This window comes from Dryobates pubescens, chromosome 8 (assembly GCF_014839835.1).
Source record: "Dryobates pubescens isolate bDryPub1 chromosome 8, bDryPub1.pri, whole genome shotgun sequence".
Classification (NCBI taxonomy): domain Eukaryota; kingdom Metazoa; phylum Chordata; class Aves; order Piciformes; family Picidae; genus Dryobates; species Dryobates pubescens.
This window is the reverse complement of record NC_071619.1, coordinates 16,173,872-16,225,813: the sequence shown is the minus strand read 5'-3', so window position 1 is coordinate 16,225,813 and position 51,942 is coordinate 16,173,872. Positions and strand designations below refer to the sequence as shown.

The 51,942-nt window shown below is 42.9% G+C and overlaps 3 protein-coding genes across 3 annotated transcripts; 2 read left to right on the top strand and 1 right to left on the bottom strand.

The window, feature by feature from the left end:
* Positions 1 to 5,305: 5,305 nt before the first annotated feature.
* On the top strand, positions 5,306 to 15,970 carry LOC104297780 (lysosomal acid lipase/cholesteryl ester hydrolase-like). The gene is made up of 9 exons (XM_054163480.1): positions 5,306 to 5,440; positions 6,738 to 6,852; positions 7,928 to 8,126; positions 8,765 to 8,874; positions 10,200 to 10,336; positions 10,843 to 10,983; positions 12,390 to 12,461; positions 14,463 to 14,531; positions 15,736 to 15,970. The coding sequence occupies exons 1-9, from the start codon at positions 5,309 to 5,311 to the stop codon at positions 15,967 to 15,969; spliced, it is 1,209 nt and encodes a 402-aa protein (XP_054019455.1). The 5' UTR covers positions 5,306 to 5,308; the 3' UTR covers position 15,970.
* A 1,250-nt stretch (positions 15,971 to 17,220) lies between these two features.
* Positions 17,221 to 21,951, bottom strand: ANKRD22 (ankyrin repeat domain 22). Its single transcript, XM_009897719.2, has 5 exons — positions 21,700 to 21,951; positions 20,229 to 20,336; positions 19,768 to 19,845; positions 19,024 to 19,122; positions 17,221 to 18,291 (listed from the first exon to the last, which is right to left on the bottom strand). Exons 1-5 carry the CDS (start codon positions 21,949 to 21,951, stop codon positions 18,214 to 18,216), a joined length of 615 nt encoding a protein of 204 aa, XP_009896021.2. The 3' UTR covers positions 17,221 to 18,213.
* Positions 21,952 to 34,000: 12,049 nt separating this feature from the next.
* Positions 34,001 to 42,526, top strand: LOC104297726 (lysosomal acid lipase/cholesteryl ester hydrolase). The gene is made up of 9 exons (XM_009897720.2): positions 34,001 to 34,135; positions 35,670 to 35,784; positions 36,035 to 36,233; positions 37,000 to 37,109; positions 37,452 to 37,588; positions 38,222 to 38,362; positions 39,359 to 39,430; positions 40,743 to 40,811; positions 42,211 to 42,526. Exons 1-9 carry the CDS (start codon positions 34,004 to 34,006, stop codon positions 42,442 to 42,444), a joined length of 1,209 nt encoding a protein of 402 aa, XP_009896022.2. The 5' UTR covers positions 34,001 to 34,003; the 3' UTR covers positions 42,445 to 42,526.
* The last annotated feature ends 9,416 nt before the right edge of the window (positions 42,527 to 51,942 follow it).

Below are 51,942 nucleotides of genomic sequence, written 5' to 3'. Positions count from 1 at the left end.
ATTTTCAAAGCTGACGAAAATTGTTTGGAGCAATGAGAAGCCTTGTTTTTTCCCTCATGGTGAGAAAGTTTGTATGGTGTATTCAAGCTGCCTTTGGCACCAAAGGGTCCCTACAGAAGCCATGTCAACACTGAGTGACCAATGTAGAACAAGATGGTTTTCATGAGTTGTGCTGCTCACTGGAAAACAGAACAATCTGTAATGCTAAACTTCATGTTGACATAAACAAAATGAAAAGAATTAGCAGAGGCAGTGCTGCTAAGATAGTAAGTTGAGAGAAGCTGGACACTTTCTCCTCTTCATTCTAAAAGATTAGATTTGGAGCAGGCCCTTAGCTGGGCAACAGTATAGGTCAAGGTCTACCACAGCCTCAGGGAACTGGAACACCCAGGTGTGAGCTAAACATTCTAACCACTTATTTGTAGGTGCTTAAACTCTCTTGCTCTGTGATGCATTTTGGGTTTCTGAATTTAACCAGAAGATCTTTTTCATCATAAAGATTTCCTCACTCCTGAAGCATTGCCAAATCAGCACTAAAACACGCTCTACAATACACACTGCCAACTCGTGACAGTCACGGCTGCTACCGTGAAGTGTTCATGGTGTTTTGACTTCCTTTTATCTGCGCAGGTTTCTCTCAATGAATCAGTCTGCTAGTGGAGACAGACCAGGAGCTGTGGCAGAAGTCACAAGCAAGGCAGTCAAAGAAGAGGTAAGTTGCTTGCTCATATGTGTTCATGGGCTCTTGCTCTGTTGCCTGTTTCCATAAAGATGTTTCATCTTGGCTTTATGCAGTTGCTTGGATGAATAGACAGCTTTTTGCCTCTCTGATCTGTAAGCCTGCTGTGATATATAGAAGTGCTTCTTTGCTCAGGTCAGAAGACAGAGAAGTTAGACTTGCATAAAAGGAAGGAAAAGAACAACTATTTCATTTTCCTCTGCTTGTTTACTTCAGCCTGAGAATAAAGGAATGAAAGTCTCAGTAATGCAACAGCATTAAGAGGATCTCCTGCTCTTGCAGTGTAATGCACATGTATGTTTTTTTAGCGAGTAAGGCAGCAGATTCCCATATGCATTTAGTCACAGTTGCTTCTCCGGTTGGTGTGGGTATACCTTACAGCCTGCATGAAATACATTTTAGACTGCTCAAAGCACAAGGGTAGGTGGATGAATTTATGAATGGCTTGTACCTTATCCTTTTATGTCAGACAGCAATATTTCCTTATGACTTCATCTCACTGTTCATGTCTCAACTGTATTCTTAAAGCTTAAAGTAGCAGTGGCCTGCCAAGAATGATAGTACTTTGCCTGCTGTATCTGATTCAAAAGGCAAATACTTGGGAGTCCGTGAGCCATGCCAGCTAAGCCAGGTGATCACAGAGTGAATTGAGAAGAATTTGCCCTAACAGGACTAATAATTTAGCCTCTTCATTTCCTCAACTAGTTTTGGTAGTAATTTGAAAACAAGCTGAGACATTAGCAGAACTTTTTCTCCCCAAATAAGATTCCCTATGCAGGGAGAGGGAGGCATATTTTACTCCCATTAGAACAGATTAAAACAGCAGAAAGAAAAAAGAAAAGGAAAAAAAAAGGGGGGGGGGGGGGGGAGGGAAGCACAACAGTGTTGTGCTGACTGAGTATGTAGTTGTGAAGCTTCCTGTTTTGACAACAAAAAGTAAGTATTTGAGACACAAAGGGAATCGAATGGGGCGTGTTTTGATGCTGTTTAAAGTTTTGGGTGTTTCCAAATGCTGCTTCATTCCAACAGTCTGATGACTCACGAGGTTTGACTGTAAATTTGTTCGGTCAAATTTGAAGGTTAAATTGGACATCAGAAAAAGTCAAAACTCTTTCTCCTATAAGGATATTTAGAGAGCGCAAAAATCTCTTGGCTATTTCTCCCTCACTCCCACAAATCCTGCTCGTCTTCCCATTACTTGCCAAAGAATACTCTTTTCTTTTCTCATAAACTGCAGTTCAATTTCCAAGTCCAAAAAAACTTCATAGAGCAGCATGTCTCAGTATAGTAGATGTCTTATGCTAGAAACAGACTCAAGAAACATGTGGCTGCATGAGAACTGTAGTAGTAGTATGGTGTTGGTGTTTGATCACCCCAGAGGCACTACAAACACAGCTTCCAAGCCAAGATCTTACTAAGTGAAGACGTTTATTGCATTATACAGCAAGGTTATATACTCTTTTAGAAAGCAAATATGTCACATCTTAATTGGTTATTTTATATTGGCATGCGTGTGAGCAAGGCACATAATAGGTTAAAATAGCAAAACAACTTTTCAACATATCCAACCAAATTCTGCCAAGTCTTTCCCTCAGTTACTGATAAGGTGTACATTCTTAACTCAAGGACAAAACATAGCTGTTCCAAAGCTATCTGAAAACAACCCTTCTCCTCCAGAGAATCTCTGTTCTTCATTGAAAATTACATCTCCGTGTATAGTGGACCTGGCAATGCCTGGTTTCAGAAATATTTGTTTCCTAAGTCTGCTTAACTTCCTAATACAAACTGTAATACAGGCAGGTCTCCTATGAAATTTTCTCATAAACCTGGATCCTAAGCCAGGGATGCTGTGGCTACTCTGAATCCACATGGACACTCACTAGTTGGCTGGTCCACTCTTGCTGAGTACTCAGCTGGTCACAGAACACACAACAGATACCTTTGGCCTAACCCCACTGAACTGTCCTCCCCCCAGAAAATAGCCCTCAGGAACATCTCCAAACCCCTTTACTTTACAGCCTTGCATCTCAGTGATCAACTTGGAAAATATTTACCAATGACATCAAAAGTTAATTACAGGATGAACAGAAAGGTGAACTAACAAAAATACACCAGTCATAGAAACATGCACATAGAAACCAAGCTTACAGGAACAGTAATGTCCCCAGTCATTACCTGCTGAGTACAGCAGGGAGGTCATTCTGCCCCTGTACTCAGCACTGGTTAGGTCACACCTTGAGTACTGGGCCCAGTTCTGGGCCCCTCAGTTTAGGAAGGATGTTGACTTGATGGAACGTGTCCAGAGAAGGGCAACAAAATTGGTAAGGGGTTTGGAGCACAAGCCCTATGAGGAGAGGCTGAGGGAGCTGGGGTTGCTTAGCCTGGAGAAGAGGAGGCTCAGAGGAGACCTTATTGCCCTCTACAACTACCTGAAGGGAGGTTGTAGACAGGTGGGGGCTGGTCTCTTCTCCCAGGCAAGCAGCACCAGAACAAGAGGACAGTCTCAAGCTGCACCGGGGGAGGTTTAGACTGGATGTTAGGAAGAGATTCTTCATTGAGAGAGTGATTACCCATTGGAATGTGTTGCCTGGGGAGGTGGTGGAGTCACCATCATTGGGGATGTTTAGCAGGAGACTTGATGGGGTGCTTGGTTGTATGGTTTAGTTGATTAGATGGTGTTGGATGATGGGTTGGATGCAATGATCTTGAAGGTCTCTTCCAACCAGGTCTATTCTATTCTATTCTATTCTATTCTATTCTATTCTATTCTATTCTATTCTATTCTATTCTATTCTATTCTATTCTATTCTACCAGTGAGGCAATCTTGCAGGACACCCTGAGGAACTGAATCCTTGCATTGCATTATGTGCCCCTTTTGACCCATGGATTCTTTTGTTTAATATTGAGGTAGCTTGCCTGATCTTTATGGTCACCTGCAGAATGGTTGGTACTTTTCACAGCCCACGTTCTCTCCCCACATGTAGAAAGCACAGCACACAACAACTATTAGATGTATAAGGGCTTTTCCAGAATGTGCAAGCAGAGTCCTGAGCTTCATAGGTGAATCCTTTTTGTGCAGTTCTTTAGACTGGAAAGAAAAATCCTATCCTACCCATTTACAGCTGTCTTCCAGGCAGAGGTACTGAACATGTCAGCACTCCTCTTGCTCTCCATAACAGTTTTAACTCATAGTCCCATACCTAACACCTTTCTTTTACACAGAAACTGCTCTTCCCTTTTCTAAGAGTGTTTGAGGGAAAATTTGCATGTTGGAGGAAAGGTTTGAGAAGCTCACAGGGAGCGGTGGTCCTTCACTCACTGACTGGGTTCCGGAAAGCAAAGACAAAAACATAGAAGCATCGAAGTATAGTTTCTGCAGGTGGAGTTGGCACAAACTGGTGCTAAATAGCCTGTACTCTGCAACTTCTATTCAGAAAAGCTAATATGGTTCCTTCAGTCAGCCCAGGACCCCACAACCAAGACAAGATTTGCAATATGGACAAACATCACTAAGAGGTAAAGGAGACAGACCCTTGACAACATGAAGGTGGTCTCAGGATCTGTTGTTCATTACTCTAAATCCAAATCATTCCATGGTTTCTTGGCTGGTGGAAGCCATCCATTTTGAGAGACAGAAACTTTGGGCTCAGAAGTAGCAGTATGAAAAATGCAATTATCTAGGGATAGCAAAGCAGGTTCTTTAAAGAAGTGATCAGCAAGGGGATGGCAAAGGGATGGCAAATGGAAACCTAGATGACTGTTTCAGTCTGAAAGGCAAGGCTAAAGAATTGACTCATGGTACTTCTGGAAAGCCATTCATTGTGACCTTAGTCTCAGAGGAATTCATTTCAAACCAAGCTTGAATCTCGTCTGAGGGACATCACTTCATGGTGAAGGCACAAACTGGCACTTATCTAATGCAAGTATGTTTCTCTGAGACCACTACATCTCCTTCCAGAGTCCTTGAATCACTCCTGGCCCCTGCTCAACTCTTCACAAGCCTAATTGACTGATGCCCATCCCAACACATCACTGGTCAGCACCAATATTGGCATTTGATCCAAGATGTGGAGAGGGGAGGTGCAGGGGAGTGACTGTTCCAAATCTCTCTCACCTCATTCTTGAGGAGGCAGGAAACAAACTCTATTCTCTCCTCCTTTTGCCTCTCCTGCTGACAGATGAGTAGAGGCAAATAAAGGCAGACAGTCTGGGGGGTGGTCACCTCAAGTACTCATGCTTCTTTGTCAAGCTTCTGTTTCTGATTCATGGCAAGAGCTGGTCCTACCTACTAACCATATCTCCCTCATCATCTGCATAATGTCACATCAGGCATAATCATCAGGCATAATGTCACAAAATATCCCCAAGTGTTCTCCTCACCAGTTCTTCAACCCTTCCTGTTACACAACATGACCTGTGGACAGTCCCTTCTCACAAAGGCAGCCCCTTGGGAAACAGACCTTGAGCAGCCTTCAGGAATCTCCCCACTTGGGTCTTCCTATGCAATTCCATGTCTCTCTCTTCCCAACACAAACACCCCTGCATGTGCTCCTTCACACAGCCCAGAGATGTGGTGCCTCCTCATGCTGCTCTGCTCCCAAGGAATTGCCTGTTCAGCAGGATTTGCAACACCCTCCACTCTGAACTCAGACACAAGCCACCACAGGAAGACTCGCAACCCTGAATGCTTTATGAACGTTGTAAGTTGGGTCACCTTCTCTACCTTTCTTTCTAAATAGTCTCTCACAGTACTACTACCACTGTGCCATCACTAACAGTTCCTGTCAGGAGACTATGAAAAGTCCCTTCCACATTCCCCATTTTCCCAACTTGCCTGTTCCAGAAATACTCACCTTAGAGTCACCACTGCAACAAGGGCCAGGGACAGGTGAGACTCACACGGGTCACGTTGCATGAGGACAGACACTGAACACTGCAAAGGAGAGTGATGGCTGCTACTTTTAGCTCCAAAGCAAGGCAACTCCCTAGAACCTCCTAAGGGGCACTGGAGACCCAGGCTACTGAATTTTGACCCCAGCAACAGCACTCAGCCCTAGACTGTAGCCAGAGCACAGACTATATACTCCAGTCTATACCAAACTGAATGAAAGCCCTTCACTGCCTGCATTTAGTGTGAATTCCAATAGATAAATGATGAACACAAGGTTGGGCCATGCCTCATGATGCTTGCAAACATCACCTTTCCCAACACATGTTGTATTTCAGGCTACTAAATAAAGAAGGGAACAGTGTGAGCCTGGTGAGAGGACAGATCCCTCCAGCACTGATGGAGAACCAGCCTAGAATAAATCTTAATATTCCTATCCAGAGGGAAGAATTCCTTTGCAGTGGAGGTAAAGGCTGATTTCTAGTCTCAAAAGAAGCAAAGTCCTCCCCCTCTGTAAACACCTGTTTGCTCAGTGCAGTAGCAAGGGGAGGATGAATCCCTTCTTCAAAACGCAGATTCTCACAACACAAAGTAATCCAAGGCTTGGATTGAATCACCAATGATTTCCTCACAGCACATGCAAAATTAGGTGTAGGTGGTCTCCTGAGTTCCTCAGTCACACGAGCTCCACCCTTGTTTGCCTTGACTACCTGGCTTGCCTAATCACACTGGCAAGGAAGGGTTCATTACAGCCCAAAACTCACAGCTTTTAGCATTGGCTTATACAGATAATGCTGCTCATTTAATCTGATCTCTATTGTTCTTGCAAAACATGACAAATGATTGCCCAAAGGATTAGTCACTCAGTAAAGTTCTACTTTGATCCATAATATAGGGTCAAATACCAGACAACTACTACCTAAGTAGGTCTGAAGATTTCTGATACTTCTTTTTACAAGACCTGTAATATTTATTCCAAGCCATAAACCCTGTGGTCAGAGTCCTTGCAGTACCATCACAGAACAGCTCACATCCACACTGCTTAGTTTGGTTACCCTCCAAAACAGGACAACTTGATGTTAACAAGCTCTCCTTTTCTCTTTCCTCAGAGTGAAATTATCAGATACCATGGATACCCCAGTGAGGAATATGAAGTTACCACGGAGGATGGATACATTCTCGGTGTTTTCAGAATTCCTGCTGGGAGGAACAGCCAAAATACAGGTGTGACACAGTTGTATGACAAAAGGAAATGCTGAGATTCAACTCTTACATGGCTTCCCTATCTTTCCCCTTTATTCATGCAATGGCATGTTCCACCCCTTTCCATCTCAGCAAGAACACCTAGTCCAGAATTTGGCCTGAATTCTGAATCCATCCAAAGACCACACATTCAGTGTCTCTGTCCTTATTTCACACTCTCCTAAAAATTTTGTCATATCCCAGGTTTCTTCCCCTGATGTGGGCTGGAGGAGGGTTTGGTAGACTGGATTTTGGGGGATGTGGGGGAAGGGGTTTCCATTAACACCCTAAATAATACACATTTAAAACAGAAGCCTGAAAACAAAGTTTCTCAGGTTGGGCATGTTAATATTAATTCCCAGCCTTCTGAAGGACAGAGATATTCTGAAGAAAGGTGACAAATAATCAGGTCATTGGTGAAAAGCAAACACATTTCTCCCGTTTCATTGCATTTTCTACCTGGAATTCAAGGTACTCTGAATACTGATACCTTGTTTATTACTTATTGTTAGAATTATAGAATAATATATTTTGTATGCCTCCTCCTATTTGGAGGAGCCAATTGCACTCTGGAAGTAAGGTTAAACAAAATGAGATCAGGTGCCTCTCAGCCCTATTCAGTTGGTTACTGAATTGACCTAAGGGTAGATGTGCTTATTTAGATTAACTATACCTTGTTTTCCATGAACGTTTATGCCTTCAGCAGTTTTCTGCTGTGGGTAGATGGTTTCAATATAGGGACTGGTAAATTGACTTTCTAGTGCAAGAGGAGGTGGGGACAAGCCTCCTCATTAAATTCTTTATTTGTCAGTCCTGTCAGGAAAAGGCTTTGAAATGTCAGGAAGTGGTTGCTGATTGCATGGAAAAAAAATCCTTCCGTTTTCTCAGACTAATATCTATGGGAATTATTTTATATTCTATGTATTTAGAATGTAGTCTACTTAGAGGTTCTTGAAGAAGGAAAGACTTCAAACCACTCAGAAACTAAACCCTGCATTCCATTCTTAAATACACATTAACTACTGCTCCAATATAAGAACACTTTCCTCTTTTCAAGGTCAAAGGCTTGCAGTCTTCCTACAGCATGCTTTTCTTGGAGATGCTACCCACTGGATTTCTAACTTGCCCAACAACAGCTTGGGCTTCCTCCTTGCAGATGCTGGCTATGATGTCTGGATTGGAAACAGCCGAGGGAACACTTGGTCTATGAAACACAAGACTCTTAAACCCAGCCAGAAAGAGTTCTGGCAGTTCAGGTACTCTGTGTAGAGGGAGAATTACTCAAGACAGAAACTCTGAGGGGACTAGATAGCTTCAGCCTGATGGTTTTTACCTAAACCAGCATCAGAACAATGTCTACACTAACCAAGGAGAGTAAAGAACCAGATGAAGAAGGGTACTCACTACTACTCAGAGTTAGGAATATTGGCTGGGGAAGAGATTTCCGATCCTGGGAACTGAAATGGGATGCTGATGAAAAGGGAAATAGTACTGTGAGAGGGAGAGCGAGAAATTCATCTGGAACAGGATGAGCAGCCTTGTCTATAAACTGTGCTCTCTCACAGTTAAATTCAACCAAGAGAGAAGCGTGTTTTGTAACCCAGGCTAGTGAAAGCACTGATTAATTCATATTCCCAAAGGCTGCAGCTAACAGGTAAAACTGGCACCTCCTCCACAGACAGCCCAAGGCAGCCAGCAGCCTGGCAGTACAGCTCTGTCCCTCTACTCCCTTCCTCAACACAAGAAGGAATGCTGACAAATTGTGCAATCTTTTCCTGCAATCAAAGTGTGCAATGGGTCCTGCTTGATGTGGCAAACAAAGCTGACGTTCAGTAGCTCTCATTGTGAGAGCCAAATTATCTGCTGCTAGCTTTTTATGTTTTCTCCTCTGTAGCTTTGACGAAATGGGCAAATACGATATCCCAGCAGAGCTGCATTTCATCATGAATAAAACTGGACAAAAGGATATATACTATGTTGGTCATTCAGAAGGCACAACAGCAGGTAATGCCAAGACGTTCACAGCTCAGAACCATTCATGCTTCTACCCGGTCAGCAGGTGGGGCTCCCCAATGAATCAGCTGTTCTTGTTTGTGGGGAGCCAGAAAATTTAGAAGTGCCTGCTGAGCTGAGCTTTGAAAAACATGCAAAAGCTTTCTAAAACCATCTTTGATTATCTTAATAAGCAGAGAAACCTAATAGCACACCCAGATGTGGTGGAACTTGTTAAAACAGGCATAAAAGTGATTATTACTGAGTACTTCAGGTACTGGGACTGGGTATTTTTCTTAAAGTCCCAGCAACAGGAATTTTAATTAAGCTCATCTTTTGTATTGAGAAATATGATTATTTTCTTTGTGAAGGAGAAAGAAAAACTAAAAAGATAAACCAGCACCTATAATTCATAATTGCAAACAACAGAAGAAAAGGAAAAATACTTTCAGTGTTACTAAGTGACATAACAGCAATCTTACAACTTAAAGCATAGCCCATAAGTAGTTAAAACCAGCCACTTTATCATTTGAAAGCCTATTGCCAGAGATTGAAAATTAGGAAAGAAAAAACATTAATAACTTATTTTCTCTGAGTGCTAGCCTTTAGCATTAACTCACCTCATAGCCTTCAAATGCAACTAACTGGGGTTTTTTTGGCATCATTTGGAAGTTCCTGATATTTACAGTTCATGTGTAAGTCCTTGAATGCACATTGATTAGAAATCAGCAACCACCAGTTCATTAATGTAAACAACTGAGAAAGAAAAGAGAAGGAAATGTTCAATAATCCTAGATTGCCATAGCTCCAGACCTTTTCTTTCTTTTCCTCTCAAAAGAGCATTTAAAGACCGACATGGCAAAGCAAATTAACCGTCTAGGCTTTCTTCTGCTGCCTTTGATGCAAACAATCACTTGACAACACTCAAAGCTTCCAGTATTCAGGTAATTACTCTACAGCTTCATGGAAGCATAAACATACACAAACATTTAAAGACTAGAATCTGAAAAAAAAACCAATTTTTTCTGTTAGAGGTTTCTGATATTTAGAGAGAACTGACTTTACCACAAAAAACTCTTTGACATGTTGCCTACTAGAAAGACAAGATCCAGACAACCTCAAAATGAACTTTGCCTCCCAAACAAATTTCATTTCCGAAATTATCTTCAGCATTTGGCTTAGGTAAAACATGCTGCATACAGACAAACGTGGGCAACGGACAATAGGCTGCAAAGCTGGTCTCACTTCAGTTTTGCTACCTACTGCTTGTTTATTTATTTTGTTTATTTGGTGGAAGACTTCCTCACTCATTCATGCTGTCTCTTCTGTGTTTACAGGCTTCATAGCATTTTCTACATACCCTGAGCTAGCTAAACGGGTGAAACTGTTCTCTGCTTTGGGCCCAGTAATCATAGGAACGCATGCTACAAGTCCTCTGGTTAACATAGCAAGACTTCCTGAACCACTGATCAGGGTACGTCAATTTTCCCTCTAAGAGGCCCAATCCCTGATTTTATAGGGTACACTCAACCCAAGATGAAATGTTCCCAAAGAGGTGATATACTGACACAGAGCTTGCAATGAATCTACTCCCAAAGTCTGTAAGGAAAACACTGGAGATATAAAGCTTGTAGCAGTAGGTCCCAGTGAAGCAGGAGAGTTGTGAAACTCTGTCTCATCTTGCTGATGACTAGTATTTTGCTGTGATAACAGCCATGACAGTCTCTGAGACTTCAAAAATGAGTGAGCACTGAGGTCACTACACTAGAACTGGAAGGATGACTTCCTCCAGAATTGATGGCAGTAATAAGGGAGGGTATGTGATGAGTTATGGGGAAGGTGTTAAAGGGAGTTAATGGGAAGGCAAGCTGTTTCAGTCATCACTGATTTGGGAGGCTAGGCTATTGGCAACAGTTCCTTGCATATAGTGCTCCTGTAACAAGGTTAAAAAAAAAGTGTTGCCCTTTTCCCTTCTCTCAGTTAGGATTTGGCTGCAAAGGAGCCTTGCACCAGGTTGGATTTCTGAAAGGACCTGTGACACAGTTATGTACAAGCCTGGATAAGTTGTGTGGCCATATTCTCATTTACATAGCTGGAGGCAGTATAAAAAATGTGAATACGGTAAGTATATGCAAGAACACCTATTCAGAGTAAAACTAAAGGGATTTGGGGAGTTATACTTGAGCATTCTATCCTTATCCAGAGACTATCATGCCTTTCAGTGTACACAAACCACAATGTAGTTCTCAGCAGACCAAGGGAATGCCAGGACACTCTGTGGTGCAAACAGTGCCAAACAGGACTAGAGCTAATGATGGATGGGACCAACAACAAGGCACAAATCCAAAAAGAAAGGACTGAATTCAGTCTGGAGCTATACTCATGTCAATGGATGTGACAAGATTTTGGTCAAGGACAGATGTTGTTTAGAAAAAGCTAGTGGATGTTGGAGTCAGATTTCTTCTTGGTAATACAGTTCCCAGTTTCCCTCCTTAGCAGACGTTAGAGTTCTTTGAACACTGGAATAATTAAAGGACAGGGAAAAGTTCCTTTTATTTTCCCACTTTTCGGACTACTTGCAGCAGAAGTTGGTTCCAAAGAACTACTGTAAGAGGATTTTTCCCATATCAGTTATCCTTAAAACTGGGACCAACAGATAAATCCAAAACATGTAGAGCTAGAGAAAGTCCTGGCAGTGTACCTGAGGAGTGCAACACACCTACAGTTGGATTCACAAAAACTAGTGCATCAGTAGGTGGGGACAGGAGAGACAGGACAGTTGTCCCTATGCTTGCCAGCATATGGATGTTGTAGTGTCTTAAATACCCTTTATAGTGGCCAAATATGTAGAAGCTGGCATTTGTAATGTTTGTTACTGCAACATCTGTGAAGACCAGAACCCATTTTTCTCCATCTATAGCCACTTAAAAAGGCACATATGGGCAAATGTCCAGAATGAGGTTCGGGGCAAAAGCAATTAAAAGCATTGCTGTCCTTTTGAATTGAAAAGCTAATCTATTAAGGCTCTTTCCTGACTTGGGTTAAGTTAGTAATGTGATTCTCAGGACAAGATATCAAGTTTGAGGAGCAAACTGGAGAGATGGAATTAGAACATCTCCTCAACACAATTATAAAAATGCAAACAGAAGAACAAACCAGCTGCTTTGTAAGATGGCTTCTTTAGCACTACAAGTAAAGTGAAGTGAAAAACAAACCTTCAAAAGACATATACATGCATGGAGATTTGGTGTGAGGTGAGGAACCTGCTTTGAAAGGACAGGAAAGTTGTTCCTGACTGTTGCTGAGCCACAGGATCCCACAGCAGTACTATCTTCATGTATCAGACTCACTTTCATGGAGAAAATATGCAGATGTATACAATTAACCAGCTATTCCTAAGTTTGCTTCTTAGTTTTCTGTCTGATATTCATTAATTAAAATAGAGTTTTAGCACAGTAGCAGTATGTTGTTTCCTTCTGTCACAGAACTGGATCACTGCCTTTATAACACTTGTGCTTTCTCTCCAGAGTCGAATAGATGTATACGTAGGACATTCCCCTGCTGGAACATCAGTACAGAACATTATTCATTGGCATCAGGTACAAATGCACACTGGTGTATGGCATTTACTGATGCTTTATTATGCAACCAACAGCCTACAGGGAAGTCCAGAGGCAGGGAATCTGGGAAAGTGGCCATCACATCTTACCCCATGCTGCCATGAGCACCTGCCACTGAGACAGCACTGTTTCCTCTGGCTCACCACACCATTAACTGAATTGCTCCTTTGGTATCAGGCACTGAGATTTCCCCAGGGCACATCAGGCCTCTCTGGATGTGGGGCTCTAATGGCTTCCAGCCTTTGTTTTTTAAGACTTTTACCTTTAAAGCTGCAGAAGGGAATGTAAGCAGTGCCTAGGCACTTGGCAGGCAGTAGGAGGATAGTAGAAACCTGAGCAGCCAGGAGAAAAAAAATACAAGGAATTCAGTTTAAAGCTTTTCTCTGAGGGATAATTGCAGCCTGAATCATCCCCTAAGCCAGTTAAACACAAACATTTCTTCTGGCTCAATGGCAATGTGGGGAACTGCCTTATACTATTACAGTGCATGACAAGGAACTCTGCTCTACAGGGATGTTCCCAATGGCCATTTTTCCCCCAAACTCTTTTAGTTACTCTTGCCACTGTCCAGATTCTGGATTCCAGTTCTCTGAAGGCTTGTTTTTCTCATGCTCTGAATTAGGCCAGGGCAAGACAGCTCCAGCCAAGAAATACATCACTGTCCAGGCACACCTGCTGATCCAGGGTATATCTGCATACAACCTATGGCAAGCAGATGTCTATCATATTCCCAGATACCTGAAGACTTGCAGTCAAGGTTTTCTAAACTAACAAACACTGAGTTTCTCACACTCTGTATTACATGCAGCCACTCAGAAGTGAAATTACTTGTCAGGCTTCTGCAAAAACTAAAATAAAAATAAAATAGCAAAACCAACCAACTAACCAAAAAAAACCCCAAACCCAAACCAAACAACAAAACCCTACCCAAACATGCATTAGCTCTTCACTTAGCAGTCCTGCAGGTCATATACCTTGTCTTTTAGACAACATACTCAAGAAGGCTAATGTCTTATGTCTAATGTTTTACCCAAAACCTGTTGTCAGAGCACAATTTATGTATAGCCAAACTCTTTCAAATACAGAGCATCTGGAAATGTCACCACTACTGTTAAGCAGACCAGACAAAATTGACACACAAAAGTCAAGATGTGTAAGGAGGCATCTTGTATTACATTAGACAAATAATAGCTCACACTGTAGACATTCAGGTCATCTTTCCATGTGGCAACTGAATTCTCTATCACAAAGAGGGAACCCCAAATTCAGGTAACTCAGATAGTCAAGCTGAATTTTAATAGCAAAACACACCAAGGGTGGTGGCTGAGGATCAGGAGAGAAAGTTAGCAAGAGGAAAGGTGATGAAGCAGTTTAAGAAGGACATTGAGACACTTGAACTTGTCCAGAGAAGGGCAACGAGGCTGGTGAGAGGCCTAGAGCACAATCCCTATGAGGAGAGGCTGAAAGAGCTGGGGTTGTTTAGCCTGGAGAAGAGGAGGCTCAGGGGAGACCTCATTGCTGTCCATAACTACCTGAAGGGGGGTTGTAGCCAGGAGTGAGTTGGTCTCTTCTCTCAGGCAACCAGCACCAGAATGAGAGGACACCATCTCAAGCTGCGCCAGGGAGATTTAGGCTTGAGGTGAGGAGAAAGTTCTTTACTGAGAGAGTCATTGGAATGTGCTGCCCAGTGAGGTGGTGGAGTCACCATCCCTGGAGGTGTTCAAGAGGGCATTGAACGTGGCTCTTGGTGCCATGGTCTAGTCATGAGGTCTGTGGTGACAGGTTGGACTTGATGATCTTTGAGGTCTCTTCCAACCTTGGTGATACTGTGATACCTCCCACCCTATGATCCGTCCTCAGTAGCCCTGAAGATGGGGGAGGAATAACTCACAGACCACCACCTGAGCCTTTGCTTCAATTGCAGGCAGAACTATGCTTCTTGGTCTCTCAACACCTATATTCTATCTGTTCTTTTAACAGCTAACACATGGACATAGATTTTATGCTTATGACTATGGGTCTAAGGAAAACATGAAGAAATACAACCAGGTAAGTAAAGATGATTTCCCCATGCTTGGGTCCTGGCAAAACTAAGAACAGAAAAAAATATTGTGGCACGTTGAGAGCTACAGAAAGAGGGAGGTAGTGGTCTGAGAAAATGTTTCACCTGAGTCTAATACTCATGTGTGTAAAATCCATACACAGACAAGGCGTAGACGGATTCCTTGCAGACAGCTAACAGAAATCTGTTTTGCCTCCCTTGCCAATGCAGGGAGCTGTGCAAAGACCTGTGTCAGCTTACCTACCATTCCCTAAAGGCTAAGAACCACATCCAGGTTCTAGGACTGGATGATTGGAATGGGCTGCCCATTGGAATGGGCTGCCTGGGGAGGTGGTGGAGTCACCATCATTGGAGGTGTTCAGGAGGAGACTTGATGGGGTGCTTGGTGCCATGGGTTAGTTGTTTAGGTGGTGTTGGATTGGTTGATGGGTTGGACACGATGATCTTGAAGGTCTCTTCCAACCTGGTTTATTCTATGTATATGTATATGTATTCTATGTATATGTATTACAGAGCTCTTCACTTCCCCAAAAATCCTTACAGTCTACCTAGCAGTTGAGGGAAGAGACATATTTCACAGCTACAGTGACATCTCCAACTGGCTGACAATAATTTCATTTTTAACCAGCACACTTGAATTACAGTGTCATGTGCTGTACCAGGGCAGGTTGCTTTTCTTTGGAGACAGAAATGCTCCAGAGATACAATCATTCTTCTCTACCCATGAACACTCTCTCAGAAATTTTCTGCAGTGAAATTACAAAGGGTCAAAGTCATTCCTTGCCACTTAAGTCCCAAGCGTAACAACTAAGACCAACAGTTGTACTTCATGGTGCAAGAAAACTTAAAGATCTTTCTATCTTAAATAGGCACATCAATAAGCTCCACAGTCCTTGTGTGATAAGCAGGCACTGGTCTTTCCATATAACCCACCTCCAAAGGGTACAAGCAGGTGCCAAAATGCAGGACAACTCTTTGGCTGGCAGTATAGAAAGACCCAGGAACAGGACAGATCCTTCCCCTTTATCACCAACAGAGAATGAGTTTAAGGAAAGAAACCCTAAAATGGTGACCTCCATCCTTACTGTTTCACTGTGCAAAGGGGAATGAGAGGTGCTTGCACAGAACCCTTTATCTAAGCACAGCTTCTGAGATAACAGCATTCACTCAGCTCTCCTCCATTCCTTGCAGTCTACTCCTCCTGAGTACAAGATAGAGAAGATAAACACACCAATTGCTGTCTGGAGCGCTGGAGATGACAAATTTGCGGATCCAAAAGACATGGCAGAGCTACTTCCCCGGATTACTAATCTTATTTACCATGAGCATTTTCCTGCATGGGGACATCTTGATTTCATCTGGGGCCTTGATGCCACTGAGAAAATGTATAGGAAAATCATTGAACTAATGAAAAAATACTTTTGAAACCACACCGCAAAGTGTTGAATCATTTGGCAAAAACCTCCCACATTTCTATTTGGCAATAAGTGGAAGCAAACACACAAACACACATAATAGTAACCGTATCTACACCTGTTTCTTGTTTTCATCATAGTTTGAAGTTTTCTGTGGTGCTACTGTGACCGCTGTCTTCCTGAGAAATTTGAGGTGTATAACAACTCTTTTGTTCTCATGTTTGTCTCACATGCCCCACAGAGGCATTCCTATGCCAAATTTCTGTGTTCAGATGAAGACTCGAGAGCGGGATTTGTTCATTTCTTTGTTGAAGTAAACCCAACCTTTGTTTAAATTAAACCACTTATTGTTCATATGAATACTCAAGAGCGGGATTTGTTCATTTCTTTGTTGAAGTAAAACCAACCTTTGTTTAAATTAAACCACTTATCCACTTGACAGGGAACTTGGATTAATTTTTTTTTGCCTTTTCACTCCTCTCATTTCCTGACATTCTCAACACAACCAAGAGATCTTAAAACACAAGAAACTGACTAGGCAACAGATGGCTTCCAAACATCAAGGAATCCAACCTCAGAAAAACCCGTAGAAGTATTCTCCTGCCCCTCTATGTCTACACATCACCCAGAGTTTTCTTGATGCACTCTAAAACCCCCAACATCAAAGAACGTAGATGGCAGTTGAGGAATGAGGAAATGTAGACGCATCAGGCAACCTAAGCAATACAGATTACACCCCGTGAATCATTCTTGAGACTGGCAATAAAGTTGTTGCAAGCACCTCAAGTATCACAAATAATAAATTTGACATTAATGCAATTTCTACAGCATGGGAAAGCAGTCAGCTGTTTTCTCTTTCTGGCCATTAGCCCAAAGAGATAACACGCTCATTATTCATGCAAGTGCCTCACATCTCACCTACAAGGTGATATGCTAGGTAAGTGTCTGTCCCCAGGTTGCACCTAAAATGTTCATTATTACAAGCTCAGACAGAGTAGCTTTGTTTCTGTGTGGAGTTTCATCTGAGACCCTTTGTACTTGGAGTCAGCATTCAACAGAACCGCTACACCATAAAATATATCTGTGACTCCAGAAAAACACAGTGGCTTGTCCGTGCACTTAGCCTAGCAGCCATTGGCAGTGCTGAGCACAGTATCTAGCTTTTGAATTTAGCTCACAGGATATGGTCAAAACTGTCAACAGAAATAAAGATCCATTGGAACAAGAAAACAAGATGCAGCAGCATTTGAAAGGAGATTTCTCTTTATTGCAGCATTATTAAATAACAAAGTGCCAGGCCACATTAATACACTGCTTACCACTGCAGGTTTTCTTCTGCCTTTACCTGTGCAAGAGAAGACTCATGAGTTTATTACACTTTTGGTATATGCATCCACTGCTGCATGCACCACTTTGAAGAGCACGCTATCCCGTGCACTCCCTCATGAAGGATACACCTGGTTCACATCAGCAGCATTTCATGTATTGATTTTTTTACCCTTTACTACACTGTTTATATTGGAAAGGTAGATAGAGTTTTTATTCTACCATGCCCAAAAGATTTTCATTATTATTTCTTAGTGCATTAAAGCAACACAGGACCTGGTTTTCCTTGTGGTCTCTGGCAACTCAAGGAATCTCTTTTTGCTGTTTCTTATATGAAGATAATCTTTCTTTTCTAGTCACATAGTGAGAATTAAGGTGTGTGAAACTTGTAGCATGGCTGGAAGGAGGAAATGCTAGACTGAGAGACCCATTTTCCCAGTCACTCCCACTGTAGGAAGAGAAGTACTCAGAGGAAGGGTACCAGACTTTGGATTAAGTGGTGTGGCATACTGTGCAATTGTCAAGTGTATCCTCTACAGAATAAGTGACACACACTCTAAAGGATATTTTATTTTTGCATTGTCTGCCAATCATTAGACTTTCAGAAACATTTTAGCTAGCTTTCAAAATCCTCTGTCTGTGCAAGTCAAGCAATAAAACTGGGAGAAGCAGATGAGAAGAGCAATAGTTTGGATGCTATTGTAATCACTCATGGCTTAGCAAAACCATATGAACTCCCCTCAGCCCTCATGGCTCTGAGGATACTGACAGGTCTCACACTATAGTCAAAGTCTGCAGCAAGGAATGGGTGGATTTAAACCAAGTGTTTATCAAGTAACAGTCCTCAACCTTCTGCAGGACTCCTGCTGCTGTGTAAGATGGATTTCCTGATGAGGTTAATTTTTGCATGTTCAAGAGTCCTTGGTGTCTAGGAATTTTTCCTTAGCATGCTTTCAATGTTGTGGAACTGCAGTCTTCTTGCTATATCTAAGGGAGTCTCGCCATCCTGAAAAAACAGATAAAATACATTGCAATATGACAGATAGGTCAAGCACAAAGTGCTTTCCTGAATTTGCCACCCAGATGCAGTGCTCTCCTGCCTAAGTTTCATTGTCATGTCACAGCCTTGCTCTAACACTACTTTCGCTGAAGCCAAGAGCAGAGTCCTACCCTCCAGTAGTGACAACCATTCCATTGTTTCCCGGGGCTAAGATCCAAAGTCAGTGCAGACCTAAGCTATAAGGTAATTTCAAGAGTAACATGGGCATATATTGCTCATCTCAACTCAGTAATGCAGACACTCATGGGTCAATATTTATTTGGACAACATCTGAGTTTTTCTGCTGATAGACGTAGCATCTCTCAGAAGAAGGGTGTCCAGTTGCACAAAAAATATCTAGGAAGGCTCTTGTCACTCCCTTGCAAGCTGCATCTTGGAAACAACTGTAATGCAGCTATGAACTAAGAAGAGGTGCCATAAAGATAGCTAAGAGATCTGTTAATCCAGTGGACACTGGTAGAAATTCAGCAGTGAAGGATATGGACTTTGAAATTGCTCTTGCCAAAACAGACAACAAAGTGAATGCTGCTGTATACCCCACAGCACACAAGTTTGCTGCCAGGGAGCTATGCACCCTTAATTTTTCTAAACTGCTGCACACCAGCTAACTGCTGCACACACAACATTCTGGTTCAACATCACAATAAGGAAATACAGTTATTCACTTCTACCTCTTACCTGATTCTTTACAGAGGAGTCTGCATGAGCTTCAAGCAGTAGAGGAATGACTGTCTGGTTTTTCATTTCACAAGCATAGTGAAGGGCTGTGCTACCAGACTGAAGGAAAAGAGAATCAAGTGAGATTTAGCTCTGTTACTTCCTTAGTAGACCTTAGGCAAGTACAACTGCAGCCTTATCAGTTTCCCCCTAGCAGTTCTAGAACTCTACAGATTAGCACATTCTGAAGACCAAGAGAAGACACGGGGCCTAGCATCCTGGCTCAACAAATCTGCTCAAGTCCAAGAATTCATAAATGATGATAAACTCAGACATTATACAACATTAGACTTTTTATAAGATCAGGTATTTAATACAAAAGTATCTCAACCCAGCTTGCCTGATGTCAGGGACACCTCATCTAGTGTGAGTTGTCCCTGCCTGTGGCAGGGGGGGTTGAAACTAAATGATCCTTGAGGTCCTTTCTAGCCCTGACAATTCTATGATTCTATGATGTCTCTTAAAGGGCAACAGTTAGAGAGGGACAATTAGTTGATGAGTGGAGAATTATATCTCCATGCATTAGTTACCGAACTACTGCCTAACCATCAAGGGGAAATACTGAATCCTCCTGGTATATCAGAGTCACTTCAGTGCTTGATCCTGCTCTGAAAGCAGGACTATCTTGCTCGAGGGTTTCAAAGTCTGGTTTTAGCATAGTTGCATGTACACAAACCACACTGGCACTGGTATAAACCCACTTACAAAGTCTGCAGCATTAACATCCACTCCAGCTCTAAGCAACATCTTGATCAGATTTTCATTCTGTTTAGTCTTTGAGACCTGTTTGGTGCACGGGAAAGAGTAACACAGTAAGTACACAGTACTATGCAGTACTAAGTAGATTTTGGCTAAATACTGCTTTTTTGTTTTGTTGGTGTTTGTTTTTTGTTGGTTTTGTGTTGGTTTTTTTTTCCTGAAAGGAAGAGTGCCTGGCTTCTGTAAATGCCAGACTGATGCAGTAATACAATTCTGCTCCTTCACTAGCTATATTCACAGTGAAAGTCCCTGTTTCTCCTGTTGCTCTCCAACACTTCTTGCTTTAAAAACAAAATAATAAAAAGTGCATATTCTGTACAGGTTCATGGCCTGAAATACTACCATGAGAAAGGCAATAAGGAGAAAGGGAAAGGTACAGGGGTTTTCCTGCTTTCATCCAGACTCACCATGAGAAGATATCCAATGAGCATAACTGGCATGAGGATTATGATGAGCACATAGTCAAGGAAGGTGAACCGTTTTCTTACAGCATAGTGCAGACAAGTGCGGTCCTTCTAAACACAAAACTCTGCTTAGTACCACATTCAGTGATCTGATGGCATTTGTTTAATATTGACACCATTGAGATCATTTTACATTTAACAAGCTTTCTTTTAGGTTATCCACTAGAAATATTTCTCTGATTTTCAAGCAGAAACAGATACACCCATTTTGTTTCCTTCAAGTAGGAGCACATTAAACACACCCTTATGCAAGAAGGATGTGGGGGCTCAAAGGATTCCATGTGTATGCCTGCAAACTTGGACATGGCTGCAGAGAGGAAGAGGGTATAGTGGACATCTCATGTGGCTACTACTGCTGCCCAGTATGTTAAATCAGCAGGGAGAATCCTCCCAGCTCCTCTTCTTATAGATGTACTGGTTACTGGAGCAAAGACATAGGAGAGTTTACAGCACCTCCTCTGGCACATGTGAGAAACATAGGAAGCAGCAACACTGCCAGCAGATTCCTGGTGAGGAGAAAGTTAAAAAAATTCTTTGACTACTGAGTGTACCAAAGCAACTACAGGGCAGAACAGTACTCCTATGTGCTAAAGCACACTTGTGCTAAACCTCCTACAGATTGTCAAAGTGGAGTTTGACAGTCAAGGTTACAGTATTACACTGGAGCCCAAAGTATGCAAAAAAAGCCTCTCTGTGGCATGCTCTTCTCCCCATTCTCACTCCTTAGCATCACAGTTGAGCTCTGCACCCAAAAGCATGAGTCCATCTGTGAAGATGAAGCAGAGAGGCATTTAAGAAAGCCAAGCATGGAAATCTAACACAAAACCACACTTCCTCATTACCTTAGGGAAAACATCATATTGTACAAGGCAGGTAGGAATCTTAAAATAGAGAACTGGGGAAGAGCAAAATATTGCTCCCCTCTACGCTATTATTTGTCATGACACCCTTCTGTAGCATGACAAAAACAGGACTGTAGAGGAAATAAAGAAAGTTTTCAGAGAGTCAGTCTGTCCTTAGGGGTACATTGTTAGAGCTGGACAGGGTCTTCTTAAGGCCTTCCATTTACCCAGGGTGAAGAAAAAGACAGAGCCAAAGAAAGGTTAGAGAAAGGCCAGATAGAGGCTGGAGAACAAGGTGAATGCAGTGTGGTGCATCAGTAAGCAGGCAGAACACACTGGCAGCCAAGGGATGGCATACAGTACTACCTAATGGGGAACACAAACACAAAGAGAAATTCAGGTTAGCAGAGTTTATTGTCTTGTGTATATTGGCAAGTTAGGAAAATAAATGAGAAGACAAACCAAGTCCCTGTTGCCTGCCAGAGTACCTACACAGACAGCCCAAGAAACTGAAAGAATCCAATACACTGAAAGAACAAGTTGCTGCAAAGGAGGAGCTGGTGGCTGCTTACCTTGTTTCTGAGGTTGACGTCAGCATTTCTTTTCAGGAGATAGCTAACTATCCTGTTGTTTCCCCGTTTACATGCGCAAATCAAGGGGGTGTCTCCACCAAAGCTGTCCTGGATGTTCACAGAGTTGCTGTTGCGTTCCAAAAGGATCTGAACTTCATTGAGATCGTTATTATAAGCTGCCTGACAAATGGGCTGATGAAAGAAGATAAAATTTATCAGGACATATTTCACTAAGACATCTGTACTTCCCATTCTGACTCACTACATGCTGCCAAGCGTTTCTGACACGTTGCAGTTCTCGGTGACTTCCAGAAGGTGGCGGTAAGAGATACTCCTGCAGCTGCCACACAGCAGCTCTCAGCCTGGTAAGTCACAACCCTTGCACCATGGAATGAACTTTCTGGGAATTTTGGATGATGCGTCTCGAATCCAAGAAATAATCTGTTTCATCTGCAACCATTCAAAACCGGCTTCTGATATCATAGGAGCTGGCCACTGTATTAATCAGCAAGTGCTGACAAGCCTGCACCTCTCTTAATTTTACAAAAACAGGCTTTCCCTTTGGCTGAGCACTGCTGAATAAGAAGTATCACGTCTGACTCATCAGTTCCCAGAACACAAACGTGCCTCAGGAGAAAGTTAAAAAAACCAAACCCCTACAATGTTTCTTTTCTAGGGCTTGAAGTTTAACTTCATACCTGAAGAATAATGCATAGCTGGAAAATACAGCTCAGATCCTACTTGGCTTTTGAGAACTGCTTGCTGTTGAAGTCTTCCACAGTATTTGTACACAATCTTGACCTAACCTGCAACTCCTTCTGTCTCCAGCAGCAGGAACTCAGACTAAGGAGACACTGAGAATTACAGGAGTACTGTGAGTTTCTAATGGCCTAATACAGGCAGAAAAGAACACTGGGAAGCATGGCAGACTGGTGGCATTGGAACTTCTCCAGTCAAAAAAGAGAATAGGTTTCTTCCATTTCTTCTAACTATGCCAAGTTCTCCTGGCAGTGTGGGACAGTCAGGAGAGTGCCTACAGTTTCCCGTGTTAAAGATGCACTGGCAGGTGGAGAACAGACATAAAATCTATGGTATCTTCTTTAAGCATGTGTAAGAAACAAAGACCAGTGCTCCCACAACAGAAAACACTGAAGAAAGCATCAGTGGGAAGTGAGCTTACATTTCTGTGGGTGATGGCAATCCAGGACACAGAGTGACTACTCTCACCTACACCCACTTTATTTATAAACCCCAGAGTCCTGACTGCCCTACACAAACCAGAACAGATCCAGCCTACCTCCACAATGTATCAAGGCAGACCTGGTATACAGCAAAGAGCAGACTCTGGGGACTGGAAACGAGAGTTTCAAGATTAGATAAGCCAATAACTGACTGATTGTATTGTAATTCAGGTGTGCAACAGAAAAATGCATATGCAGTTTTAAAGCAAAGCCTCTGTAGTTAGATTAGAATGTCTCTTTCTACAATACTCCTTCGTCAAGACCTTCAGAAGAGGATTTCATTGCTCAGCATGTGATGCTTCAGGAAAGGCAAGAATTAGTCATAGGGCAAGCAAGAGTTTTCATGGTTGAAATCACTCAGTACAAGACTACCAGATAAAGGGTGCAAGAAAAGTAAAAATCTTGCACTGTCAGAAAGAAGGGCAATACTTCTGCACAACTGATTGATTTATTTTTAATTAGCTGTGGCCCACGTGATTGAAATCAAGACCTCAGATCCAGATGAGCTGCCACATCTTGGTCTACTTGTTTTCAGAGCTTCTTGCACCTCCCTCCACTGTGATAAACCACAAACTACTTAGCAAGTTCTACCACTTGTGAAATAAAGGTTAAAGGCACAGCATAAAGGACAAAGCATTCAGCCCACAGAGAGGAGGCTGAGGTAAACCTGGTCTTGTAACTGGGAGAGCAATTCCAGATTATAATTGCTTCCTCCTCTGAGTACTACAGGGCATTGCCTAAATTTCACCAATGCTTTGCAGCTGTTTAGCCAAAAAGGAGTCATTTCCTAATGTCCAGGTACTCTGAACCAATCCATAGTCTTCCTGTGTACTCAAATTAATCCAAAGGCATGATATGATCTAAACAAGAAAGTCTAAATCATGTATGTGATGCTGTGGAACATACTAGTATCTAATCCATACTCCACAGAAAAGGCAATGTACACTTTCTTATTTGCACCTCTCTAGATTTCTATCCTGTATAAATGAACTGTATTTGCCAAAAGCAATATAGCTCACTCAAAATTTTTAAAGGAGGAGAGCTAATATATGTGAAAATATTAGCCACAAAGCACAGAGGATAAACACCACTTTAATCAAGCTAGATGACACTGTTTCCTTGCACAATGCTATCTCAGAGTAGTAGATCTGGAGAGAGGCAACAAATCCCTTCAGAATAAAGTATTTGGATCCTTTCAGAATAAAAGACTGCAGTCCACCTGGCCCATCATTTTATGGCTGTCTCCAGAAAAAAATAATAATAAAAAGAAGCAGCAGTGCAATGCACTGTGTTCACAGTCAAAAAGGACCTGGTGTACAAATGGGAGTTTTATAACATAATGAAGAAGGTAATATTTATTATAAAATCCAGATGCATGCTAAATGGAGGAGAGCTTGGGAATAAATCCCTATAGTTAAGAGCTAATAAGAAATCACAATCTTAAGATAATTGGGGGGTGGGAACAGGGGTAATGTTTCTTTAGGCACTAGCTTTATTGTTTGTATTCAGCATAAGACAAGGAGTTGTCCACAGCTGGCGAAGTTGTCTCTTGTTTGTCCCACGCTCAGAATCATTCTGATCTCAACGCAGAACACGAGAAAATGTTCAACCCTTACTTTCTGTGAAGTCACCATAATTACACTGATCATGCATTATCTTTACTCCTACAGACAGTACTTCTATCAAATTGCAACAGCCAAAGGACACAATTCCAAAGGGGAGGAGAGGGGGAACCCCCCAAAAAAGGCAACCAAAACCAAACCAACAACAACATGAACCCAAACAAACCAACAAACCAAACCAACCCAAAACCAACAAAAACCAAACCAACAAAACACACACACACAAAACAAAACACCAAAACCAAACCCAGATCTGTACAAGCCTGTTTGTGGGAGGCTGCAAACCCAGTGACTATCCCTATCTTCAATAGCTTCAGTTACTGTGCAGAAGATGGTCACATACCTCTGAATAAAGTATTCCCATGCCTATTCTTCACTGCTTGAGTTCTTGTTCACCAGCCCAACAAGTTAACCTCATTTGAAACGTTCTTGAGCTTGTTTGATTCTGGTTAATATCTAACTTAAAAGTATCTCTCTTTCCTAAGCTACATTTCTTTTAGGTGCTTTCTACTTGGTGGCACGAAACAATTATCTTTGGAAACCCAACCCAGGAAGGCAAATGTGAGAAAAGCAGGTTATGGGAGACTGAAAGAACAAGTTACAACACAGAAGCGTTTTCCTTTGTCATAGTTGCCCTAACAGCCTCCAGTTGCCTAAAAAGGAAAGTAGCAAAACAGGTTGAGGAGAGGAGGAGGGGACAAGAGAGAAGAAAATTTCACAATTGAAGAAAGGGAGGGTGAATGGGGAAGGGGAGGAAGACAGGCAACTTACAACAACTAACTGGATAGTAGCTAGCTTGCCACCCAATCTACTTCTGACTAAAATATTTTCCAAACTGTCTGAAAGAATACCTCAAGACACCTACTGGGAAAATGGAAGCAGTCTTCCTAGCCCAGCCCTGCTGCCCCACCCCCTGGGAGAGAAAAAGAAAAAAAAAAAAAAAAAAAAAAAGAAAGGTATATGATTCATGTTTCCCCTGATAATTATGTATGTTAGCCTGGAGAGGAGGAGACTCAGGGGTGACCTTGTTGCTCTCTACAACTACATGAAGGGAGGTTGTAGACATGTGGAGGTTGGTCTCTTCTCCCAGGCAACCAGCACCAGAACAAGAGGACACAGTCTCAAGCTGCACCAGGGGAGTTTTAGGCTGCATTAGAGTTTCCTTGGGAAGAGAATTACTGGTGATGTCTTCATACCTTTTGCATGTTCAGGGCTCTCAGGATATGATGCTCAGACAGCCTTTAGAATAGAATAGAATAGAATAGAATAGAATAGAATAGAATAGAATAGAATAGAATAGAATAGAATAGAATAGAATAGAATAGAATAAACAGAATAGAATAAACCAGGTTGGAAGAGACCTTCAAGATCATTGCGTCCAACCCATCATCCAACACCATCTAATCAACTAAACCATGCAACCAAGCACCCTATCAAGTCTCCTCCTAAACTCCTCCAATGATGGCAACTCCACCTCCTCCCCAGGCAGCCCATTCCAATGGGCAATCACTCTCTCTGTGTAAAACTTCTACCTAACATCCAGTTTAAACCTCCCCTGGCACAGCTTGAGACTGTGTCCTCTTGTTCTGGTGCTGGTTGCCTGGGAGAAATGACCAGCCCCGGCCTGTCTACTACCTCCCTTCAGGTAGTTGTAGACAGCAATAAGGTCTCCCCTGAGCATCCTGCCTCCAGGCTAAGCAACCCCAGCTCCCTCAGCCTCTCCTCATTGGGCTTGTGCTCCAAACCCCTCACCAGCTTTTTTGCCCTTCTCTGGACACGGTCCAGCAAGTCAACATCCTTCCTAAACTGAGGGGTCCAGAACTGGACACAGTACTCAACATGTGGCCTAACCAGTGCAGTGTACAGGGGCAGAATGAGCTCTCTGCTCCTGATGGCCACACTGTTCCTGATGCAGGCCAGGATGCTATTGGCCCTCTTGGCCACCTGGGCACACTGCTGGCTCATGTTCAGCCTACCATCAACCAGCACCCCCAGGTCCCTCTCCACCTGGCTGCTCTCCAGCCACTCTGACCCCAGCCTGTAGCTCTGCATGGGGTTGTTGTGGCCAGTGTGTAGAACCTGGCACTTGGATGTGTTAAATCTCATGCCATTGGATTCTGCCCTTCTGTCCAGCCTGTCAAGGTCCCTCTGCAAAGTCTTCTACTCTCTAACAGATCAACTCCTGCCCCCAGCTTGGTGTCATCTGCAAATTTACTGATGATGGACTCAATGCCCTCATCCAGATCATCAGTGAAGATACTAAAGAGCATGGGGCCCAGCACTGATCCTTGGGGGACACCACTGGCTGCTAGCTGGCAGTGGTACCATTCACCACCACTCTCTGGGCTTGGCCCTGCAGCCAGTTCCTAACCCAGCACAGAGTGCTGCTGTCCAAGTCATGGGCTGACAGCTTGTCCAGGAGTTTGATGTGGGGGACGGTGTCAAAGGCCTTGCTGAAGTCCAGATAGACTCCATCCACAGCCTTCCCCACATCCACCAGGTGGGTCACCTGATCATAGAAGGAGATCAGGTTGGTCAGGCAGGACCTGTCCTTCCTGAAGCCATGCTGGCTGGACCTGATCCCTTGGCCATCCTGTATGTGCTGTGTGATTGCACTCAAGATGAACTGTTCCATAATCTTGCATGGCACTGAGGTCAGGCTGATAGGTCTGTAATTCCCTGCTTCTCCTTCTGGCCTTTCTTGTGGATGGCCATCACATTGGCCAGCTTCCAGTCTTCTGGGACCTCTCCAGTGAGCCAGGACTGTTGAAAAATGATGAGAGCAGCTTGGCCAGCTCATCTGCCAGCTGTCTCAGCACCCTAGGATGGATCCCATCCAGTCCATAGGACTTCTGGGGATCCAAGTGGCTAAAGAGATCTCTAACTACTTCCTCCTGGATCACAGGGGAACTATACCACTCCCTGCCTCCATCTGCCAGCTCAGGAGGCCAGTTGTCTGGAAGACAATCTGTCCTGCTATTAAAATTTGAAGCAAAGAAGGGGTACCTCTGCCTTTTCCTCATCTTTTGTTGCTATGTTCCTCTCCGAGTGGAGGTTGTCCTTGCCCCTCCTCTTGCTATTAATATATTTATAGAAGGATGGAAGGATTTTCACATCAGTGGCCAGTCTAAGCTCTAAATGGGCTTTCACATCCCTAAGTTTTTTTCTACATGACCTAGCAACACCCTTAAACATTCTATGGGTTGCCTCACCTTTCTTCCAAAGATGATACACCCTCTTTTTCCCCCTTAATTCCTTTAGAAGCTCATAGGGCATGCTTATTTCAAGTGTCTGCAGACACCTGAAGATATCCTTTCCCTTTATAGTTTAAACTCACCTTTCCCATACTTGTAGCATATTTTAAAACAACTTCTCACTCTGTCAATGGTTGTTTACCAGAAGAAAAATTAGCTTGAAGTGTAATAGAAAAATCCACTACACCTACTTGTGATAAACATCACAAGGATCCTCCCAACAAATTGATTGTTCAGCTTGCAGTGAATATTCTGTTGGCCTAAAGGAGAGTGAGTAACCTTTCAAAAAGAAAAAGGTGTTCCCCGCCAGTATTTCTTCACATCCGGATGCTAAGGAGCGAGCATCCTCCTACATCAGCTGGCCAAGCTGTCGGAATTATAAAGTACAACTTGTTGAAAGGAACCTGAGAGCGTTACTTAAAACCATTTAGAAGCTTACATAATTCTCTCCTAACACGAATGTATAAATGCATGGGGACATATGAAATATTAAAAGACAAACAAACAAACAAAACAAACAAATGAAACAAACAAACAAAAACACACCGAAAAAACCCAACCAAGCGAAAAAAACCCCTTCTCCTCCACAAAGCACAGCAATAGCTGCAGGCAACATCTTTCTAAAGATAATGTAAAATTACCTTTTAATCTAGCATCACATGTCAGGCTCTCTTAAAAATCACTTAAATGACTACTTTGGTCAGAGCTTCAACAAGAGAAGAGATAAGCAGCTCTGTCATGGTGAGGTATGAGACATTCACTTCTGCTTCACAGCATCTCTTTCGTGAAGAATTGAATCCTGGACTCTTTCAGACTTTTTTGCTGAATAAATCTTTTATTTTCAAAAGGTGCCAGGGCTCGATGGATGTGCAAACTGCAACTTACTCAATCTGTCTAGGAAACATGAGTCTTACTCCCCTAAATGATTTTACAGCATTTCAAAGCAGCTGAGCCAGAAGTGAACTGAGAGTTTGTCAGAAGGGCCTTTGCCAGAGAAAAAAAAAATAAAGGCAACTCATTTTTTAAACTAAATATCAATTAAACTTCAGAGCAGCACATTCAATAAAAGACATGGAAGGTAATTGATCTCTTTAATTTCCAAGCACTGTAAATGATATTGCTCCAAATGGCATGAGCTACGCTACTCTGGAAAGATATCTCTGGCCTGCTGGAGCTGTGTGCACAGAACAGTCCTCAGAAATGTGTATTCCTAAGAAACGCTCTCCTGGAATGGCCAGTGTCTGGACAGAAAGAACATTCATCTCTTACACTTCCTCTCAGCAAAATTGTTAAGCTACTCAAACAACAACCTTGTAGCACTGAAAGGGTCCCTTACACCTCTACTTCAGGACTTGATTAACTCAACAGTCCCACTGAGCACAAAGAAGTCCCTCCATGGCACAGACCAGAGCCTGAATTTTATAACTCTTCAAGCCAAACTCAGTGAAGTGATGGTGTCACATGGACAACACAGGTCTTAATACTCCCATTGCCTCCTGATGCTAAACCTCAAGGGAGGTTTAGACTTGAAGTGAGGAGAAAGTTCTTCACTGAGCGAGTCATTCATCATTGGAATGTGCTGCCCAGGGAGGTGGTGGAGTCACCGTCCCTGGACGTGTTCAAGAGGAGACTGGACGTGGCACTTGGTGCCATGGTCTAGTCATGAGGTCTGTGGTGACAGGTTGGACTTGATGATCCTTGGGGTCTCTTCCAACCTTAGTTATACTGTGATACTGTATGATCGCTACTGGGTTACTGCTATTACAGCTCATCCTGTGGCTCAGTTCCAGCAGCTCATCATTCATACAGGCTGATCCTGGCCTGCCCAGGGTTCTGTTCCCCATAATCAGCTCACGGACAGTATTACACAAGATGGAACACAATAGTCATAAAAAAGCCAGTGGGCTGTACATCTGCACAAATCTGCTGACACAATATGTCTTTTTACAACCAGTACTATCATAAAAAATAACTCTGTGTAAAATTGTCCAATTAGCATAGAGATACCTCAGCAGATTGAGGCATTTGATAAATAGCTATCTTCTTTCCCATACCTGCCTGCTCAATCATCTGGCAAATGCATGGAGAAAACTGATGAGAATCACAAAAGTACTTGGGAAGAGGAGGAATAGGCTTACAAGACAGAAGGAAGATCATATACAGAACATTTTCTTAAGTAAACATTCCCAGCATCACAGAAACATTCAGGTTGGAAAAGACCCTCAGGATCACCAAGTCCAACCAATAACCCTACTTTACAAGTTTCACCCCTAAACCATATCCTCAAGCACCATATGCAAACAACCTTTAAACACATCGAGGGTTGGTGACCCAAACACCTCCCTGGGCAGTGCATTCCAATGCCTGACCACTCTTTCCATGAATTTTGTTTTCCTAATGTCCTGTTTAAACCTACCCAGTCACAGCTTGAGGCTGCTCCCTCTTGTTCTATCACTAATTACCCGTGAGAAGAGACCAGCACCAGCCTCTCTATGATTCCCTTTCAGGTAGTTATAGACAGCAATGAGGTCTCACCTCAGCCTCCTCTTTTTCAGCCTAAAGAGCCCCAGCTCCTTCAGTTATTCTCCTTTTTTTGTTGTTGGTTTTGTTTTAGCAATCCTTTACTAAAGATAACAAATTGGCTATGTTCACTGTATTTTATGAAACATGACAGTATCATACTTCTGTATATTACAGGGCTTGTAAAGGAGAACATGTTTCCCCTTTGTCCTCTTCCTCCAAGCCTGCAGATCATCAGGGATATGTTTAGAGGCATAGGATGCCTCTAAGAGAAAGGGATGGCAGACACTGGAGTTAAGACAGATTCACAGATTACACTGGGTTGAGAGGGACCCTCAAAGGTCATCTTGTCCAACCCTCCTGCAGTGAGAAGGAACACCTCCAAGAAGAACAGACTGCCCAGGGCTACATAAGTCTGATCTGGAATGTCTCAAGATGTATTTGGGCACCTCATGCCATGTGCAGCTGTAGACCAGACCATCTGGGCATCAAAGTTTTACTCCAGCATTTTCAAAACAGAATACTTGCCATCTTAGCTGGCATTGCTCTCTATGTGAGGACAGCACATTCTAAGAAGTTTCTGTATATCTTTTAGGTTTGGGGTCTCCTGTACTCTTTTTATAAGCATTAGTTTCATTGTCTCTTTCCCCTGTTCAGATTGGTTTACCCATCTGTTGTTATTGATTCCTACTGACAATATCAGAAACAAGATTACACATCCCCTATGCCAGCATGAGTGAAATTAGGTAAAATGCTGCAGATCATTTCAGGCTGACTATGAAATGAAAAAATGCAGTATGGTGTTAGCTGGGAATACAGCAGAGAAATGGCTTTCTTATCTCAGACTTGCTGAGCTATAATGTCTTTCATTGAGAAATCTCTTTTTTGGTTTTTCCAGATTATGTTCTACTTCATAAAGCAGAATTGAATTGCAGTGACTCTCACCAGATTCTGTTTACTAGCAGAGACTTACTTCACTGTTTTCCCACACAAGACAGCAGATGAATAACACATAGAATTTTCTGCACCAGGGCACCAGGCCAGTTTCAGTGAGGACTGAGCACCCAGGATGGCTACAATTCATTAAGATCTCCAAAGATACTGTGTTTTCACAGGGTTCATGGAAATGGCTTGGAAGAAGCAAAAACTTTTATTAGCATCCTCTCTGCATCAAAGTTTACACAATGTTTTCAGACTTAATTCAGTACATGAGAAGCCCTACAGGAGCTGTCTGACTCAGAGCAAATTGGTCTTTTCTTGCAGTGTTCACTCAACAACAGATTTGGGAATGTGTGTGAGATGCTAAACACGTGCCTTTCAAATCACTTGCATTTTATTCAAAGAAGAATTGTCCCTAGCAAAGAAGAGTTGTCCCCAAGCACTCTGCAAATACTAGTTCAGAAAACAGGTGACAAGTGTGGTGCCAGTGACCATGCCAGCTTCTGTACAAACCACCACAGCAAAGACCACATTCACAGGTAAAAAGCACTTGGAAAAGCTTCATATGGTCACAGAACTTCCCCTGAGAGGTCTAGCAGTAAAGATGAAGATAAGTATCTGCCACACCATCAGGAGACAAAATCCCCCAGGTTCCTGCTAAATATCCTAACTACAGGTCAGACACCTCTTTACCTTTCCTTACACATGGTGCAATTTGGTCTTTCAGAAGATCACACAGTGGTGCTGTTTATCATAAAAAACCTCCACTCCTTAAATACTGCTAAATCAGCACTTCAATGTACCCTCCTATATATGCAGACACCACACAGTCCTCTACTGCTGCTCCTTTCATTGGCCAAGGTTTCTGCCAGTCAATAAGACTGCTACTGGAGACAGACCAGAACTGCAGCAGAAGACAACACAGACAGTCACAGAGCAGAGGTGAGTTGCTTGCACATTATGTGTTTGTGGTCTCTTTCTCTGTCACCTGTCTCCATAGTGATGTGCAGTCTTGCTTTAGTGCACTTGCTCATCAGAGTAGGCAGTCTGCATCCTTTCTGATGCATTTGACCTGCACAAATGAGTAACTGATGATTCCATTTTGTTCTCATTGTTGGTGGGTTTTTGGTTTTGATTGTTTTTTTTTTCCCCCTAAGGATGTCACTCGGTATGTATGAAAATCTCAGTATTGAAAGTGTGTGCTTAAATTGGACATTTTGCTTTCATAGCTTTAAATGCATTTAAACTTTCCTTGTTAGTTAGCCAGGAGATTCAAACTGCCACCAGCTACATTAACTGCCCTGGTGCCTTTGTATTCCATTTACAGAGTATGTGAAAAGAATGCTGTGACTCTTTCAAGAGTACGCTCAAGATGAATCTTGAGAAGGTTTAAAGTCCATTTTCGTGAAATATCAAAAACCTCCAGAAAATGGCCTTTTGGATGTATCTTTCAGGTCTCTTCCTCTACCTTTTTTTTTTTTTAAATTTTATTTTATTAAATTAAATATTTCAGTTAATTCCAGTTCGCCAAGGTAAATGCCACTCTTTGGTACTGTTTTGTTACATGAAAAGAGTAGCTTGTGATTCAAGGTTCCTACAGTCAAAGCTTTCCCACTGAAATTAATGAGACAGTGCATGCCAAGCCTCGGAGTTAACTGGCACACTCCATCTGATTTAGAAACATTCATCTGCAAGTGCCTTAAAACATGCCAGCTAAGCCAGGTGACAATACAGTATATGGAAAAAAGGTATAACCCTAAAAACAGCAACAATTCAGTTACCTTGCTGCCTCACCTTTAGTACAAAACCAAACTATGACTTAGGCTGAGGTTCTCTGTTTTGTTCCCAAACCACGTTCCACATTCAGAGCTAGAGGAACAGGTTTTATTTCTGTTTGAACTGAGCAAACCAACTGAAAGCAGTGGAGTACCTACTATAAAACTGTGCTTCCAGAGTACGCTAGTGGGAGGAATTCTGTGCCATTGGCAAAACGGAAGTATTCTCCTACAAAGTGGGGGGAATACAGTGTGTCTGGATGTCAATATTAAAATTAATTAATTAAAAATTTAAACCAGTTTTGGTTCAATCTAGATGCTCTGGTGACTCAAGGGCTAAGATAGATTTAATTTTAAAAAATAAATAATTGAGAACCCCCTTCCTCATTAGGAAGTTCAGAGGAAAAAGTAAATCTTTTGGCTAACCTTTCCAGGCTCTCAAAATCTGAAGTCTTCTCCATATGTCAGATAATACACTCTACTTTTATGACCTATCAGTTTCCTCAATGCTGATTACAAATGTAGCTACAGTCAAAGCAGATAGCACTAACTAGATAGATGCCACTCTACAATTTCTACTCAGAAAAGCTTCTCTGTGATGATCAGTCAACCCCTAAAAACAATGAAAATTGAGTCTTTCCTCAGGTGGCCAAGGAACACATTTACAACAGGCAGAACCAAATGAGAGAGAAAGGAAGGAACTCAGGGCACAAACTAGCACCAGTATCATACAGGCGCATTCCACCCAGGTTGGCTTCACATTCTCCTGGAGCCTTTGACTCACTCCTGGCCCCTGTTAAACAGGGTGAGCTGCAGGCAGTCCCCAGGTACTTATTCTGGCAGACCTTGGGCAGCCTTCAGGAGACTCTCCACTTGAGTCTTCCCATGCAGTTCCATGTCTCTCTCTTCCCAACACAAACACCCCTGCATGTGCTCCTTCACACAGCCCAAAGATGTGGTGCCTCCTCGTACTGCTCTGCTGCCAAGGAATTGCCTTTTCAGCAGGATTTGCAACACCCTCCACTCTGAACTCAGACACAAGCCACCACAGGAAGACTCGCAACCCTGAATGCTTTATGAATGTTGTAAGTTGGGTCACCTTCTCTACCTTTCTTTCTAAATTGTCTCTTGCAGTGCTACTACCACTGTGCCATCACTAACAGTTCCTGTCAGGAGGCTAAAAGTAGGGTCCCTCCAGCAAAAGGGAGCACCAACCTAGAAGAAAATTTGATGCTCCTATCCAAACAGTTAGAGCTGCCAGAGAAAATGCTTCCTCTGCAGTGGAGGCAAGGTCTGGTTTCTAGTCTCAAGGAAAACAAAGTCCTCTGCTTCTGTAACAAACTCTTTGTTCAGTACAGTGGCAAGGGGATGAATCCCTTCCTGAAAATGCAGATTCTCATAACACAAAACAATCCAAGACCCCTTGCTCTGAATCACCAAAGATTTCTCCACAACAGTGTAAATAGGTGGTGCTGTGAGAGAGTCAGTAATAGGAGATCCACCCTGCCTGGCTTGCCTAACCATACATTGGCAAGAAAGGGTTCATTATGGGCCCAAACCCACATCTTCTGGCATCACTGCATGTTTACTGCTGAATATTTACTCTCTAGAAAGGTATGATCTCTACTGGCCTTGCAAAACACAACAAATGATCTTCCAAAAGGTTAGTCACTCAGTAAGATTCTGCTTTGTCCCATAATATAGGGTCAAATGCCAGACAACTATCACCTAAGCAGATCTGAAGAAGGCTTGGATGCACCTTTTTACAAGACCTTTAATATTTATTCTCAGCCATGCTCCCTGTGGCCTTGCACTACAATCAAAGAACAGCCCAGATCCACACTGCTCAGCTTGGTTACCCTCCAAAGCAGGATGGCTTTATCTGAGCTGTTTAATAGCCTAAAAAATTCTAAAAGAATAAAGATGTGTCTAGGAAAAGTGGTGGAGAGTACTGGGATGCTTGGGAAAATGCTACTTCCAGGGCTGTCCTAACACATGACAGCCCATGCAGCCAAACTGCAGGGGTCAGTCTAATTTACTCAGGTCTAATGTACTCCACAGGTGAACTCTGCCATTCTTATAAGTCTGTGCAGGTCTTAAGTACCACTGCTATAGCAATTACTACCTAATTACTACCTAGCCAAAACCTAGGCAATGTGGGTATGTCAGGAAAGCTCCAAGTATAACTAGGTGCTTCCAACCTGAGCAAATGCAAGTCTTGGTATTTCAATTTGTGGGATACAGCATTAAAAAGCATACACAAACTACATCACACAAACACAGCACAGCTGCTCTCACCACTGTATGCAAACTCCAGCCCCTATGACTATGTTATAGTATATATCTGATCATCTCCAAAAGAGAAGGACAAGAGTTTTGTTGTCCTGTAGGAATCTCTTTTAGGTCCTTTTCTAGCAGTACAACACCAAGCAGTAGAGAAAATACGATATGTTATTACAGTCATCTTCTGTAACGGGTTAAACTTAACCCATGACACTTCATAGCATGTCCATGACTAGTTTCACATTCCTGGACAGAAGCAGCCTCTAGACACCTTCTCCACCCATCTCTATGCTGTAAACATGTGTTAACAAGCTTCCTTTTTCTCTTTTTCCTCAGAGTGAAATTATCAGATATCATGGCTACCCCAGTGAGGAATATCAAGTTACCACAGAGGATGGATACATTCTTGGTGTTTTCAGAATTCCTGCTGGGAGGAACAGCCAAAATACAGGTGTGACGCAGTTATAAGATAAAAGGAAGTTCTAAGACTTAACTCTTGCATGGGTCCCCTGTCTTTCCCCTTCATTCATGCAATGGCATGTTCCACATCTTTCCATCTCAGCAAGAACACCTACTTAGGAATACAGCCTGTACCGTATACATAGATTAAAAAACTCTTGCAAAACCACACTCTGCACTCCAGTTTTAACTACACAATACTTCATACTACTCCAGCATAAGGAAACACTCTGCTTTTTCAGGGAAAAAGCCTGCAGTCTTGCTACACCATGGTACTTTAGGAGATTCTATTCAGTGGATTTCTAACCTGCCCAACAACAGCCTAGGCTTCATCCTCGCAGATGCTGGCTATGATGTCTGGATGGGAAACAGCCGAGGAGACACCTGGTCTTTAAAACACAAGACCCTTAAGCCCTGTCAGAAAGAGTTCTGGCAATTCAGGTACTCTGTGGAGAAACTGAAGAAAGTAACTTTAAGGGATCTAGCAAGATTGGGTGGTTAATATTTGGATGCAGAAACTTTCCCCTTCTGGTATATGAAAACATCTCCTTCTCGACTATATGACAGCCTTCCTGGTTTTCATATATCTGACTTCAAGTGGGACATCCAACATGTAAGCAGACTTGCCAACTCCTTTCCTCAGATGCAGCCACTTCTGGGCTTTTCAAGGGGGGATCATAAGAAGGGCTTAGCTATGTGACCTGGACAGGCCTTTCTGGAATCAGCACATACAGAAGCAAGACTGGAAGTAAATAGGTCACCTTTGTCCATACAAAGTGCTTGCTTCTCTGAGGAAAAGGCTTCCAAAACTGGGAGGCATCTGTAATTTTGAAGTCTCCCACCAGATGCTGCATTCCAAGTGAGACAGGAATGAAAACTGATCAGCTCAGTGCAGAAATTTTATCTATCACAACTGATATTAACTGAGAGAGAAATATTTTTTTAGTCTGTGCTGGTGAGAGCAATGATTGACTTCTGCAAGAGCTTCAGCTAATGGACAAAACTGGCACCTCCTTTGCAGAGCCTAAGGCGTTCAGCACACTGGCAGTACAGCTGCATCACTCTATCTATTTTCCCAACTCAAGCAAGAATGCAGAAGTGAGCAACCTTGTCTTTCAGTGGGCCTGCATGGTGCAATGAACAAAACTGATAGTTACTCATGCCATGACAGCCAGTTTTTCTAGTGTTCTGTGTTTCTCCTCTATAGCTTCGATGAGATAGGCAAATATGATGTTCCTGCAGAGCTGTACTTCATCGCGAATAAAACTGGACAGAAAGAGATATACTATGTTGGTCATTCAGAGGCTTCAACTGCAGGTAATGTTATGACTGCTTAAGTACATAACAATGTTACTGATTATTATTTATGTATAAGATCCATGAGTAGATGGCCACAAAATGGCCTTAACACAAAATTGTCACTTCTGAGAAACTCAGTACTTAGACGTGCTTTAAGGAACCTGTATCCTTAGAATGAACTCTGTCTCCCAGATAAAAGTTTCAAGAATCAAACACATTCCTTGGGTCTGCAGCACAAAAATGTCCAGCAGGCAATGGGCTGCTAACCTGATCTCACTTCTTTGCTGCCTACTGCTTTTTATTTTTATTTATTTGGTCTGTGAAAATCATTAACTTGACCTGTGTCTTCTGAGTTTACAGGCTTCATTGCATTTTCTACTTATCCAGAGTTGGCTCAAAGGGTTAAAGTGTTCTTTGCTTTGGGACCAGTAGCCACAATCACACATGCAAACAGTCCTCTGGTAACAATTGCACGTCTTCCCCAACCACTGATCAGGGTATGTCATTTCTCTTTCTAGAAGACATCATTGTCTACTCTGTCTCTACTGGACTCATTTAATGTGGAATTCGTGTTCAGGGTGTGATGAGTTAAGAATGAATTCAGTTTATCAGACTGTTGACTGTGCTGGTAGACTTCAGACCTTCCACAGAACTAAGCTTCAGGGCTTGATGCTGTGTCTATTTTGCAACTTCTTTAAGATTACAGACCATTTTCACCACAAGTTGTTTAAAAGATATTTTTGAGGCAAGTTCACAATTATCAGAGTAAAAGGAGCCTAACATAGTCTACTACATCTAGCCTTAAGAAGTAGTATAAAACTACAAATAAGACATTTCACATATTAATTTTATTGAATCAGGGGGTGAACTTCAGCAATTGCTCTATCACCTGATGATAACTCTGAAGCAAAGAAGGGAGATCAGCAAAAGAAGAGGTGACCAGGAAGTTGAAATTATAATCAGATTTCATGAAATTGCATTTAATGAATTCAACTTAAGAACATACTTTAAAGGGTACTGGGGTAGCAGGAAGTTTCAGCAATCTTACTTAAGAGACAAGGCTATCGGGGGCATGAAATAATCCTGCAGCAATGCAAAATCCCCAGATTTTGCACCTTTTCTCCATTCAGATACTATTTGGCTGTAAAGGAGTTCTTCAACAGAAAGAATGGATGAAAGAGCCCCTAATATGGATATGCAGATCTCTGGGTAAACTTTGTGCCAGTGCCTTCAGCTTCATAGCTGGGGACAAGGTGCAAACTCTGAACACGGTAAGCATGTTCAAGAACTCTTTACTATCAGTAAAGCTGAAGTAATTTTGAAGGAAAAAAATAAAGTTTCTTCCTTATGTCTACATACAGTTGCAGGGACATAGAGAACTGTATTGGAGTTTTCACATAATGCAAATTAGGACCTCAGCTAGTGCTGAGATGTGACACCTGACACATTCAAACCACAGAAGGAAGAAAGGCTGAATTCAAAATGGTCCCACCTTGAAATGATGTCCCTCGGTGTCCTTTCTTCTGGAGCAAAGCCAAAGAAAAGTTGGACAGACACTAAAGCTTTTTAAAATGGACAAATGGATAGAGAAAGATCATTTTTCTGCTGCATAATTTGTATTTTCCTTCCTAAAGAGGAAGCCATACAGATAGTCTGAAAATGAGAGATCATTTCTTTTTGTTCACTACACATCAGAGTATCTCCAGCCAAAACTTCAAGGCTGTTTCTTCATGCTTTCTCAGTGGCAAGACCTCATTCCTTTTACTCTGGCTGCTGCCATTTGTTCTTGCAGACCTTCCACATCTGTTCTCTAGCAGCCTTCAATGTTTCATACTCAGACTGTTTAACAAGCATTCCCATAAAACCCTCACATACACATAGCCACATTATGCTTGAGCAGACAATTAGCAGTCCTCCTCTACTGCTTAAGCACAGCACTGTTTAAAAGCATCAAACAAACTTAAGAAACTGGGCGGGGGGGGGGCGGAAGGGGGAAGGATGGACACACTCCCCAAGTGATGTTTTCCATGTGAATAGGCGTGAACCAAGGAAAGATTCTGCCAAAAGGAAAAAATTCTACATACTCATCCCTACTGTAAACTTATATATTTGAAAGTCTCTTCCTCAACTTTCTTTTTGATATTTGAAAACTGTTTTATTAAAACAGAGTTTTAGCACAGCAGCACTATGTTGCGTAGGTCCTCCACAACTTCCTTCTGTCACAGGACTGGATCTCTGCCTTCGTAACACTTCTGCTTTCTCTCTAGAGTCGAATGGATATCTATGTAGGACATGAGCCTGCTGGAACATCAGTACAGAACATTATTCATTGGCATCAGGTACAAATGCACACTGGTGTATGGCATTTACTGATGCTTTTTATGCAACCAACAGCCTACAGAGAAGTCCAGAGGCAGAGAATCTGGGAAAGTGGCCATCACATCTTACCCCATGCTGCCATGAGCACCTGCCACTGAGACAGCACTGTTTCCCCTGGCTCACCACACCATTAACTGAATTGCTCCTTTGGTATCAGGCACTGAGATTTCCCCAGGGCACATCAGGCCTCTCTGGATGTGGGGCTCTAATGGCTTCCAGCCTTTGTTTGTTAAGACTTTGCCTTGAAAGATGCAAATGTAAGCAGTGCCTAGGCACTTGGCAGGCAGTAGGAGGATAGTGGAAACCTGAGCAGCCAGGAGACAAAACATACAAGGAATGGTACAGGTTAAAGCTTTTCTCCCAGAGGGTTAATTGCAGCTCGGATCATTTCCCAAAGGCAGTTAACCACACAAATGCTTCTTCTGGCACAATGGCAAAGTGGGCCACTGCCTCTTCTGCTGGCATCTTAGGCCACTGTCAGACCTAAGCTTGTTCTACTTATGCTCCAATTCAGACCAGCACATGAGAGCAGCCCTCAGAAACACATCACTGCATGTGCACAGAATTGTGGCTACTTATGTTAACACTTAAATATACACGTGTTCCTCCACATACCTGTGACTAAAATTCCCAGGATCCAGACCAGCAGTACCCAGAGCCAGAAAACAGAGGCAAGCTAGCAGATAGCTAGCATATCCTCAGTTAAAGTTTGTACCAAAAAAAAACCAAAAAACCCAAGCAGCACACATTTTTGGGAAGACAGATTCATCTTTTATTGGTTTTATTTTTTCCTTTTAGACAAAGCACATTCAAAAAGACAACAGTATAGGGTTAATCTCAAAGGTCTTTTCCAACCTGGTTAATTCTATTCTATTCTAATGACACTCTGCTTCCAGTAGCCAAACTCTTGAAAGAAATAGAGTCTCTGGAAAAGTTGCCACTAATGTAAGCAGATCAGAAAAAAATGACACACAGAAGTTGAGATGTCATACGTTACACTAACTAGACTAGTAACAGCCCTGACACTTTCGCTAACTAAGACAGTAAAGCAGAACTTAATGCCAAAACACACTAAGGGCGGTGGCTGAGGATCAGGAGAGAATGCTAGCAAGGTGAAAAATGGCAGTGTCACACACCCTATGATCCATCTTCAGTAACCCTGGAAGCCTGCCCACTGTGTGAGCCTTTGGCTTTAATCATAAGCAAAACACCTCCTGTGTACTTTATCTCTTAACACTTTCATTTTATCTGTCCTTGTTACAATATTAATAGATAGCACATGCAGACAAATTTCAAGCTCTTGACTATGGCTGTAAGGAGAACATGAAGAAGTACAACCAGGTAAGGCAATATGCTTTCCCCAAGAATGCATTCTTGAGTCCTGGCAAAACTCAGAACAGAAAAATGTGGATTTTAGCACCTGTGAGTGCTAAAGAGGGGGAGAGTGGTCTGAGGTAATGTTTCACCTGATGCAAATATTCATACATGCAATACCCACTCACAGACAAGGTATAGACAATTTCTTGCAGACAGTTAGGACTGGAACAGTATGGAGCTCTTCATTTCCTCAAAAATTCTGAAGATCTGCCTAGCAGTTAAACACTAGACCTGGGGGAAGGAAAAAAAAATAAGAAATGTATACACTGGTTTCGAGAAGATACTTACCACAAAAATTAAACAGAAGGGATGATTCAGTACGGCACAGTGGAGACTGCTGTGGTGAGCTAATGTATCCCATATGGAAAAAAAGGAAACACAAAGCTTGGTCATTAGGAGCTTTGGTTACTGCATAGCCAAGACTCTGAAATGCTGCACTCCTCCTGCAACACTGTTGACTTCCCTGGCAGTTTTTTGACATTTAATCAGATCAGTTGACTTGCAGTGAGCTTTTCTGAGTCACAGTAGTCGTTTTCTGTGTGGCACATTAGCTCACAGGTGGAGAAAGATTCCATAGGTTTATCTGACAATTTCCATCCACACATATGGTCCTTAACTACTGAAGTTCAAATTTGGAAATAAGCGATGTTCTGTTCTTGAGACTTTTGAAGTTTAGGGAACTGCCCAAAAAAATCAACCAGCCAACAAGTAAAATGCCAGAACCACCCTTACATAATAGAGGTTAATTTAAATGCATGTTGTGCATGGTCCCTTAGCACCCTGCGAACAATCAACCATCCAAATATCTTCCATTTGGCTATGGTCTCAGAAGACTGTCGTTCTCATCTTCCATATTTCTTTCATTTCCTCTGTGATGATAGGCAAGGCAATTACGCTCACAGGATGTTACTTCATCAGTAGCAACACTATGATTTAGGGAGAGTATCAAGTGAAGTCTGGAACAATGTAACTAAAAGTGTTTCACTCCATGCCCCATAAAAGCATGAAGAGGACCCTGCATAAGCCAAAAATGGGACACAACTGAACAGCAACTTCACAATCCTTGCTTGATAAGCACAGACACTGCTCTTTCCATATACTCACTTCCAAAGGGCATAACCAGATGCCAATTTGGAGGACAACTCTTAGGTTGACATTATAAACTGACACAGGAATAGGACGGATATTCCCCTTTCATCAATGGGGAATCGGAAGGAAATACACACTAAGAGGGTGATATTCATCCTTACTGTCTTACTGTAGTGAATGAAGAGAGGAATGAGAGGTGCTTGCACAGAATCCTTTCTCTAAACACAACTTCTGAGACAATAGCATCCACTCATCTCTCCACCCTTTCTTACAGTCTACTCCTCCTGAGTACAAGATAGAGAAGATAAGCATACCAACTGCTGTCTGGAGTGCTGGACGTGACAAATTTGCAGATCCAAAAGACATGGCAAGGCTACTTCCCAGGATTACTAATCTTATTTACCATGAACACTTTCCTTCATGGGGACATCTTGATTTTGTATGGGGCCTTGATGCAGCCACAATGATGTACAGAAAAATTGTTGAACTAATAGCAAAATACCCTTAAAGCTTTACACAGGGCATTCATTCATTCAGTAAAAATCCCAAAGATTTCTGTTTACCAGTGTCATGGTTTGACATGGGTGCCTTTAAGAGACATAAAGTTTGGGACTTCCACAAGGCCCAGAGTGTTCAGGGGTAGACAGGAAATTGTAGTTCTTGTTACTTCATTCCATAATGTCTGCATCTAGCCTTTATAAGGGCACAGCACAAGCTGTTCCTCCTCCTATTCCGTTTTTTCCACTTTCCCTCTCTCTCCCTTCCCAGTGCTGCTCCCTTATCTTTTGTGATGTGGGGGAGTGAGGACTTGAGCAGCTTTGGCAGGGAGCTGAAGCTGGCAAGCCAAATTTTAGCTGCATCACACAGGTTTGGTAATGGGGATGCAGAGAGGCTTACTATAGGGGGGGGGGCATTTGAAGCCTGGCTGTTTGGGTTGGTTTGGTGGAGGTTGGTGAGAGCTTTGTCTTAATGGGCTTCTGTGTTAAGCCCAGACTATGAATTTTGTGTATTTTACATGCTTTTGCACTGTAGCATGTAGTTTATGAATAGCACTTCCATTTAATCTTCCAATCATATTCTGTATTTGTATCCAATCCTGTGTGGAGTTTTCGTTAATTCCCTTGAGAAGAATTAAAGAGCCTCTCTTCCTCCAGTCCTCAAACGAAGACAAGCAGTAGAATACAAGCACGGGGACTGGTATAGGAATTTGCAAGCCATATTAGGAAGAAGTTCTTCACCATGAGGGTGGAGAGACACTGGAACAGGTTGCCAGGGAGGTGCTAGAAGCCCCATCTCTGGAGGTTTTTAAGGCCAGGCTGGATGTGGCTCTGAGCAACCTGATCTAGTGTGAGGTGTCCCTGCCCATGGCAGGGGGGTTGAAACTAGATGATCCTTGAGGTCCCTTACAACCCTAACAATTCTATGATTCACTATTGATTGGTTTACAATGCTTCTACAATGTTGTTTTCTACAATGCTACATTCTTGTGCTGCCTGGAGTCTCTCTGGCAAAGTGGAGGTACATGCAGGTGACTGCAAGTAATACAAATGTTTTAGAAGGGACACTTTAAGGATCACTTCTTTTGGAAGATTTCAGGTTTTATAGGACTGGTTTTCCTACAACTAAGATTGCCTTTTCTCTTCCCTTGTAGATCACTATTATATATTCCATCTGAGACAGAGGTATTATCTCCTGAAAACCCCCAAATAGGAGATACTGATTTCTCTGCTGAAGTGATCTTTGTTTAATTTAAATAATCTATCCTCTTGACACAGTATTTTGCCTGTTTTCCTCACATTACTAACAGAAGCCAGCCAGACCCAAAATACCTTCACTTGTAAGAATATCCTGGTGTCTAAACAGACCTGGGGTTTAATGGCCCAAACACCAAGTCATCCAACATGAGAAAACTTACATCAGTGAGAAATCCTTTGATTGTTTCACTGATGAAGATACTCCTTCACACTAATTAATGGTTTGTTAAACCCACTACTACAAAGAGCACAATGGTCTTCATGATCATAACCTGGCAACTGAGGATTGATGAGATGTAGACATACGAGCAGCCTGCACACAAAGGATGATAGCATCCATCTCAAGAAGTATTCCTAGCACTGTCAGTTAAAGAAGTTGTTTCAAGCTCTTCTAACTTCTCAGCTCGCTGTGTTAGTGCACCCCACTTACTCACCTACTAGGTTATTCCAGAAGGTGAAAGTTCATATTAACGGGTTCATCATTACAGGCTAAGACAGGTAGCTCAGGCACTGTGGGTGTTTCTCTTTGTGGGAGATTGGTATCAATATATAAACAAAATATGTTTGTCTCATGTGGTATAGAAAACACATGCTAAAGAGATGACACACCCTCTCTAGCAGCCTGTGGTACCACTGGGAACTGAGCTCCCAACTTCTGGAGAGCTTTGCAGTCCAAAACACAGAGATTGTGAAGTGGCTACTCTCACTCACATCACATTAGTTATAAACACCAGGATCCTGACTGCCCCAGAGAACTCGAAACAGATCCAGCCCACCTCCACAACAAAGCATGGCAGACCTGTCACAGCAAAATCACACATTATACTCAATACACACATGAGCTCTAGGTCTCAAGGGAGGTGGAGTCTGACCAACAATCCCATCTTAGGAAAAGGGGAAGCAAGTGCTTCTTTGAGCTACCTGGCAGCAAAGCCCTTCACCTCTGCTCTTATTCATATTTATTCACCACCACCTAACATTTGGACAAGAACCATACAATGAACTTGACTGTGTGATGTTGCACAAAACATACAAAGGAAGGGAGGGAAGACACAGAATTACAACACCAAACTCTTCCTACCCTTATCAGTGATGCCTTTTCCCTGCCACAGCATCAGTGCTAACTGTAAAGTAACTCAGATTCTCCATGAACCAGAGCATGTGGTTCTGCCCTACTGAAGAAAGCAAAAGGCAGACACTGGGCACTGCCTTTTCTGGTAAATGAATGAAGGGGGATCTTGCAATTCCTCAAAACTAGGTTGTGTGAATGCAGGTCTGAAATTAAGCTTGCTCATCCTGGAAGCACTCTCCAAGGAGACATCAAATTCAAACTTCTTTAGAGGGAAGAACCAGTCACAAACTGGAAAGTATTTAAGTCAGTGATCAACACTGCTTGCAAAAGTATACAACATGCAGCATCCTCCATACTGAACACCTCCCTCAGCCTAATGCTCACCTCTGAAGTGAGTCTTACAAATTGTTGCCAAATTGTCTAATGAAAGACAATAATTTCCAAATGAACATCAACTAGGCTCTCCACTTGCCAGTTTCCTGCAACCAAATGTTATCTTCTTCTTGTCATCCACCAGGAATGCAGTCCTGGACAACAAGAATACCCACTCCCTTCACTTCCCCTTGGAAGATTCTTAGTTACTCAAACAACCTCACAACGCTGTAAGAGTTCATTGCACCTCTGCTTCAGGATGGGATTAACTCTGCATCCTCCTGGGCACAGAGAAAACTCTCCATGGCATATACGAGTGCCTGTATTTATCAAGATTTTGAGACAAACTCAATAATAAAAAAATTCCAAGATAACAGAGTATGTGTTTGAAGACTTTTTATTCATTATTATTGTTTTCTTGCCCAAATCAGTCCCTCCTGATCTTAAAGCCAGGACCAGAATCTGTTGCCTCACACTACTGCCACCAGCACCAAGAGTGGCACTTCAAGGCTGGGATGCTAAGCTGCCAGAATAGCCACACACACACTGGGAGAAAGACCCTTCCGATGCCTGGGGGTGCAGGAGGAGCTAAATACAAGTATCTTGGACCACATCTAGATCTATGGCAGAAGGTCACCATGAAGATCATCCAAACTCATAACGGAGCAACTGCTGTGTTGGCTAGACATTCCCAACAGAGATCTGGGCACAGCACAGCTTCCTCGGAACACCAGGCAGACCAACAGCCCCTCTTTCCACTGCAACCCCCTACCTGCTATGCCTCAGGGGAGGAACTCCTCTTCTTTCCAGCAATCCCTCTTCCCTACCACAGTCCCATACCACCGCGCCTTCATTTAGACCTTCCTCCTTACCCACTGACACCTTCCTCAGCGACAGAGTTGGGTTTCCCCTCACTTAGCCGCAGCCAAAGTGAGGCGCACTTGCTCGCCGCTACCCAAGCAGGTACAGCCTTAAGCAATGACCGAACTGGCACTCGGAACGCGGGACACGAGGAGGTTCACACGGCAGAGGAGCGCAGCCACGTCGCAGAGCGCCCCTTGGTCCCCTCGCCCAGGCGGTCACACCGCCGCCTTCTCTCGCGCTGCCGGGCAGCCCTTGGGTTGCAGCGACGGCCCCGAGCGCGCGGCGGCGCCCGCGGCCGTTAGGCTACAGCGGCGGCGGACCCCACGGCGCACGCAGAGAGGGCTGGGGCCAGGGCCGCGGCCACGCCGCTCTCCACGGCGTGCGCAAGCTCCTCCCTTCGCCCCGTACCGTAACCTGGGCCGGCTGCGGCGGCGCAAGGCTCTCGGTTCGGCGGCTCGCCTCACCGCGGCACCGCCAGCACCTGCCATTTGCCCCGCCCGCGCTCCTGCGCGAGGCGCCCGGGGCACCGAATCCCGGCGGGGCGAGGCTGGGCGGCGGAGGGCCCAGGCCGCCCCCGCCGCAGGGCGGACGTCCCTCGCTTTGTCTCCAGGAGCACCGGCTGCTGGGCCGCTCACACGGATGCGAGATCTGGTAAGCAGCCGTTGCTGCGTCGGGTCTGGGGAGCGCGGGGCAGTGCTGGCGGGGCGCTGCGTCTCCGCCTTTGCGCGAATGGTCCCTGCGGGCAGAGGGAGATAGGGCCGGCACTGTACTGTGCTGTACCGTGCGGTGCGCTGCCTTTTCCGGAGCCGGGAGCGGTGGGAGCCGCGGCCGGTACGAACTCCATCAGCTCCGTTGCTCTGGCGTGTGTCCCCGGAGTGCGATGGGTCCGGCCCGTCCCCGCCCCGGGTGTCAGGTGCCGCGGTCCCAGGAGGCCTGTCGGAAATCGCCGTCTTCCAGGCACGGCGGAACTTGACGTACGAACGGCCCCAGGCAGGCTGCGCTTTGGTGCGAGGGGGAGAGAGGCAACGGCTCTTGGTGCGTGGGTGCAGCGTGGGCATGGGCTTGCCAGTGGTGCGCAGGGAGGCGGGGAGCAGCGAGCCTGGGCTGGATAAAGCTGCTGATTTCACTGCGCCTACAAAAATAGGTGATTAAAGTATGGTGGAGAGAAGAGTTGAGAACGTTATAGTGTTTCAGAGAGAAATCTCTGTTTCAAAACATTTTCTGTATACACGTGAAAGATTATCATTGGAACAGAAAGTGAAAAAAAAATCTTTTAAAAAGAAGAAATGGTATTCCCTGAGCATCTGTAACTCTCTCTTCAGCCATTTCTGCTCATGCACCTCATTTTGTATCCACCTTACTCTGACATCTAAGGTGTCCCTTTGACGTGCACGGAGGAACGTCATTCACTTCTGTCACAGGGATGCACTGTCCTGTTTCAGAAGGATGGCAAAAACTGTCTTCTGGAGGAATTCCCCTTGGTTTGGAATTCTTTTTATTTAATATGCACGTGGTTCTGAGTGTTTGTCTGACAAGTCCTGGAAGGAAAAAACAAAAAAACCCACCTTTTGCTGAGAATGGAAAGCAGTGAGATCATGAGGTCTCAAATGGACTGTAGTTCCCAGGGAATTAATTCCTCAGGAAAAACCTAGCTTTAAGATAGTTCTTTCTTAATTCAAGTGAGTTTTCTCCTGGTTGCAGGCTATAGTGATTGACTGTCCAAAGCTATAGTTACCATGTGTTTGATTAATTGCCTTAGAACATTAGGTCCTAAGGATACAGACTCAGAGCTTCATTCTACTTCCTAGGAAAGTAGAGTACAGGTTTGTTGTTGTGGGTGTTGCTGCAGTAATATATTGTGTTCCTCTGTGACAGCTGGATTTTCTGACTTGCTGAATGCATTTCTGCTTGGTTTATTGTGTGTCTAAGTTCTGAGGGTATGAATAACTAAACCAAAGGCCAGTGTTGACGAATTCAGTGTTTCATAGATCACAGGAGAGTGCAGGAAATGTTCCTCTCAAATCCTGTATAATTGTAGATGCAAATGTTACTTTTTAAATAGGATGTTAAATGGTTTAATGGGGAATTATTTTGTAATACTGTATTTAAAAATAAGGTTCAGTGTCTTAGTCAGTCCTGCAGCAATCTGTTTTATTGATATTGTTGTGGGCATACTGAGAAGGCATTTCTTGTGTGGTTTTCTTTATATACATAAAGTATGCTCAAGGTCAGGCCTTAGAGCATTTCCTGGAAGTTAATCACCAAAGCTGAGGAAGAGTATAGTTCACAGTGAAGGGTGTCATGAAATTTGCAGCACCAAGGTGACATGCGTGAAGACATTAAGCAAATGCTGTATAAAACATAAATATTTGATCTCTGTGTGCTGGAATTGTATGCATAGCAGGATTCCCCCCTCCCCACCCACCCCACCCCCCACCCCCGCGTTCTTGTCTGACTCCTGAGATTTTACTTCTGTATCAAAGGTTACATGTTCAGTTTGCCATGTAATGAAAATATTTTTCTACATAATTTTAATACAATTCTAACATTTAGATTGCCATGCAGGAAAACTTCTTTTCCGGTCATAGTTTCCATGGTCCATGAAAACGAAATCTTGCTTGTACAGTTGATAAATGATCTCTGTGTAGTGGCTTAGTACTCTTGTTGCATAGGCATCCCTATTAAAAAACCGCATCATTTTCGGTCTTACACGGATGATGATAACCTGCGGTGATGCTGTGAGTCAGGCACCTGCTCAGACACAACCCGTTGCCTACCACTTCCTACTGGCAGCTTTAAATGACTCACAGGTCAGCACACAGCGTATGAAATTGCATTAGAGAAGCTGTGAGCTCACTATGCAATCGATGTACAATGTCTCTTCCTGGTTTAGCATCACTTAACCGTTGTCAGAAGGCCTTCCAAGATGTCAGGCTCTCTCCATTGATATGGAAAGGAGCTTGGATAGGTTGCACAGATTGATCCTGACTAATCCTGACTCGTCAGGTCTCATCCTGAAGGGAAAGGCAAATAATTTGGAAATAGGCTCAAAAGTAGTCTGTGCATAGCTTCACTGGGACGAGTAGCCTGCTGGCCTGGAAGTTTATAAAATATTAGCCACAAATCACTGTGCTCAGCTTTGATACTCTGGATAATTCAGCTGACATTCAAGCAGTCCTGTAAGTTGTATTACAGTCGGTACTGCTATAAAATGTCTGTTTACTATTGTTGATCTTAGCAAGTTTAGAAAAGAGAAATTAAATATATTTTCTAAAGCATGCTGATTTCTTCTTGCAGAGAAAAATAGTCCTGTGGTTTTCTTCCAAACTGCTCATAGCAAGAGACATCCTGAATAATCTAACGTAGGGCAAGAGGTCAAAGACTTCATTATTAAATTAACTGTATTATCTTAATATAAGCATTGTACTGCAGAAACATGCCATGTAATTATTTGTGCTGATTGACTGCAGGTAATTATTTGCACTGATTGACTACACTCCATCCTGTAATTAATGTAATATTTATAGTGATACCAGTATCAGTATTTTACCTGCACTTTGCTTTCTTAAGCATCAGTGTACAAAATAGTCGGAATAGTAGAACTAATACTTCAAATTATTTTTAGTAGATTTGGAGCCACAAAGCAAATCCACAACAATCTTCCATTGAAATGAGTGCATCAGGTATACGTTTGAGGGGTTGTTTGTTTGGTTTTCAGTATTTCAGGTGACTCATCAAAGAACAAATAATACTACCACAGGTATTTCTTTTATTCTGCCGTCTTCGGGCTTAACGTGCCCTGATGCACTCATTTCAGTGGAAGATTGTTGTGGATTTCCTAAATGAAAGCAATGGCACTGTTTTTCTACAGCATATCTAGAACATCCTTTTAGTGGGTCACTGGAAAGATATTCCTTGTTGCATAAGTATATGCCAGTGACTGCCTAAGAAGGTTACTGTTTGTAATCTAAGACGTTCTAACATTGGTGATACTTTATTCATTATGTTAAAAACACTTTTCTGCTGAAACTGAATAGTGTTACCAAAAAAGAGAGGAGGAGGGATTGTGTTTTGTTTTGACACAAGATAGCACAGGAGAAAGAATCGTCAGCAGTTCACAGATGCCTGTTTCAATGTTCAGTGTGTTCAGTCTGGTTTTTAGCACATGCTCTTTAAAGTGGCTAATATCTCTGTAGACAGACCGTAATAAATCTGTCACTGAGACACCATCTATGTTGTACAGCTCAAATGTGTAGGGTTGTGTTGTAGTACCATGGACATACTAAATCTTGACATTAAAATAGTCTACATAAAAATGAATGAGAAAATAGGTAAAAGTCAGAGTTCATGTCTGTGCTCTGAAGCGATGGGAGAAGCTTGTAGGTTCTACATTCATATTCTCTGTAGGGAGTAAGACTCAGGTTTTTGCATGTGTTATGTTGGACATTATTGTCTGCATATTGTGGTGCTTTATCAGAGCCTTAGCAGACATAGTAGGAATCTAATGTTATTGATTTAGCTCATTAATTCAGTAATGTTTGTATCTGTTCCAAAAGGAAAACTGTTCCTAGAAAACAGCCAGTCAATGATATTCAAGTGGATGCATTAACTAACTGTAGTCATCCAAATATTTGCAGAACCACTTTAAAAGTCTTTAGTCATTCTAACTTCTTTAACTGTGGGAAAACAGACCCTTGTGTCACATACATTTTCATTAGATGAAAAGAAAGCTCAGTTTTGTGATGTAAGATGCAGCACTGAGCAATGTAACCACACAGGCAAAACCTGCATTTGGCAGATCTGTGCAAGGAGAATCCACATGTGATTTCTCCCTTTCAGTATTCAGAGCAGGTGAAGATGCTACTGTCTGCACACAACTGACTGTTGCATTCAGCAAAGGATAAATTTAGTAAGAAATTATCTCCTTGTGTACTAGCCAGCCCTCAGAGACTGGAGGGGCTAGGGGTGGCTGGACTTTTCTCTTAATAGATATGCCAATTCAATATGTAATACCATGACTATAGGCCCAGCACCAGATGCATGAACTGCCTGTCTGCTGTAGGTTTGGCTGCATTGAAAAGCAGCAGTAGGATATATGGTTTATTTACATGCAGCATACACAGATTCTTTAAAATTGCCGGTGATCAGTACACTAAATGGCAGACTAGCTGTATAGCTCTAAAATATGATTGTAATTATAGGCATAAAATCTCCTGGGAAATAACTTGGGCATAGCTGAGGTCACAGCTCTTACCCAAAAGGCATGCCTTCTGTAGGGGACAAAACGGACAATCTGTCCCTGCTGTTGCTATCAAAATTCTTGTCCCTACTGTAGATACAAAACCAGGGCAATATTTATACCTCATATCTACAATTATAGAGATTGCAGAGGGTGTGACTGTGGTTAATCCATTGTTCCTTTATCAGTTCCACCAGCACTTAAGTGATTTCACGGGTGATCAGTGGAGGAATGAGCCCCCAGGCTCCTCTCCAGTGCCATGGCTGCACAGACCATAGGATCTCCACCCAGTCCCTGCACCTGCCTCAGTCACTATGAGTTCATATTTATTTATTTTTTTCTTTTCCACTGTTTTGTGCTTACAACGCTGACAGAGTCTGCTGAGAGGCCTCTGGGCACTGTGATGGGAGGTGGGTAGGACTGTTTTTTGACACTGGGTGAAAAAGAGGATATAACCTTGACCCACTTTCTTGGAAGCATGATTGTATAGCTCAGCAGCTGCCTCTGGGACCTACTGAAGCTCGGGAGGAGGTCTTGGCAATGCTGTTTAAATGACTCTTTGGTGCTAAGGGGTACTGTGTTACTGAGAAAGGCTTTTCTGGAACCAACCTTAATAGCTCCTACTAGGAAGAGCAGCTGGGGTTCTCAGCAAGAGGCTCCTTGCATGTTCTTTTCATTTAAATGCCGTTCTGTTGGTTTAGATTG

Bases quoted from the DNA above. Each gene is read 5' to 3' on its own strand.
- LOC104297726 (XM_009897720.2), top strand. From the start codon at position 34,004: ATGTGGTGCCTCCTCGTACTGCTCTGCTGCCAAGGAATTGCCTTTTCA. The intron at 37,110-37,451 runs GTAATGTTATGA...CTGAGTTTACAG, and splicing joins TTCAGAGGCTTCAACTGCAG to GCTTCATTGCATTTTCTACT. The intron at 38,363-39,358 runs GTAAGCATGTTC...CTTTCTCTCTAG, and splicing joins AGGTGCAAACTCTGAACACG to AGTCGAATGGATATCTATGT.
- LOC104297780 (XM_054163480.1), top strand. From the start codon at position 5,309: ATGTGGTGCCTCCTCATGCTGCTCTGCTCCCAAGGAATTGCCTGTTCA. The intron at 8,875-10,199 runs GTAATGCCAAGA...CTGTGTTTACAG, and splicing joins TTCAGAAGGCACAACAGCAG to GCTTCATAGCATTTTCTACA. The intron at 12,462-14,462 runs GTACAAATGCAC...TTCTTTTAACAG, and splicing joins ACATTATTCATTGGCATCAG to CTAACACATGGACATAGATT.
- ANKRD22 (XM_009897719.2), bottom strand. From the start codon at position 21,951: ATGGGAAGTACAGATGTCTTAGTGAAATATGTCCTGATAAATTTTATC. The intron at 20,337-21,699 runs GTAAGCAGCCAC...TTTTGTGTTTAG, and splicing joins ACGTCAACCTCAGAAACAAG to AAGGACCGCACTTGTCTGCA. The intron at 19,123-19,767 runs GTAAGTGGGTTT...CTTTTCCTTCAG, and splicing joins ATGTTAATGCTGCAGACTTT to TCTGGTAGCACAGCCCTTCA.